We start from the raw sequence: 72089 nt of genomic DNA, 5'->3' as shown, positions 1-72089 counted from the left end.
CATTGCAGACATCATGTTATGAAAGTAATTGGCCTCTTGGGCCTGCAAGAAAACATTTTCCATTTATGCCTCATCCATAGGCAGTTTCACTCTGGATGCTTTCTCACGCCACTTGATAGCATATTCACGGAAGCTTTCCGCGGTTTTCTTCTAGAAATTGGTTAGAGAATTCCTATCAGGAGCTATATCAATATTGTATTGAAATTGCCTGACGAAATCTCGGGCCAAGTCATCCCATATATGCCAATGGGAGATGTCCTGATCTATGTACCATTCTGACGCAATTCCCGTCAAGCTCTCCCCGAAATAGGCCATCAAAAGTTCTTCTTTTCCACCTGCCCCTCTCAGCTGATTGCAATATCTTTTCAAATGAGCGATCGGGTTTCCGTGCCTGTCGTACTTGAGGAAACATACACAGATCGGAGTAGGAGACACTCTTTTGGCCACTCAGGCCTTGTATGTTCTTCAGACCTTTTTCGAGGCTTTTCATCTTTCGAACCATCTCTTCTTGCTCGGGGTTTCTCATAGCTCTTTCTTGTTCCATAGGAGACTCAAACTGCGGGTGCTGAGGGTAAGAGTTTAAGGTAACATGAGCGTTGTCTAGCTGAAATTGCGGGACTTGAAAAGTGAAAGTTGAAGTCTCGAAGCATGGCCTGGGAACTGTTGGTTGTGCCGTAGTAGAGACTGGTGGTGCGGTGAATAATGTACAAGGTACCCCTGAAAATGGTGCCTGGGGGCGAACCTCGGAAGGCATACCGGTGAAATTGGCCGATATAGTGGGGTACCCAAACGGGATGAATGGGTTTGTTACGGGGATGGGGACATTAGAGATTCAACTCGTCCTGGGAAGTAGTTCAGGAAATCCGGGGATTATACTGGGTGGTTCTTTGCCATTATACCAAGCGTCCCATATTTCTAACATGCGGACGCGCAGCCTCCTATTTTCCTCAGTGGCTGCAGACTCTGATTGTGGAATAGCCGATACATGACTATCCTCAGGCTCAATAATTTGTAGATGACTTTTAGAGGCCATAGGAACATTGCCTTTAGATCTCGTGAAGTAAGGATGGGAAGCCAGATTACCACAAAACCAACCACCTAAACAGGACCTTTGTATTTGCACACATAACAACCTGGTTAGTTTGAGATATTTAACAGATAAGGAATCGCATATTGGGGATGCAATGCACTTAAACAATTAAATGTTTCTAAATATCTTTGCAACGGATGTATGTTTTATCCCGGCTTTATTATCTCTTTTCTCAAATTTCGAATCCTTATTTCTTTTTCCTTCCCTTATTGTTGTTTTTGCTCTTTTATTTTTCACTCTTTTTTCTTTCTTGTTCACTCAATTTTCCTTCTTTTTCTCTCTTTTTCTTTATTTTTCACTCAGATTGTCTATTGCTACGAACGAATCTGATGGGGATTGCCTACGTATCATGACGCCGCATGAATCAGATCATTACGTAGTTCAGGAAGTAAATGCAGAATAAAAGAAAAGAAAATTTTGGTTTTTGGTTTTTTTTCAATATTTCATTAAATAAAATCTTTTTGGGTTTTTCTATTACAAAGATTTTGGAAATACTGATGATTAAACATACATACTCAAAACAAAAAAATAGACTCGAAAAGGTAAAATACAGACACAAAGCCAAAAATAATAAATAAATAAAAATCAGGAATACATAAGAGCCTCTAATACTACTCCGGGGCCCCGTGGTACATCAGTCGGTCTCGACGTGGGCCTGCGTGCAATCTCTTCTTGAAGGTACTCTAAATCATCCATCACATGACGGACAAAGGTCATCACAGAAGTAAAGAACATGGACCTGGCATATCTTCGCATTCATGGCATTTCATTGCGACGTAATCAGCGATTTCTTTAATCCTCATTCTAATGACGCCCTTTTCTTGGAGCAAACGTCCAATTTGCTAAGACCGGGCCTCCAACACTTGTGTGGCCGTATGATTTTGGTCTTGCAATTGTTGTATGACTTCTTCCAATCGGAAAATTAATGTATAGCAATGCTCTCTTTCAGCTTTGAAATCCTTTGTCTGTTGGACCATTTTATTTTTTGAGATTAGTCAGCTTTTCCCTTAAGATCGTGACCCCTCTATCATACTTTTGCTTTAAATACTGAACACACCTTGCCCATTCTTCTGCATTATTCGCTAATTTTTCCCGAGCTTTTGCCAATTCATCCTCGGCCTTTGTCATATCAAACCCATAATCATGAACTTTCTGCCTCAGATTGCTTATGAGTCTTTCATTGTTTTTGCTTTTTACCGGGTTTTCAGTAACTATTTTCATTTTCTGAATCTGAGCTCGGAGGGCTTCATTTTCTCGGGCCAACCTTTTCTTTTTTCCTTCATCCTCGGCAGCCTGCAAACTACTGTTAAATTTGAGGTTTTTGATTTTGTCCTCTAGCTTGCTTATGGTAGTCCGGTATTCCTTTTCTTTAGCTAACCAAACCCACTGTTCTCACGCTCCATCGGTGAATTGTTGGACATGGGGTCTTTTGGCTGGCTATTCTGTCTCTTGGTCGACTTGAACTCTCTTACCATACCAGGCTGTGTATTTAGATTCTACTTCACCCGAGGAACAATCCCGTACTTGAGTCTATGGCTCCAGAAACCTACATTGGTGCCAAATCTGGCAAACCTTTTCTTCTAGGAATGCGGCTTTTGGGCATAGTTCAATAACCCGTGGACTCAAATCTTCATCATAAGGGACTGTTTGGTATCTTCCCAATTGGCGTAGGACTCGATGCAGAGCATATGGATGAATACTCCGAAGTCCCATCAATAAAAGAAAGCACACTCCGACAGACATGTAAATAACCTCATTGACCGTGAGCCAACTGAAAGTCCACTCAATTCGGTTTGCGATCAAAAAACCCAAATACGCGAACCAAGCCTCAGTACCCTCCGGTAACTCATGACCGTTTACCCGGTTTCCATATTCTTCAATGCAATCGAGTCCAGTCAGACCGTAGTTCATGTACCTCGGGCGATGGCAAAGATGTTCCACCAGCCCCATTTGAAAAGCAAGTTGCAACCCTCAAAGAACTTTGTCCCAGCTCGACAGGCGGTTAGATCTCGATAGATTTCTGCGAGAATCATCGGTATAAGAGTGCCGTTGGCCTTTTTGACCATAAAGTCGGCCATTCCTGCAAGTCCTAGCTCTATATGTCTGTCACTCCTTGGGCATATCAGAGTGCCTAAAATGGCAACTACGAAGGCTAAACCTCTATGTGCTTCCCATTTGTTTTTATTTCCCTGATGACTCAAACCATTGTCTGGAGCCTCAAATCCTCGGGGATCCCAATACCGGCTGTATAAGAAGTGGAATGCGCAAAATCCTTTGGCCAAATTTCCATCTTTAACCTGCCGGCTAATGTTTAGAAAGTCCAAAAACTTATGAGGAGTTACAGGTCTTGGTGCTACTGGATATCGGTGCCTGAGATTCCCGTCAAGACCAACATAACCTACCATCTCTTCTAGCAAAGGGGTCAACTCAAAATCAGAGAAGTGGAAAACATTGTGCGTCACGTCCCAAAACGGTATCAAAGCTTCAATTATATCAACCCTTGGTTTAATTTTCAGAAGCCCGGTGAGCCCACCTAAAGCGTTTGTCATATAAAGCTTACTGACCTCCCCCGGGTCATTCCACCATATGTGGAGTCCTAGTGGAATCTCATCTACGACCCGAAAAGGTACATTCTCAACGGTGCTCATTCTGCACACAAATTGAGGACAAAAATCAAAACCAACACATTTTCCAAAAACACAAAGTGGTTGATTTTAAAAATCCAAATCAGTAAATTTCGTAACAATTTTTTTTTGCAAATACGGCCCTTTCAGCACTTGAGAAAAGTTTTTAGGGTTGTTTCTGCCAACTGAGGTTGTTTATAGGAGAAAAGACTGACTTGGGTTTACATTGTGGCTATTCTTGTGAAAACAGCCTTCTGGCGCTCCAGGAGAATGTTTTAAGGCTATTTTCACAAGAACGACCCCGGGAGATGATCATGTTTTAAAAGGTTCTTAATTTGGTTAGTTTTGAAAAAATGTGGTCGGACCTGATAGGGGTTGCCTACGTATCTCACATCAGGTGAGAATCAGACCCGCGTAGTTCGGTAGGTTTTGGAGCAATAGGAAAACACGACTTATTTTGAAAATAACTTTTTTTTTTCAGAGTTTCAGTATTTTTCAAATACCTGGATTTTCAAAACCGGGTAATGTTTTTTTTTCCTACCTCACTCTTTGTTTTTTCTTGGTTCCCTTTCCCTATTCTAGAAGCCGGTCAACATGCAAGCCGAAACAAACATATGCACAAGTAGCACGTAAAATGCATCAAGATGGTCCAATATATTGGGTACACCTGTCCTAGACGAACCCAACCCCTATGTTGAGTCCCCAAAGTCAAATTCACGTGATGCAAATAAACGTTCCTACTAGGGATCCGGCATTAGGCTATGTTATTCTAGGTTTAGATCCTAGGTGTGTTGTTCTAGACCTGGCTTACCCGAGCAGACAACTCGAGCCGGGGGACAGCGTACCGGGAATACAGAAGCTTCACCGGCTTTGCAACTTGTCCGAACCTCGTTCTAAAATTAGGATATGACTCTAACAGAAAAGAAGCCACGCGAAGCGCACGCTTCCCAAAAGATTTAGAAGACTCAGAGAGAATAGGGTTTCGTAACAGTTTATATACAGTTCAAGCAATATCAAAGCGGTAAAAAATAGCATTTAGCACATTAGGCTCAAACACGTAAAAATTAGATAATAAATAAAAGCCAAGTATAATAGCTATTCTAAGCTCGAATTCTGAACCCTGAACCAGAGATTCTGGGTTCTTATTCCCCAGCAGAGTCGCCAGAGCTGTCACACCTCCTTTTTCCCGAGGGGATAGGGAGTTTTTCCAATTTAAGTGACATTATTCGAAATGGGATTATTTATTTATTCAGAGTCTCGACTTGGAATAATTTATGGTGTCCCAAGTCACCGATTTATTTTAAATCCCAAATCTAGGAGATTGACTCTATTTATTTTTCGCGAACACAGAAGACCGAGTAAGGAATTCTGTTAACTTGGGAGAAGGTGTGAGGCACTCCCGAGTTCCGTGGTTTTAGCACGGTCGCTTAACAATTAATACTTGGCGTAATTATCTGATTTATTACATGTTTTAAACCTATTGTGCATTTTTGTCTTTTAACCGCTTTTTAATATTTATGGAATTTATTTGAACAAGTCGCGATGTCGCACACTTGTCGTTTTGGTACACATTGCAAACCGCGCCACGTGAAACACACCCGCGATTTACAACATGTTTATTTTTATTATTATTTGAAGTTATGGTCAAGTCGCGTGAAACGCGCACTTGAATGGGGGTTTACGTATCATGACTATGCCACAGGAACCGTACCCATAGTCACGATGATTTATTATTAATCGCGCCTAAATCAAGCTACGGTGTTCGAATATTATTTAATTACTAATTTTGACATTATTGTAAGGTCATGAGGTATGTATATTGTTATGGAGGAAATGAAATAAATTAATTATGGAAAAAGTTGGCTAACTTGTGAATGTTTATTTGTTTTTGGTCATGTGCAACAATTAGCCCATAAATAAGCTAGGGAAGTCCAATTAAAGTCTTACACCAATCATGGCCCAACCTAATCTCTTATAATCTTACTGCTAACCAATATTTGAAATTAGACTAAATTTATGGCAGGAAAAGATAGATACAGGCAGGACCAATTTAGTCACTAAGATAGGAGATCAAAATGAAACTAAAGCATGCTAAAATGGAAAGCCATTACTTCATTGAATAAACAAGAAAAGTAACGAATTAATACATATTCATCAATAAAATTAACCATATGAACTACTAAAGAGGACAATAAATTAATCTTAACAAATAATCAACATGAGAACAAATTAATCTTAGCACACTCAGATGCGAACTTGATCATATCATACTCAAAGTTAAATTAAAATAGAGTGACCCAAAACATTAATGAGAAAAAAAAACAAAATAGAAAGAGAAGTGAACCTTTGTATTGATGATTGTGGATTTAAATTACAACCACTCAACGATCGGATAGCTCTCAACTGGACCCTTCGGACCACGGAAAACTCGAGCGGCAAATCTCAAATTGCAACCTCAATCGACTTTGCAAAACTAACGATTTAGTGGCTATTTTTGGAGCTTTTTTTTTTGGGGGGGGGGGGGGGGGGGGGGGTTAATGATAGCTCAAAAGTGGTCAAGGGCTGGTGGTTTTGGGGGTGGTGAAGCTGCTGGATTTTTCGAAAGAAAGCCGAAGAAAGAATGACACGAGTAGAAATTTCTTTATCCTAGAAAAAGAAAAATTAATTTTTCTCAATTCCTTCCTCCCTATTTTTTACTTTCTCTCTCTCTCTCTCTCTCTTTTTCATCACATTTCTCTTCTATTTATAGAAAAAAATTTCGGAATTTTCAGATTTTTAGTTTTTTTATCTTTTTATTTTTTTTATTTTTAATTAAAAAGAATTTCCACTTCCCATTTTTCTTATTTTTTTAAAAAAATAATTTCCCACTTTCCTTTACTTTTATTTTTTAATTTCTCACTTTTTTTACCTTTAATATATTTAAAATCCCACTTTTTACTTTTCTTATTTTATTTCTTACTTATTTTACTTTTCTTTTTTTATTTCCCACTTACTTTTACTGTTTTTTTTAAAAAAAAATCAGATACCCTTACTTTTATTTTTTAATTCCAACTTTATTTTACTTTTTATTTTTTAAATTTCCACATTCTTTTACTTTTATTTTTTTAATTTTCCACTTTCTTTTACTTTTTTTATTAAACAATTTCTACCTACTTTTACTTTTACTTTTTAATTTTATATTTCTACTTTTCCTATTTTTTAATTCCCATCCGAAATTTATTTTAAAAAAATAATAATAATTAATTTTTATTTATTTTCGGTTTTTAATTCATTTTATTTAAAAATAAAGATAACAATAATAATAAAAATAATACTAATAGTAATAAATACTAATAGTAATAATTGACCTTTTAAATTATTAATAATTTTTCTATATATAACAAAGCTAAAAAATATATATTAAATTCTGAAAATATTTACATAGTAGAAGGTGATAAAAATTCAAATATAGTCAAAAATTAGGTGCTCACAACATTCTCTCCCACTTAAATATACGTTCATCCTCGAACGTGTTAAGGACTGTTCCGGAGTTATTCAAAACCACTGTTTACCACTTCGAGAACCTACCCGTGCTACCACACCCAATTGAGCACATTAGCTCTAGCAAATTTGAAGATTCTCCCATTTATTTAGGCAATTAAGCCTTAGAGCCCAATTCTAGCATCCAGAATTCTCCACTATGCATGTTTCTAACCTACGAACACTGTATCAATCACTACATGACGCACCAATACAGGATTGCATACCTTGGTTGAATTTAGACCATGCACAGCACCATTCATATGCCCATAATAACATCCCCGATAACAATAGTCAAGATTCCACGAATCTGATATCCACAACACATCTCATAATACCTATAAGTCCTGTTCCAACTTTTGCAATGCTTCCACGAGGGAAGAAATGTGTAGAAATTCATAACCAACTGCCGAGTCAACAAATTATTGAGTTTCTCCTTCTGATAAGAACCATTGCCTCATTACGGACCAAATAATGGTATTTGCTCTTTATTATACTTCATATAATCTGATCGTACTTATCCTGGATCCAATAATCTCGTCTCACCCAGTATAAGTTGCTCAGGCAATAAGCCACCTCAGACACGATCAAAAAGCCTCATATGACGCCACAATGAGCTAATAAGCTACGGATTCGATTGCGATACATAAGGAAAACGAACTCTGTAAAGGATTACTTAACCCACGTGACTAATTAAACAACTGAAAGGTGTCATGAACCTTCCTCAGAAAATGGGACACAAAACACACAAAATAGAATATAGGGGACTATACTCAACATCACACTGTTACGGCATGCAATCCGATCTACACATGATACCATTGCGGCGTGCAACCTAATCCAAACAATATACTCGTGGCGGCGTGCCACCCGATCTGCACAAAAAGAATTTATAAAAAAAATACTTACCGTGCTAGAATGCTCATTACTGCAAAATATTCGAATATTGGACACAAGCACGCTAAGTGCATGATACTATCCCTGGGAGGACCGACAGCGCCATACTCTACAAAACTCAAGCACAACTAAGGTGCGATATATGATCTGAATATCGAGAACCATCATGCTCACATAACACCATCGCTACGCGGAACCTCAACACATAAGAAATTTATCAAGCCGTCTCACAACTCACACGGCACAATATAGTATTACATGAAATAACCGACAACGAAACGACATCCAACGTTCGAATACTTCTCCATAGGGAGCGCTTATGCTGAAATGAACACATCCGGCCTGATATAGAGCCCATATTCATATTTAAGTCCATCCACATACCTCAAGCCGATTCTGATCGCACTGTACTAGGCTAATAACCTTTTAAGGATCCATAATAACCCTTTTTCCCATAACACACAAGAACAACCATCATAACCGGAACAAGCTTCCACAGTCCACAACTAAATGAACCTAGCACCCTCCAGGCATAAATTCTCGAATCAGCGATATTACCACAATCTTCATACTTGGTTTCAATCTTCACTCAATCAAGTGACTACATCCCACTCTTACACAATCTTTCCGTGGGACACGCTTCCACGACCTTCTGCACATCCATGCCACCGATCACACAGATATTGTAAAGCATATCAAGAATCCACAAATCAATACACAAGGTCTCTTACACCTGACATCGATCTTAGGTGACACCAAAAACAATACCATCTTACTTTAAACAACTAAATCCTTTTCCTGCTCGTCCGAGCTTGTGACATTCTTGTCAAAACCAAACTGCAACCTCGATCCTCAACTTTCAAATTCCCATGCCGTTCCCTGTACCTAGCATGCCAATACGCAAGAGTACAAGAATTTCATCATAACTCTTGAACCACTAATAGACCCAACACTTCATCATATAGCAACCTTTTGCTTCACTCAATTCAGGAGAACCATTGCAATATGCGACTGAATTCCTGTATCCGCAGGAAATAAACTCCTCAAGTAGTGGTCTAAACCACCATAACTCTCCCAGGATCCATCTACACATAATATGCCATAATACTTGAATTCCTCCAAATAAAAATCAATTATAGCAGCCGTCAAACCTCGTACATACCTCCACAAATCACATGCATAACTCAATGTGTTGAAGGAACTGATCATTGCCACCATCATGCCACTTCAACCATTGTTAGCCGACCCATTTTTTTTTCTCAATTTATTCTCAACTTGCCTTAGAAATAATAATAGCTCCATTCATTATATCATGAACTCAAATCCGCACTCATCCCGAGTGACCTTATTTCACGAGACCACGTTGTTTCAAAACCCACGAATCATCTCATAACCCTCTTTTTGCGCACTTTTACATCTTCAACTGGTACACCCATTCTGATACTTCTTTTATGAATCCAAAGTTATTTTTTTCTTCCGTTTCTCTAATGCTACACCACAACCTAAAGATAACGCATAGTACTCTAAGTCCCATTTCATAATCTGCTACAAAAGCTCGATACTCAACCATACTACGGACTCGAGATCCTTAGGCACCGCACTATAAATTTTTGAACCCACTAAGACTGTTATTGAGAGTCACTTGCTCTGACTTGTCCCTGCTAGCACATGGGCACTTTCTCAAGAAAACATCCGACTGTCTTACTTTCCCTGTGCATTACATCTACACGAAGCATAAACTCCGAGTCTTCCCAAAGCCTGAACATGAATCGATAAGTCCAAATATGGCACACATTCCCCCAAATCCTTTGCTCAATTACCACTGATATTTTCTTTCCTTAGTTGAAATAACCCACTAATACATCGATAACCAGAAAAAATAGACAACTATGCAATCCAATTGTAGATGGTAGGGCTCTCCCACTTAGCTTTAAGCTACAATTACAAAATTCTGGAATCCATCGAGATTCTTTCTTCATTGTTGACATGATCCTGCACACGCAACTCGTCAAATTTTTCTCGAAATCCTTCTATTAACATTTAATAAACACTCTGAACCAACAATCCTCGCAAGTCATAAATTAGTAAAAGCACATACGGGGAGTATTATTTAGGGAGACGGGGTTCTAAAAGTCGAAACGATCGATTGGGTCATTACAAGTTTATCTTGGAAAAGTTTCAGAATCCGGGCACGTGGGCCCGAGGGTTGACCTTATTAACTTTTTGAGCAGATTTTGTAATCATTATAAATTGTTAAATTGTAAGAATTGGGGTATATTTTGATTGATTTACACGTTGTTTAACTAGTTTCGGGACATTTGGCTTTGAGTTGAGGTGTTAGAGAGGCGTTGGAGCCGGTTATGGAACTTCGGAGCGAGGTAAGTCTCATGTCTAACCTTGTGAGGGGAAAACTACCCCTAGGTGATATTTAGTGTTATGTGTAACTAGTTGTGGGTGCTACGTACGCATGAGATGATGAGACTCCGCATGTAGCTAAAGCATAATTATGTTCGGGTAGACTTGGAATTTTATCATATAATATTTAAAAATTTGGACTCATTTTGCTAGTCTAATGAATTGAAAATTTTAACTGCAATTGATTTAGAAACATGCAAATATATTAGGCCGAGCTTTATCATATTGAGTTGTTGCCAAGATATTTGACAAATGTAAATGGGTATATTTATTATTATGCCTATGTACTGTATTATAAGCACGTGCCTCATAATTCGATAACTTCCTTCCTTTCTTATGGAGCAGGCCGAATGCCTCGGCAATATAATAGATGCATCTATGGTTCCTGCCGCTCGACCCTCGGCAGAGTACACATTATTCTGGATTGGGCCGAATGACCTCGGCATAATCGTATGTTATATCGCTGGTAGTCTGCACGCTCACGAGATTATCTTTCCACTGATGCCCGACGTTTTATATGGTATTCCTTATTCATTTGACATTGGCACTTGGCATTTTTTGAATACAAGATTGAGAAATTCATATGTTAAAAGAAATATTTGGAAGATTACGTAACTTACAGATTTACCCCATTATTATTGTGTGCTTCATATCAGCTTACGATTTATTATATTACTTTATTGGACCTGTAGTAAGTATCGATGTCGACCCCTCGTCACTACTTCTCCGGGGTTAGGCTAGATACTTACTAGGTACGCGTTGATTTACATACTCATGCTGCACTTCTGCACTAAATAGTTTGGGATTATACTAGTTGATGCTCACAGTTTCGTATATTATTATCGCCTTTTATTTCTTTTATAAACTACAAATGTTGTACGTTCCCGTAAATTTAGAAGTGTAAGTCTCTTTCCTTATTAAAATCTATGATTTCGAAAGTAATAAAATAGATAATTAAATTAATAAATCACAGTTGGCTTGCCCGACGACGGCGTTAGGCGTCATCACGACCTATAGTGAATTTTGGGTCGTGACATTATCCATAGTGCCGGATCAAGGTGTTGTTTCTTAGGGCCCTTGAATTACATTAAGGAAGTCATTTATCTGCCTAGAGGGTTTGAGGAGTAGCAGAATATGGTAAAAAAAAAAGGGGCTCTATAAGATAGACTAAGAGAATAAAAAAGGGAGGGAAAAAGAAAATACTTTTTACATTGTGGTCAAGGTAGCTAGAGAAATTTGAGAGGGAGGAGAAGAAAAGTACCTTTAGGTGATGGCCATGGCTGAGATTGTTGGTGTGGAAAGATGGTGGCTTTGTGGTGGTGGTAGGTGAAGTGAAGAGGGTGAGGTGAAACGGTTTAATATGATGTGGGTCTAGTGTTTTCTGACGCCTGAGATCTTATTTAATGCTATATTTATTTGTTATTTTTTTAAAAGTAAAAATGGAGCAAAACATGTCATGTATCTTTTCTCTCGTATACTCTTAACAGGCCATGACATGTTATGGCTCAAAAATATCTTCTCTTATTTCTTTTAAATATATACTAAGATTATAATACTTATGAATAGTAGTAAACTTATACATATTTGCTACATTAGTCCAATAGCAGTGCATAATAATTTATTTTTGAACAAACTTAAAAAGTAAAAGACGTACGGCTAATAGTTAATAATAACTATCTACATATCAATTTTTTTAAGTAACATATATATACACACACTGTAATGTCCAGGATGATTGTTTTGAGAGTAATAGACCTGATCCCCTATTTACTGCTTTCCCCATATCTTTTTCTGCTTATGTGACTTGTCGGGAGGTTTTGTTCTTGGTTTCTAAGTATTTTAGGACACTTAAAACGGAAGCTTAAATTCTAGGAATAGGGTTTTGTCGGTTTCATTAGCTCCGTTAGATAATTTTGAACTTAGGAGCATGTCCGAATTTTGAATTGGAGGTCTGTAGCTCAATTAGGCTTAAAATAACGAAAGTTGAATTTTTGGAAAGTTTGACTGGAAGTGCACTTTTTTCTATTGGGGTCGGATTTCGATTCCGGAAGTTGGAGTAGGTCTGTAATGTCGAATATGACTTGTGTGCAAAATTTGGGGTCAATCGGACATGATTTGATAGGTTTCAGTATCGGTTGTAGAAGTTTAAAGTTTCAAATTCATTAAGTTTGAATTAGAGTGTGACTCGTATTTTTGTTGTTGTTTGATGTGATTTGAGGGATCGACTAAGTTCGTATGATATTTTAGGACTTGTTGGTATATTTGGTTGAGGTCCCGGGGGCCTCGGGTTGATTTCGGGTGGTTAACGGGTCATTTGAAAATGTGTTGGATTGGCTGCACCTGGTGTAATCGCACCTTTGCACTTTGGGTCGTAGGTGCGGCACCGTAAAAGCGGCCATCAAGCCACAAAAGCGATTATGGGCATGCCCAGCTGGGACCGCAGAAGCGGTCAGAGTCTCGCATAAGCGGACTCGCAGGAGCGGTGAAAGGAACGCAGAAACGGGCGCGCAGAAGCGGCCCTTGATCGCAGAAGCAATTTTTGAGGACTTAAGTTAAATCCGCACTTGCGATGGTTTTTTTACAGGTGCGGAACCGCAGAAGCAGTGAACCCCTCGCAGAAGAGAGATCGCTGGGCAGAAAAAGGCTAAGTTCGAGGGTTTTATCCCACTTTTCATTTTGGGACTTTAAGAGCTCAGTTTTGGGCGATTATTCGAAGGATTTTCAGATGAAGCTATTGGGTAATGATTCTTGACTAATTTATGGTTATATTCCATTAATCAATAGTTGATTCCATCCTTTAATTTCGGATTTGGGTTGAGAAAATTGGGAAAAATGGGAAAAGTTCTTCAACCAATTTTTTGAGTTTTGATTAAGATTTTGACATCGGATTTGTATAATTTTGGTACGGGTGAACTCGTAGTTGAATGGGTGTTCATATTTTATGGCTTTTATCCGATTCCGAGACGTGGGCCCGGGGTTGACGTTTTGGGGTGAATTTCTAATTTCTTGCTAAAGTCTTAATTTCATTAATTAGATTAGTTTCTTATAGTTATATTTATGGTATGTAATTGCTTTTGGCTAGATTTGGGTCATTCAGAGTCGGAAAATCGAGGAAAGGGCATCCTTATTGATTGATTGAGCTTGGTTCGAGGTAAGTGGCTTGCCTAACCTTGTGTAGGGAAAATCCCCTTAGGATTTGGTATTGTTGTGATAATTCTGTGATATGTGAGCGCCGTGTACGCGAGGTGACGAGTGCGTACACGGGCTAATTGTTGAAAGATCCGCTGAGCAGTAACCTGTTACATCTTAATTGAGTTATACCAGCATGTGTAGTTATCCTGTTAGCCTAATATCGCTTATGTATGTGTCTTAATTGCTTATTTGAAACCTGTACAACATGCTTAGTTGATTTCTTGATGTAATTGTTGTTCCCATCGATTTCAAGCTGTGTGTTTACTTTTGGGACAACGAGGCGGTACCTCGGGAGATCTCCCTATCGCATATTTAAATTTGGGACTACGAGGCGGTACCTCAGGAGATCCCCCTGCATATTACTTTTGGGACTACGAGACGATACCTCGGGAAATCCCCATGTCGCATATTTACTTTTGGGACTACGAGGAGGTATCTCGGAAGATCCCCCTGCATATTACTTTTGGGACTACGAGGCGGTACCTCGCGAGATTCCCTGTTAAGCATTTATTTTTGGAACTACGAGATGGTGTCTCGGGAGTGCCCCCGTTGTTTATCCCTATGTGATGTACTGTTATCTTTCTGTAGTTTCTCCTCGTTAAATTTCTAGTCTCTTATTACATTGCTATATTTTCTGCCTTAAATTATTATATACCAGTAGGGCCCTGACCTGACCTCGTCACTACTCTACTGAGGTTAGGCTTGGCACTTACTGCGTACCGTTGTGGTGTACTCATGCTACTCTTATGCACATGTTTTGTGTGCAGATCCAGGTACCTCTTACCATCCCCACTATTAGTTGCGTACTTGCTGCTGCTCCGGAGACTTCAAAGGTATATCTACCAGCGTCCGCAGATCTCGGAGTCCCCATCTGTCCCTTTCATATTGTTCCTCCTTTATTTTTTCAAGTTACTGATGTATAGAAACAATTAGACAAATTCATAGAGCTTGTGACTTGTGATTACCAGGTTTTGGGAATATTGTTATACTCGAGTTGTTGGTTACTTGTACAGGCCGAGCGGCATTTTTCTGTTATATAGTCATCTATTGAAATTACTAGTTGTTTCTGTCTCTATTTTTTTGATTATTCTGCAATTGTTAGGATTACCTAGTCGTAGAGACTAGGTACCATCACGACATCTTACGGAGGGAGAATTGGGTCGTGACAAGTTGGTATCACAACTCTAGGTTCATAGGTGTTATGAGTCACAAGCAGGTTTAGTAGAGTCTCGCGGATCGGTACGGAGACGTCTGTACTTATCTTCGGGAGGCTATGGAACTGTTAGGAAAATTACACTTCTTTGATTCCTTGTCGTGCGAAATTGTTGACTTCGAAATTCTAAACTTTTGTCTTCTATTCTCTCATAGATGGTGAGGACACGTACATGCGGATCTGATGACCAGGCACCCGCGCTCCCTACTAGAGCCGCGAGAGGCCTGGGCCGGGGCCGGCGTAGAGGCCGAGGACGTCCACGTGGTGAAGCCAGAGTACCCGCACGAGCTGCTATAGAGGAGCCACCAGTAGCTCCAGTCGGAGCACAGGCACCTGAGACGCATGTTACTGCACCAGCTCTTCAGGAGACCCTTGCACAGTTCCTGAGCATGTTCAGCACCTTGGCTCAGGTTGGATTGATTCCACTTACTCCTACAACATCTCAGGCTGGGGGAGGAGCACAAAATCCCGCCGCCCGTATCCCAGAGAAGCGGGTTCAGGTCGACCAGGTTCTAGAGATTATACTGATGCAGTCGGTAGCTCCAGTTCAGCCCGAGGTTAGGGCAGCAGTTTCTGAGGCGGAGCAGCTCAGGCTTGATAGGTACAATAAGTACCACCCTCCTACTTTCAGTGGATTGGCGTCAGAGGATGCCCAGGGTTTCCTTGAGGAGTGTCACTGTATCCTCTGTACTATGGGTGTAGCGAAGTCGAGTGAGGTTTCTTTTACTACATTCCAGCTTAGAGGGGTAGCCTATCAGTGGTGGCATGCTTATGAGTTTGGTAGTCCGGCTGAGGCAGCTTCACTTACATGGACTCAGTTCTCGGACATGTTCTTGAGAGAGTATGTTCCCCAGAGTCTCAGAGACGCATGTCGTGCGGAGTTTGAGCAGTTGCGCCAGGGTTCTATGACTGTGTCAGAGTATGCAGTTCGCTTCAGTGATTTGGCTAGACATGTACCAGCCTTGGTTGCTACAGTTTGAGAGAGGATCCATCGATTTATCGAGGGGCTCAACCCCAGTATCAGATTTAGCATGGCCCGAGAGTTGCAGATGGATATTGCTTACCAGCAGGTTATGGGTATTGCTAGGAGATTGGAGGGCATTCTGACTCGGGAGAGAGAGGCCAAGAGGTCTCGATAGTCTGGCACTTATAGTGGTACTTGTGCCCCAGTGGCAACTCGTCATGGTAGGGGCTATGTGAGTCGCCCTGTTCATTCAGCACTTCCAGCCGCCAGTGGTATTCCGGCTACTCCTAGGCCCCAAGAGTCTTATTATGCACCGCTAGTGTCTAGTGTACCTCTTGCACGGGGTGCTTTCAGTGGTCAATCCAGCAGACTTGGCCCGAGCCAGCCACAACAGCCACTCCCTCCGAGAGCTTGTTTTGAGTGTGGCAACACTCGCCATATGGTGAGGGATTGCCCCAGACTTAGGAGAGGTGCACCTCCATAGACTACTCAGGCACCGCGTGCTCCACCGGGTCCCCAAGCTATGATTACGGCACCAGCTACCACTCCACCTGCTCAGTCAGATCGAGGTGGAGGTCGGGCAGGTAAAGGTTGCCCTAGAGGGGGAGGTCAGGCCAAATACTATGCCCTTTTTGCTCGTACAAAGGCAGTTGCATCTGACTCTGTCATTACAGGTATTGTTCTGGTTTGTTATAGAGATGCGTCAGTCTTATTTGACCCAGGCTCCACTTATTCCTATGTGTCATCTTATTGTGCTCCATATTTGGGCGTATCCCGTGACTCTTTGAGTTCTCATGTTTATGTATCTACACCTGTGGGTGATTCCATTATTGTTGACCATGTGTATAGGTTGTGTTTGATTACTCTTAGTGGTTTTGAGACCAGAGCCGATTTGTTATTGCTCAGTATGGTAGACTTTGATATTATTTTGGGCATGGACTGGTTGTCGTCCCATTATGCTATTCTTGATTGTCACACCAAGACCGTGACGCTGGCTATGCCAGGATTACTGCGGTTAGAGTGGAGAGGTACCTTATATTATACTCCCAGCAGAGTTATTTTATTTTTTAAAGCTTAACGAATGGTTGAGAAAGGGTGTGACGCATATCTAGCTTATGTGAGAGATGTCAGTATTGATACCCCTACAGTTGAGTCAGTTCCAATAGTGAGGGATTATCCTGATGTATTTCCAGCTGATCTTCCGGGCATGCCGCCCGACAGAGATATTGACTTGGGTATTGACTTGTTACTGGGAACTCAGCCCATCTCTATTCCTCCATATCGTATGGCTTCTCCTGAGTTGAAGGAGTTGAATGAGCAGTTACATGAGTTTCTTGATAAGGGCTTCATTCGGCCCAGTGTGTCACCTTGGGGTGCTTCGGTCTTGTTTGTGAAGAAGAATGATGGTTCTATGCGTATGTGCATTGATTATCGCCAGTTGAACAAAGTTGCAACAAAGAACAAGTATCCATTACCTCGTATTGATGACCTATTTGATCAGTTACAGGGTGCCAGAGTGTTTTCCAAGATTGACTTGCATTCAGGTTATCATCAGTTAAAGATTCGGGAGCTAGATATCCCGAAGACTGCTTTTAGGACTCGGTATGGTCAGTACGAGTTCCTTGTGATGTCATTTGAGCTGACCAACGCCCCGGCAACATTCATGCACTTTATGAATAGTGTATTCCGGTCCTATCTTGACTCATTCGTCATTGTGTTAATTGACGACATTCTTATGTACTCCCGAAGTCGGGAGGATTATGAGCAACACCTGAGGATTGTGCTTCAGAACATGAGGGAAAAGAAGTTATATGCAAAATTCTCAAAATGTGAGTTCTAGCTAGATTCAATGGCATTTTTGGGTCACGTAGTGTCGAGTGAAGGGAACAAAGTGTATCCGAAGAAGGTTGAAGCAGTGCAGAGTTGGCCCAAACGGTCCTCGGCTATGGATATCTAGAGTTTTCTTGGTTTGGTGGGGTACTATCGTCGACTTGTAGAGGGTTTTTCATCTATTACAGCACCTATGACTAGGCTGACCCAGAAGGGTGCCCCGTTTAGGTGGACAGAGGAGTGTGAGGAGAGCTTTCAAAAGCTCAAGACAACTTTGACTACAACCCCAATATTGGTATTGCCTACAGGTTCGGGGTTTTATACTGTATATTGTGATGCGTCGTGGATTGGTCTCGGTGCGGTGTTGATGCAGGATAGTAGGGTGATTGCCTACGCGTCCAGACAGCTGAAGGTGCATGAAAAGAACTATCTTATCCATGACCTTGAGTTAGCAACTCTTGTTCATGCCTTGAAGATTTGGCGGCACTATTTGTACGGTGTCCCTTGTGAGATCTACACTGATCACTGGAGTTTGCAACATCTATTCAAGCAAAATGATCTTAAGTTGCGTCAGCAGAGGTGGTTAGATCTGCTTAAGGATTATGATATCACTATTCTATACCATCCCGGGAAGGCCAATGTGGTGTCCGATGCCTTGAGTCGCAGGGCGGAGAGTTTGGGGAGCTTAGCATATTTACCAGCAGTAGAGAGGCCATTGGCATTGGATGTTCAGGCCTTGCCAACCAGTTTGTTAGATTGGATATTTCTTAGCCGAGTCGAGTTTTGGCTTGTGTGTTATCCCAGTCTTCTCTTTATGATCGTATCAGGCAGTGTCAGTATGATGACCCCCATCTATTTGTCCTCATGGACACGGTTTAGCACGATGATGCTAAGGAGTTCACTATTGGAGATGATGGTGCATTGAGGATGTAGGGTAGGCTATGCGTGCCCAATGTAGATGGTTTGCGTGATTTGATTCTCCAAGAGGCTCACAGTTTGCGGTACTCCATTCATTCGGGTGCCGCGAAAATGTATCAGGACTTGAGGTAGCATTATTGGTGGAGGAGAATGAAGAAGGACATAGTGGAATATGTAGCTCGGTGTCTAAATTGCCAACAGGTGAAGTATGACATCAACGGCCAGGTGGTTTGCTTCAGAAGGTAGAGATTCCGGAGTGGAAATGGGAGCGGATCACTATGGATTTCGTTGTTGGGCTTCCACGGACTCAGAGGAAGTTAGATGCAGTTTGGGTGATTGTGGATAGGCTGACCAAGTTAGCTCATTTCATTCCTGTGATGACTACTTATTCTTCTGAGCAGCTAGCTCGAGTTTATATCCGCGAGATTATCAGGCTTCATGGAGTGCCGGTATCTATCATCTCTGACCAGGGTACGTAGTTTACATCGCAGTTATGGAGAGCCGTACAGCATGAGTTGGATACTCAGGTTGAGTTAAGCATAGCATTTCACCCTCAGATGGATGGGCAGTCCGAGCGCACTATTCAGATACTGGAGAATATGCTTCGTGCGTGTGTGATGGAGTTTGGGGGTTCTTGGGATCAGTTCTTGCCACTTGTAGAGTTTTCCTACAACAAAAGTTATCCGTTGAGCATTCAGATGGCACCGTATGAGGCTTTGTATGGTAGGTGGTGTCGGTCTCCAATGGGTTTGTTCGAGCCGGGCGAGGCTAGGCTATTGGGTACAGACTTGGTTCAGGATGCTTTGAAGAAGGTTAAGGTGATTCAAGATCAACTTCGCATAGCCCAGTCCAGACAGAAGAGTTATGCAGATCGGAAGGTTCGCGATGTTGCATTCATGGTTGGAGAGCGGGTCTTGCTCCGGGTTTCGCCCATGAAGGGTGTCATGAGGTTCAGGAAGAAGGGTAAGCTGAGCCCGAGGTTTATTGGCCCTTTCGAGGTGTTGCGGCGAGTTGGGGAGGTTGCTTATGAGCTTGCCTTGCCTCCCAATCTAGCAGGAGTTCATCCAGTATTCCATATTTCTATGCTCCAGAAGTATCACGACGATCCGTCTCATGTGCTAGATTTCAGCTCAGTTCAATTAGACAAGGATCTATCTTATGTTGAGGAGCCAGTGGCTATTCTGGACAGGCAGGTTCAAAGTTGAGGTCAAAGAACATTGCTTTAGTGAGGGTTCAGTAGAGAGGTCAGCCGGTCGAGGAGGTGACTTGGGAGACCGAACATGATATGCGCAGCCGTTATCCTCATCTTTTCACCACTTCAAGTATGTTTCTATGCTCGTTCGAGGATGAACGATTATTTTAAGAGGGGGAGAATGTAACGACCCGACCAATCGTTTTGAGAGTAATAACCCTGATCCCCTATTTACTGCTCTTTCCCGTATCTTTTTCTGCTTATGCGACTTGCCGGGAGGTTTTGTTCTTGGTTACGGAGTATTTTGGGATACTTAGTCCATAAAACGGAAGCTTAAGCTCTAGGATTTTGACCGTAGTTAGAACTGTGTGAAGGCGACTCCGAAATGGGATTTCGTCGGTTCCGTTAGCTCCGTTGGATGATTTTGGACTTAGGAGCATGTCCGAATTTTGAATTGGAGGCCTGTAGCTAAATTAGGCTTGAAATGGCGAAAATTGAATTTTTGGGAAGTTTGACCGGAAGTGAACTTTTTTCTATTGGGATCGGATTTTGATACCGGAAGTTGGAGTAGGTCCATAATGTTGAATATGACTTGTGTGAAAAAATTGGGGTCAATCAGACGTGATTTGATAGGTTTCGGCATCGATTGTAGAAGTTTGAAGTTAAGTTCATTAAGTTTGAATTGGAGTGTGATTCGTGTTTTTGTTGTTGTTGTTTGATGTGATATAAGGGCTCGACTAAGTTCGTATGATGTGTTAGGACTTGTTGGTACGTTTGGTTGAGGTCCCCGGGTCCGCGGGTTGATTTCGGGTGGTTAACGGATCATTTGGAAATGTGTTGGATTGGCCGGAGTTGCTGCACCTAATGTAATCGCACTTATGCACTTTGGGCCGCAAGTGCGGCACCGCAGAAGCGGCCATCGAGCCACAGAATCAATTATGGGCCTGTCCAGCCGGGACCGCAAAGGCGGTCAGAGTCTCTCAGAAGCAGACTCGCAGGAGCGGTGAAAGGAACGCAGAAGCGGGCGCGCAGAAGCAGCCCTAGATCACAGAAGAAATATTTGAGGACTTAAGTTAAGTCTGCACCTGTGATTGTTTTTCCGCAGGTGCGGAACCGCAGAAGCGAGATCGCTGGGCCAAAAAAGGCTAAGTTCAAGGGTTTTATCCCATTTTTCATTTTGGGACTTTGAGAGCTCGATTTTGGGCGATTATTCGAACTATTTTCAGAGGAAGCTATTGGGTAATGATTCTTGACTCATTTATGGTTATATTACATTAATCTATAGTTGATTCCACCCTTTAATTTCGGATTTGGGTTGAGAGAATTGGGAAAAATGGAAAAAGTTCTTCAACTAAATTTTTGAGTTTTGATTGGGATTTTGACATCGGATTTGAGTAATTTTGGTGCGGGTGAACTCGTGGTTGAATGGGTGTTCATATTTTATGACTTTTATCCGATTTCAAGACGTGGGCCCAGGGTCGACTCTTTGGGGCGAATTTCTAATTTCTTGCTAAAGTCTTGATTTCATTAATTAGATTAGTTTCTTATAGTTATATTTATTGTATGTAATTGTTTTTGGCTAGATTTGGTCCATTCAGAGTCGAAAAAATGAGGAAAGGGAATTCTTACTGATTGATCGAGCTTGGTTCGAGGTAAGTGGCTTGTCTAACCTTGTGTGGGGGAAATCCCCTTAGGATTTGGTACTATTGTGATACTTCTGTGATATGTGAGTGTTGTGTACGCGAGGTGACGAGTGCGTACACGGGCTAATTGTTGAAAGATCCGGTTTATACTGAGCAGTAGTATGTTACTTCTTAATTGAGTTATACCAGCATGTGTAGTTATCCTGTTAGCCTAATATCGCCTGTTTACGTGCCTTAATTGCTTATTTGAAACATGTACAACATGCTTAGTTGATTTCCTATTTTTCCTTGACTTGTATTTAGTCATAAACTGTAGGATTTCTTGTTGTAATTGTTGTTCCCATCGATTTCAAGCTGTGTGTTTACTTTTGGGACTACGAGGTGGTACCTCAGGAGATCCCCTGTCGCATTTTGGGACTATGAGGAGGTACCTCAGGAGATCCCCCTGCATATTACTTTTGGGACTATGAGGCGGTACCTCGGGGGATCCCCCTGTCGCATATTTACTTTTAGGACTACGAGGCGGTATCTCGGTAGATCCCCCTACATTTACTTTTGGGACTACGAGGCGGTACCTCGGGAGATCCCCCTGTATATTTACTTTTGGGACTACGAGGCGGTACCTTGGGAGATCCCCTGTTGAGCAGTTATTTTTGGGACTACGAGACAGTATCTCAGGAGTGACCCCGTTGTTTATCCCTATGTGTTGTGCTGTTATCTTTCTGTAGTTTCTCCTCGTTAAATTTCTAGTCTCTTATTACATTGCTATATTTTCTGCCTTAAATTATTATATACCAGTAGGGCCCTGACCTGACCTCGTCACCACTCTACCTAGGTTAGGCTTGGTACTTATTGGGTACCGTTGTGCTGTACTCATGCTACTCTTCTGCACATATTTTGTGTGCAGATTCAGGTACCTCCTACTACCCCCGCTATTAGTTGCGTACTTGCTGCTGCTCCGTTGACTTCAAGGTATATTTTCGAGCGTCCGCAGACCTCGGAGTCCCCCTTTGTCCCTTTCATGTTGTTCCTCCTTTATTTCTTCTAGTTATTGATATATAGAAATAATTAGATAAATTCTTAGAGATTATGACTTGTGATTATCGGGTTTTGGGAATATTGTTATACGAGCTGTTGGTTACTTGTACAGGCCGAGCGGCATTTTTCTGTTATATAGTCATCTGTTGAAATTAGTGGTTGTTTCTGTCTCTATTTTTTTGATTATTCCGCAATTTTTAGGCTTACCTAGTCGTAGAGACTATGTGCCGTCACGATATCTTACGGAGGGAGAATTGGGTCGTGACACACACATACATCCATTTGTTTTTTAAAAATTTGTACCAAGGCTTAAATTCATATGCATAATTTTGTCTATAAACATAAAAGAAAAAGAATATTACTATGGCTCATTAGTTGCAAAATAAAAATTTAAACAAATAAAGGTAAATATACCAGCACACACACACACACACACACACACACACACTATATATATATATATATATATATATATATATATATATATATAGACACACAAAACTAAATATTCTATAATATTTTCTTAGATTTACTCATATTAGTAATAAAAAGTACTAATAATATTAACAAACAGATAGAAAAATATAGTTGGCTATTGTAAAAAAGTACAAGATTTCCACTTTTGAAACTTTTTTGTCTGATCAAATTGTCATGCCACTTCTTTGTTTTTTCCTTGAAAATTTTGGCATTTTCATAAGCTTCTAACCTCTTCTTAGATTTACTCATATTAGTAATAAAAAGTACTAATAATATTAACAAACAGATAGAAAAATATAGTTGGCTATTGTAAAAAAGTACAAGATTTCCACTTTTGAAACTTTTTTGTCTGATCAAATTGTCATGCCACTTCTTTGTTTTTTCCTTGAAAATTTTGGCATTTTCATAAGCTTCTAACCTCAATTCTTCTAACTCATTAACTTGAAAAAATATATTTCTTCCAGCAGAGGTTAATTCAAGATTCAGTGCTTTTAATGCCCAAAACACTTTATATTCTAATTTAACGGGTAAGTGACAAGCTTTTTCATAGACTAATATATATAGGGATGTTCCAATTGTCGTTTTGAATGCCGTTCGGTATGCCCATAATGTATCATCTGATTTTAAAGCCCAATCTTTTCTTGAAATTCCAACCGTTTTTTCAAGAATTCTTTTTAATTCACGACTGAAAACCTCAACTTGCCCTTGAGTTTGAGCTTGATATGGTGTTCCTGTTTTATGAGTCACACCATATTTTGATAGCAAAATAAAAAATTGTCTATCCATGAAATGAGTCCCTTGGTCACTAATAATGACTTACATTATGCTAAATCTGGTAAAAATATTTCTTTTAAAATTACACATTGTATGTGCATCATTATTCCTTGTGGGGATGACTTCAACCCATCTTGACACATAATCCACGGCCACAAGGATATATTCAAAAGAGTGAGAGGAAGGAAAAGTACCTATGAAATCTATTTCCCAAACATCAAATATTTCACATACTTGTATTGATTGTAACGACATCTTATCTCTCTTAGTAATGTTACATGTTCTCTAACACCTAACACATTGTGCAACATAAGCACTAGCATCATTAAAAGGTGTTGGCTAGAAAAATCCAGCCTCCAACACTTTAAAGGCAATCCGATTTGCTGCATAATGTCCTTCAATTTCTCCATCATGGCAATGATAAAGAATTTTGTTCATCTCTTCTTCGGGTACATATTTTCTGATGATATTATATGTACAATTTTTAAACAAGTAATGTTCGTTTCACAAATAATACTTAGCATTAGATATAGGTTTTTTTCTTTGCTGGTAAGAGATATCTTGGGGCATCCACTTTCCAACCAAGTAATTTGTAATATTTGCAAACTAGGGTGGTTGAGTAACAACTAAGTCGATAGAAAAAATATGTTCATCAGGAAACCCTTCCTTTATATCATAAGACTCAAGATGAGGGTTTTCTAATCTAGACAAATGGCCAACTACTTGATTTTCCGTTCCTTTATTGTCTTTTATCTCAAGGTCAAAGTTTTGGAGAAGTAAAATCCATCTTAACAATCTAGGTCGAGCATCGTTCTTTGCTACGAGGTATTTTAAAGTTGCATGATCTGTAAAAACAGTGACCTCGGTTCCTATCAAATAAGAATGAAACTTATCAAATGCAAACACTACCGCTAGTAACTCTTTTTCTGTTGTAGCATAATTTAATTGAGTCTCAATCAATGTCCTACTAGCATAGTAAATAGGATGAAAACTCTTATCAATTCTCTGGCCTAAAACAACCTCGATGTCACGACCCAATTTTCCCTCCGTTGGGTATCGTGATGACACCTAGTCTTAGGAATTAGGTAAGCCTATCAATAATTAAAATAATAACATTATTTAAATAGAATCTCTTAAAATTTCCAAAATCGGTAGTATAAGTCATAAGCTCTACAGAGTGTTTGCTAGAAAACTTCTAAATACAATTGTCCAGAAATAAGAATAAACAGTGCAAAATGAAAACTGGAAGGTGACTCCGAAACCTGCGAACGCAGCAGCAGGTTTATCTTGAGTCTCCACATCAACAGTCCACACAGCTAGCTAACGAACAAGTACCTGGATCTGCACAAAAATGTACAGAAGAGTAGCATGAGCACACCACAGTGGTGCCCAGTAAGTATCAAGACTAACCTCGGTGCAGTAGTGACGAGGAACAGTCAAGAGACCCACTGGTCTAATAAACCGAACAACTGTAAGTACATGAATAACAGAAATATGATGTCTACATAAAGACTATGCAATATGGCTCACAATACAGTAATGGCATTAAAGCAAGAAACAACAAGTATCAGCAAAATATTATGAAAATGACACAGACAAAGTGAATGGAACACAACCTAAATCCGGAATTACGAATACAACAAGGACAAGTAATAACTCAGTAATTACAACCACTTTTACATCAGATTTTAGTCAATAACTCCACGAGGTACCGAACCTCGTACAATTCACAACTCACGGGTCTCAATACCTGAACCCTAACACTTGACATCATGTGCCCTCATAACACCTCATAACCACACTGACGACTCACTCACCAATAGAGCCATTCTCACATAGAAGACAAGTAAACAAGATTGAGCCATTCTCCGATAAGAGTGCTTAACTACGTGTATGTTTGTGCAAGTATCCTAACATAGTCCATACCAGCAAATAAGCATAAGGAAGAAGAAGAAGAACGGACAACACGTAGAATATTTTCTCACAACCTTCACAAGATAAAGCTCACATAGGTACGTATACCACTACACAAATATCAACAACAAGAATGCCCCCAGGCCATAAATCATCACAAATCAATCCCTGACACAGCCCACCTTGTCTCGCCACGTGTGCAATAGTAACAAAAATGCCCGCCTTATCTCGCCACATGTGCATAATAATGTTCCCACCTTGTCTCGCCACATGCGCAACCCACACATATATATATATCCCACCTTGTCACGCCGCATGTGCAAATATCAATAGTAACAATAGCACGGCAGAAACCTCGTGCAACCCCATAATAACAACCGCACGGCAGAAACCTCGTGCATCACAATAACAAATAAAACAACAACAATGGAAATAATACAAAGTACAACAAGTAAATCAACTCAAAATCTTTTCAATCATAGGAAAATGTGGGACCAAATCACAAGGAATAACCACAGTCTGAAATGCTAGGCGTAAAGCGAACAGCTCAACAAAAGGGAAAACTAAGGTGTAGCAACTAATCCCACAATATACACTTCAAAAAAAGGGAAGCTAACACGAATCCAATAATGCCAAATAAAATAAGTCAACTAAGATAGAGGATATCTACTTCTTTTAAGGTTGAGGAAATTACGAAGGATATTCAACAATTCAATTAAGGATGACAGTGGAAAAATAATCATAACCTCAATTAGGACTGAATAATTATAGGGTAAAATAATATAAATTCCAAATAAAGATAAGCAATTATGAAAAGATAGCATGACTATAAAAGAGATAACAGTTTCAATTAAGGCACATATGAATCAAGTAACGGTAATAGTGGATCATGAAGCAATTTATTCTAATTAAGCAGGTAGATGTGAATCTAGTAATTAAGATATATAATCATAACAAGAACAACTGCATATTCAATGAATACAAGGACCTAAGAACCCTAAAAGGCCAACTTTCCACAAATAAGTCCGTGCACGCACTCGTCACCTCATGCACACGGGCTACAATCAACATAGAAGACTCAAATCCTAAGGGGGAAATCCCCTACACAAGGTTAGGCAAGATACTTAACTCGAACCAAGCTCAAACAGTCCGTAAGAATGCCCTTTCCTCAATTATCCGACTCTGAATGGTCCAAATCTAACCAAATACAATTGCATATCATGAATATAATGATAATAGACTCATCCAATTAATGAAATCAATATTTTAACAAAAATTCCGAAATTTGCCCTAAAAAGTTGACACGAGCCCACGTCTCGGAATCGGGTAAAAATTACAAAATATGAACACCCATTCACTCACGAGTCCAACCATATAAGAAATAATCAAATCCGACCACCAAATCCCCTTTCAAAACTCGAAATCTTTATTGAAGTTCTTCCAATTTTTTCCAATTTCAACCCCAAAAATCTGAAACTAAATGGAGAAAATAACTATAGATTAATGCAATAAAACCAAATTCGAGTAAGAAATCGTTACCCACAAGATTCCTCTGAAAATCTCTCAAAGAATTGCCTTCTCCCGAGCTCAAAATAAAAAATGGAGTGAAAATGAAATAACCCTCGATTCCAACCCCTTTCTGCCCAGCGATCCTCGCACCTGCGCCTACCGCACATGCGGTCTAACCAGTCACACTTGCGGAAGTCACTAACTCCCACAGCCTCTGCACCTGTGAGTCTTCTGCGCATATGCAGGCATCGCAGATGCGGAACTTCCTCGCACCTGCGACCCCAGGCCAACTCTCAAATTCTCGCATCTGCGCTTCCATCTCCGCACGTGCGAGTCCGCTGATGCGCACAAATTCTCCGCACCTGCGGAGACTGCCAAGTCCAGCTCTTCCCGCACCTGCGCCTCATTCTTCGCGCCTGCGACCATCGCACTTGCGCCCAGGGTCCGCATGTGCGATTCCACCAGAACTCAAACCTCCCTAAAACCATGGAAATCATCTGCAACTCGTCCGAAAAACACCCGAGGCCCTCGAGACCCCGTCCAAACACACCAACAAGTTCTATACCCTAACACGGACCCGCTTGAGGTCTCAAATCACATCAAACAACGTCGAAACTATGAATCGCACCATGAATCGAACTTATAAATTTCAAATCTTTCAACTTCTAAAACCCATGCCGAAACCTATCAAATTAACCCGAAATGACGTCAAAATTTTGCAGGCAAGTCCCCAATAACATAATGAAGCTGTTCCAACTCTCGGAATCGCATTCCGACCCCGATATCAAAAAGTCCACTTCCGGTCCAAATCTCCAAAAATTCGACTTTCGCCATTTCAAGCCTAAATCAGCTACAGACCTCGGATTTACAGTCCGGACACGCTCCTAAATCCAAAATCACCCAACGGAGCTAATGGAACCGATAGAACTCCATTCCGAAGTCGTCTTCACATAGTTATGACTACGGTCATAATCTTAAGACTTAAGCTTCTGTTTTAGGGACTAAGTGTCCCAAATCACTCCGAATCATCCGATAACTGAAATCAACCATGCACGCAAGTCAAGGCACATAATATGAAGCTGCTCAGGGCCTTATGCCACCGGATGGGACTTAAATTCTCAAAACGAACGGCCGGGTCGTTACATCCTTCCCCTCCTAAACAAACGTTCGTCCTCGAATGTGCTAAGCATCGCCTCGAAGTCTTGAAATCATTGAAAGTACATATCCAACCCACACCCGTGGGTGACCCCACGTCACCCCAATCCACATAAGCCTAATGACACCATCCCAACTGTAATTTATCCTTTCTATCAACACTGATAAGCCTTAGAGTCAAAATTCTCACCTTTCATTTGTCTTCAAAAGACTCGATTCTAAATCCATAACCGATATCAGTCTCAACCAGCTGTAACAACTCATGCCTACACCCACAAGGTACGACCACACAACAAGACACACCACATATAGGCCAATAATAACATTTCTGATCACAATAGCTACCCGAAATCAAAATCAGCACCAGCAATTAGACCCATATCCGTTAGCAACCCGTTTCAAACCTCTACAATGCTGACAATGATGCAAGAAACACGAAGACCTCATAACTATACACCTGAATCAACAAGTCACAACTAACACCATCGGGCACACACCCCGCAAGCCAAAACTTAAGAAGCACATAACTAAAATGACTGAATATGTAAAGAGAAACACATAAGAGAAATATCAAATAAGTTCTACAGCACAATTCTCTAACAGTACCATACTACGAATCAATTTAAAAGGAAAAACTCAAAGTACATGAACAAATCATAAGGATCTCCTCCTGGTATAACCTCCACCGCGGGACACAGCCCGGTTCAAATATATCAAATCACATGGAATCGCGAGGGTCTCGCCCTCAACTCTGAATCACAAGTCGAATACACATCATACCAACAGAAATCCTCTACTAACTCAATTCTGCCAATAAAATCTCAACACTTGTTAAATTCTCACCCCAGTAGAGTATCAAACCACAAATTATAACCAATTTACTCAGGAATCACATCAAACCTGCCATAATGGACAACATGAATTCACTTCTAGTCTCGTAATAATGAATAGAAATAAACGATAGACACGGGCTACCACTCATAGAGTCTCCCAACAGGGGTAAACACCTAAACATAATACTAAGTCATAAACTTACCCATAAGTGGGACAACAAGTCGGGGAACTCGCCCCGATAAGCAGGACCGAATCAAAATGCGAATGGTGCCGCTCTGTAACAAATCAAAAGCATACATGTATGACATCATCTGGCGCAGTGGCCTCAAGCCTACTATATGAAACACATCAACGGGTCGGGCCTTCCCCTCTTGGGTTCCCTCTACTCGCCTGAATACTCCGCTGTGACACACCTATCCGGAGTCTAGGACAATCTCTCACCCTGTGGCTGGTATCTCCACACTCAAAGCAACCTCTCTACTGACGTGGTTATGGGAACTGTGCGGTACGGATACTCTGAGACCCATGAGCACCTGAAACACTGTGCGAAGCCTGAAGTGCAAACTGAACTGGCTGACCCACAAAACCTCCACCATGTCGTACCCTGCCTCCAAAATAAGGACCAGTAGATCTCTCCGGCCTACGAGGCCTCCTCACCTCCTTGTCCTCTCTCTCCTGATCTTGCATGTACTCTCTCTGGTGGCCTCGCCTATCTTCTCTCTCCTTGTCCCACATGCCCTCTACTCGGCGGGCGATCCCTACCACCTGCTAAAATAAAACATCTGACTCTAACTCACGAGCCATCCTGAACCGAATATCAAGTCCGAGTCCCTCAATGAATCTATGTACACGCTCTCTAACTGTGGCGACCAAAGCAGGTGCATGCCTGGCCAAATCACTGAATCTCACGGCATACTCTGACACTGACATAGTACCCTGGTGCAGCTGCTCAAACTCAGCGCGCCATGTATCTCGAAGGGACTGAGGTACAAACTCTCTCAGGAACATCTCTGAAAACTGAACCCATGTAAGTGAAACTAACTCGGGTGGGCTACCCAACTCATATGCCCGCCACCACTAATAAGCCGCTCCCCTGAGCTGGAACCTAGTAAAAGCAACCCCGCTCGTCTCCACAATACCCATAGTACGGAGTATGCGGTGACACTCCTCCAGAAAACCCTGTGCACTCTTTGAAGCCAAACCACTGAATATAGGAGGGTCATATTTCTTGAACCTTGCAAGTCTAAGCTGCTCTTCCTCAGATGTTTTTGCCCTGACCACAAGCTGAACTGGAACCACAGGCTGTGTCGCCATGACACCTGGAACCTGACCAACATGAACTCGCTGCTCTGGGGTATGGGCGGCGAGAGTCTGGGTTCCTCCCCCGGTCTATGAAGTAGCTGGTGCAACCGGAATTAACCCCGCCTGAGCCAATGTACCAAACATGCTCAAGGAACTGTGCTAAGGTCTCCTGAAGTCTGGGGGTAACAGCAGGCGCCTCCGGTACCTGCTCCCCAACTGGAACTACTGGCGGCTCCTCAACTGCTGCCCTGGTAGATGCTCTAGCTGTGGCACTTACTCCTCGTTGGCCTCTGCCTCTAGCAATACCTGCTCTGGTAGCAGCGTCGTCGATAACTGCAGCTTATGTCCTCACCATCTGTGAGAGAATGGAATGATAAAAGTTCAAGAAGTGAAATTGTCCTAATGGTTTCGTAGCCTCTCGAAGATAAGTACAAACATCTCCGTACCGATCCGCAAGACTCTACTAAACTCGCTTATGACTCGTAGCACCCATGATCCTAGAGCTCTGATAGCAACTTGTCACGACCCAATTTTCCCTCCATTGGGTATCGTGATGGCACCAAATCTTAGAGACTAGGTAAGCCTATCAATAATTAAAACAACAACATTATTTAAATAGAATCCCTTAAAATTCCCAAAACTAGTAGTACAAGTCATAAGCTCTACAGAGTGTTTGCTAGAAAACTTCTAAATACAACTGTCCAGAAATAAGAATAAATAGTGCAAAATGAAAACTGGAAGGTTACTCCGAAGCGCGCAAACGCAGCAGCAGGTTTACCTTGAGTATCCACAGCAACAGCCCACACAGCTAGCTAACGAAAAAGTACCTGGATCTGCACAAAAATGTGCAGAAGAGTAGCATGAGCACACCACAGTGGTGCCCAGTAAGTATCAAGACTAACCTCGGTGGAGTAGTGACGAGGAACAGTCAAGACACCCACTGGTCTAATAAACCGAACAGATATAAGTACATGAATAACAGAAGTATGATGTCTACATAAAGACTATGCAATATGGCTCACAATAAAGTAATGGCATTAAAGCAAGAAACAACAAGTATCAGTGAAATATCATGAAAATGACACAGACAAAGTGAATGGAACACAACCTAAATCCGGAATTACGAATACAACAAGGACAAGTAATAACTCAGTAATTACAACCACTTTTACATCAGGTTTTAGTCAACAACTCCACGAGGTACCGAACCTCGGACAATTCACAACTCACGGGTCTCAATACCTGAACCCTAACACTTGACATCATGTGCCCTCATAACACCTCATAACCACACTGATGACTCACGCACCAATAGAGCCATTCTCACATAGAAGACAAGTAAACAAGATTGAGCATTTATGCTCAACAATATCAAGAACACCTCTTATCCAATAAGAGTGCTTAACTACGTGTATGTTTGTGCAAGTGTCCTAACATAGTCCATACCAGCAAATAAGCATAAGGAAGAAGAAGAAGAACGGACAACACGTAGAATATTTTCTCACGGCTTTCACAAGATAAAGCTCACACAGGTACATATACCACTACACAAATATTAACAACAAGAATGCCCCCAGGACATAAATCATCACAAATCAATCCCTGACACAGCCCACCTTGTCTCGCCATGTGTGCAATAGTAACAAAAATGCCCGCCTTATCTCGCCACACGTGCATAATAATGTTCCCACCTTGTCTCTCCACATGCGCAACCCACACATATATATATCCCACCTTGTCACGCCGCATGTGCAAATATCAATAGTAATAATAGCACGGCAGAAACCTCGTGCAATCCCATAACAACAACCGCAAGGCAGAAACCTCGTGCATCACAATAACAAATAAAACAACAACAATGGAAATAATACAAAGTACAACAAGTAAATCAACTCAAGAACTTTTCAATCATAGGAAAATGTGGGACCAAATCACAAGGAATAACCACAGTCTGAAATGCTAGGCGTAAAGCGAACAGCTCAACAAAAGGGAAAACTAAGGTGTAGCAACGAATCCCACAATATACACTTCAAAAAAAGGGAAGCTAACACGAATCCAATAATGCCAAATAAAACAAGTCAACTAAGATAGAGGATATCTACTTCTTTTAAGGTTGAGGAAATTACGAAGGATATTCAACAATTCAATTAAGGATGACAGCGAAAAAATAATCATAACCTCAATTAAGACTGAATAATTATAGGATGAAATAATATAAATTCCAAATAAAGATAAGCAATTATGAAAAGATAGCATGACTATAAAAGAGATAACAGTTTCAATTAAGGCACATATGAATCAAGTAACGATAATAGTGGATCATGAAGCAATTTATTCTAATTAAGCAGGTAGATATGAATCTAGTAATTAAGATATATAATCATAACAAGAACAACTGCATATTCAATGAATACAAGGACCTAAAAACCCTAAAAGGCCAACTCAGACCTCCCCAAAACCATGGAAATCATCCGCAACTCGTCCGAAAAATACCCGGGGCCCTCGGGACCCCGTCCAAACACACCAACAAGTTCTATACCCTAATACAGACCCGCTCGACGTCTCAAATCACATCAAACAACATTGAAACTACTAATCGCACCATGAATCGAACTTATAAATTTCAAATCTTTCAACTTCTAAAACCCGTGCCGAAACCTATCAAATTAACCCGGAATGACGTCAAATTTTGCAGGCAAGTCCCAAATAACATAATGAAGTTGTTCCAACTCTTGGAATCGCATTCCGACCCCGATATCAAAAAGTCCACTTCCGGTCCAAATCTCTAAAAATTCGACTTTCGCCATTTCAAGCCTAAATCAGCTACAGACCTCGGATTTATAGTCCGGACACACTCCTAAATCCAAAATACCCAACGAAGCTAATGGAACTAATGAAACTCCATTCCGGAGTCATCTTCACATAGTTTCGACTACGGTCAAAATCCTAAGACTTAAGCTTCCATTTTAGGGTCTAAGTGTCCCAAATCACTATGAATCATCCGGTAACTGAAATCAACCACGCACGCAAGTCAAGGCACATAATAAGAAGCTACTCAGGGTCCTATGTCGCCGGATGGGACTTAAATTCTCAAAATTAATGGCCGAGTCGTTACACCCGACTTTGAGATCTTTGAAAAATCTTTTATGAACCGTCTATAAAAACCCGCATGACCTAGAAAGCTTCTAATGCCTTTGATGGTTGTGGGAGGGGGTAATCCTGTCATAAGATCAATTTTAACCTTATCAACTTCTATTCTTTTAGCAGTGAGTTTATGTTCTAAAACAATTCCCTCAATAACTATAAAATGACATTTATTCCAATTAAGAATCAAGTTTGTCTCTTCACATCTCTTAAGAACTAAAGTCATGTGGTGAAGACAATCCTCAAATGTTTTACCAAAAAGTGTAAAATCATTTATAAATATCTCAAGAAATTTTTCATTCATGTCAGAAAAAATTGCTGACATGTAATGCTGAAATGTAGCAGGAGCATTGCACAGACCAAATGGCATTCTCCAATAAGCATATGTTCCATGAGGACATGTGAAAGTTGTTTTATCTTGATCTTCGGGTGCGATTAGTATCTGGTTGTACCCTGAATAGCTATCAAGAAAACAGTAAATTCCATATCCTGCAATTCTTTCCAACATTTGATCAATAAATGATAAAGGAAAATGATCTTTTCTTGTGGCATCATTAACACGTCTGTAATCAATACAGACTCTCCATCCTGTGACAGTGTATGAGATCATTATTTTTATTTTTTACAACTGTCATACCTTTTTTCTTAGGTACTACTTGAACGGGACTTACCCATGGGTTGTCTGAAATAGGATAAATGATGCATGCTGCCAGAAGCTTTACAATCTCTTTTTTCACCACTTCTTGCATTGTTGGATTCAATTTTCTTTGGGGCTGAACTATTGGCTTGTAGCAGTCCTCCATAAGGATCCTATGTGTATAAACAGTTGAACTAATTCCTTCGATATCTTCTATAGTCCCTCCTAAGGCTCATTTATGTGCTTTCAATACTTCAATCAATCTTTCTTCTTGTTCTGCAGTCAAAGAAGAAGAAATAATCACTAAAAATAATTCTTGCTCAAGATAAACATATTTTAAATGAGAGGGGAGAACTTTAAGTTCAATTTTTGGTTAAACTACTTTTGGTTGCGTTTCTTCTTCCTCAGAATATTTTTCAAGTATTTCAGCTTCTCTTATGATGGTGGGATCATCATCATATATGGTGCCTGATTTGGTCAAACATCTTTCCATTGAGTCTGAAATTAAGTGATCATCTTTGAATTCATCTGCAAGATTACTAATTATGTCAATTGAAAAGCACAAAGATGATGTCTCATCTCCAGAAAATCTTAGCATCTTTTGCATATCAAAAATGACTCTTTTTTCATCAACTCTTAAGATTAGTTGCCCTTGATGGACATCTATGATTGCTCTTCCTGTAGCAAAAAATGGTCTACCCAAAATTATTGGTTCATCGGGATATTTCTTCATTTCAAGTACTATAAAATCTACAGGGAAAATAAATTTATCTACTCTCACAAGTATATTTTCAATTATCCCATTAGGTTTCTTAGTACTTTGATTTGCAAACTGAAAAGAAACACCTATGTCTTTCATTTCTCCAAAATCCAATCTTCTAAAGATAGAAAATTGCATAAAATTTATTAAAGCTCCAGAATCACAAAGTATTTTTTCAAAATATACTCTTCCCAAAGTGCATGGAATAGTTAAACTACCTGGATCTCCAAGTTTTTGTGGTAGCTTATTTTGAAGTATAGCACTGCATTTTTCAGTAAGCATTACCACAGAAACTTCTTCTAACTTCCTTTTGCTTGACAATTTTTTTTAAAAAATTTGGCATATAAAGGCATTTGCAATAAAGCATTAGTGAAATGAATTTTTATGTGAAACTGTTTTAAAATCTTCAAAAACTTTACAAATTGATTATCAAACTTTTCTCTTTTTATTTTTGTGGAAAAGGAATTGTCACAGGGAGAAGAGTCATTTCAATATTTTTTACTTCCTTTTTATTGACTTCTCTATCTTCTGATGGTTTAGGGGATGTTTCAACATTCTTACCCATGTTTACCTGTTGGTTTGCATGATCCTTGCCTTGTGCGTTTGCGTAAGATTCATCAAGATTCTTACCTGACTGTACGGTGATGGTCTTAAGGTGATCCTTTGGGTTTTTCTCTGTATTGCTTGGTAAGGGGCCCTGAATCTTTTCTGACACAAGAGTTGCCAGTTGGTTTAGTTGAATTTCTAGGTTTTTGAGGGCTGAATTGTGACTTTCCATATTTTCATCAGTCACCTTAATGTACTTGTACACAAGGTCATCAAGATTTGAATGCTTTTGTTGAGGCCTTTGCTGATATGGGGCTACTTGTTGATAAGGTCTAAAATTCGTTTGTCCACGATTTTGATTCTGGTATCCTGGCGGACCCTGTACTTGTTGCTTTTGGAAGCTTTGAGAGTTCTCGGAGCCATTTGGGTTGCTCCATTGAAATACTGAATGTTTTTGTGCCATTGGACTTCCAAATGGGTACTACTTGTAACCGATGATATTAACTTGTTCATCACGTTGGTTGATCGCCTGGCATTCATGGTTCAGATGATTTCCTCCACACATGTCACAAGTCTCAGTCTGGCTTTGTTGTTGTGTATTCACCTGAAAAGATTCAAACTTTTGTGCCAAGAAAATAATATGTTATGTCAGTATATTTAGAGCATCTGCCTAATTTACCGTAACAGCCTTCTTGATGATTACATGCTCAGATGGCCATTGGATGGCTTTCTCAGAAATATCATTCAACAATTGCAATGCTTCTTCTGTAGTTTTTTCCATTACAAAACATCATGCAACTGCATCAATCACATTTCTAGAAGAGGGTTTTAACCCGTGATAAAAAATATATAATTACATATGTTCAGGAATGTCATGATGTGGACATTTTCTCAGCATTGCTTTTAATCCTTCCCATGCTTGATAAACCGACTCAGTGTCAATTTGCAAAAAATTAGATATATCTTGTCTTAACGTTGTTGTTTTAGCAGGAGAAAAATATTTGTTCAAAAATTTCTGAGTCATCTGGTCTCATGTGGTAATAGACCCTTGAGGCAAACTTCTTAACTAAGTTTTGGCATCTCCTTTTAAAGAAAAAGGAAATAGCCTTAACTTGATATCTTCAGGAGGTACTCCATTATACTTAGCAGTTTCAACAAGTTCTAGAAAATCAATCAAATGACTATGTGGATCTTCGCTTGAATCTCTTGTAAAGATACAAGATTGCTGAATTGTTTAAATTAGGCCGGTCCTGATTTCAAAGTTGTTGTCTACTACTAGCGGTTTCCTAACACTAGATTCACAATTGAAGCGGTCAGGTCTAACATAATCCCTTAGGATTTTATTTGTTGGTCTTGGCACCACTTCATCAAACTGCTCATCTACGTGGACTTGTGGTGGGATTTCTTGTGGGTTGTCATCATCACCTAGTTGATGCTCCATTCCGTTGCAGGTTACGTTTTGAGAAGAAGATGCTTGTCCTTTCCGGCGCAATCGAAGAGATCTTTCAATTTCAGGATCGTAACTCACTAGCTCTTTTATTGAAGAACGGGTCATAAACTACCTGGAATTTTTAAAGTAAAGAAAATTAAACTTTTATTTTAACTTAGTTCCTAGAAAAGAATAGTACTAAAATAAAGTATTAGTAGTAAAATCAAAATAATAGTAGTAATTAATTAGTAGCATGTGGTAATCATAAATAACAATAGTAAACATGATTACAACGATAAAAGAACAAGGTAGTTATAGGAAAAGAAATGCTACTGTTATAAGTATAACTATATAATTATAATAGATATTATATAATATAAAAGAGACGATAACAAATAATAGTACGTTATATTACTAATGGAGAAAAACATAGTATTATTATGATATAGGTAAAAATGATAGTTTAAGTATAATATTAATAGTTAAAATACTATTAAGTTGATAGCAATACTACAAAAATAATAATAGTAATAGTAGTTATAATAATAAGTTCTCAAACTAGTAACAAAATAATTAATCTGAAGTAAATGTTTGTCAATCCCCGGCAGCGACATCATAACTTTGACGAGTGTCCAGCGTATATGAATTTTAAACTCATACTTTGTCAAATTATAGTATAGAAAGATGTCGATCCCACAGAGATTGGTTTATCTATTGTACAAATGGTTCTTATTTTAATTACTATTTGAGAGAATCAGAAAAGTTGAGTTGAGAGTTAACTAGAAAATAATGAACAAACAAACAATAGAGAAAAGTATTTTTTTCTTTTTACAAATATGATAAAGATATTGGGATCCTGATTTCACTTGATAATTCTATTACAAGCATATATTAATTTTTCAGTTTCTGTTTCTCACAAAATGCATAAATGTGTCTCTCGATTACACTTATATATGAGTACTTAAATTGAACAATTAACAGCACTCCTTTCGTTTATACAAATTAATTATCTATAACTGTCACGACCCCAATTTCCCTCTATAGGATATCGTGATGGCGCCTAATCTCTAAGACTAGGTAAACCTAACAATTTATGGAATAACTGAATAATAAACTGAACTCCAATCTCAACACATGATATATAAATATAAACTACGATTTAATAATTACAACTCCCAAAATCCGGTAGAAATAAGTCACAAGCTTCTAAGAGAAAATACTAAGTATCTCTATACATCAAAGTCTAAAGAAAATACGGAAAATAACATAATAAGGATAGAGGGGGACTCCGAGGTATGCGGACGCTGGCAGATATACCTTGAAATCTCCACGTGCGGACCAACTCACTGTTATCTGGTCTGGTAGGAAGAACCTGGACCTGCACAAAAAGATGTGCAGAAGTATAGTATGAGTACACCACAACGATATACAGTAAGTGCCAAGTCTAACCTCGGTAGAGTAGTGACGAGGTCAAGTCACGGCCCTACTGATTTAAAAGAAAAGTAAGGCAAAAGATATAATAATATTTAAAATGACTGAAAATTTAAACAACGAGAAACTTCAAAAAATAACAGCTCAACAATTAGAGGTAAACAACAGGGGCACTTCCGAGATACCGCCTCGTAGTCCTAAATGTAAATATGCTAGGCAGGGGGATCTCCCGAGTAAACGCCTTGTAGTTCCAAAGTAAATATGCAAGACATGGGGGTCTCCCGAGTAAACGCTTCATAGTCCCAAAGTAAATATGCAAGATAGGGGGATCTCCTGAGGAACCTCCTCGTAGTCCCAAAGTAAATATGCAGTACAGGGGGATCTCTCAAGGAACCGCCTCGCAGTCCCAAAGTAAATATGCAGTACAAGGGGATATCCCGAGGAACCGCCTCGTAGTCCCAAAATAAATGTACAGCAGATAACCGAAGGAACAACAAATTTACAACAAGAAATCTCACAGTTAAAGATTTAATTCAAATCAAAGGAAGCAGGTAATTTAACTAAGCATATTGTACAAATTGCAAGTAAGAGTTAAGGCACGTAGACATGCGATGCTAGGCTAAACATGATCACTACATATGCTAAGGCAACTCAATTAAGGAATTTAAAAGAAGACAACTCAGCAAGAACCGAAATATCAACAATTAGACCGTGTGCGCACTCGTCACCTCGCGTACACTGCGCTCATATATCACAAATTGTTACAACAGTATCAAATCCTAAGGGGATTTTTCCCACACAAAGTTAGACAAGTCACTTACCTCAAATCTCGCTCAATCAATCGGTAAGAATGCCTTTCCCTCGACATTCTAACTCTGAGTGGCCCAAATCTATCCAAAAGCAATTACATATCATGAATAAAATTACAAAAAACTAATTTACAACATAAATCTACGACTTTAGCAAAGAATCAAAAAATCGCCCCAAAGAGTTGACCTGGGCCTATGTCTCAGAATCGGGTAAAAGTCACAAAATACGAACACCCATTTGATATTGAGTTCGCCCATACCAATATTATCAAAATCCGACAACAAGTCATCACTCAATATCCAAATTAAACTCTCCAAATCCCTAACCTAAAACTCCCAAATTCTACCTTAAATACACACTAACTAGGTGAAAATCTTAATGGGGAAACAAGATTATTGTTCAAGAATGAGTACAAGAGACTTACCTCAAGAAATATCTCGAAAATGCTCTCACAAATTGCCAAGACCCGAGCTCAAAATGTCCAATAATGATAAAAATCCCAAACCCATGAATTAATAGAGTCTGCCTAGTGTTTTCGCTTCTGCGGATCACTTGACCGTATTTGTTGTCCCGCTTTTGCGAAAAATGCACCGCTTCTGCTGTTTTGCCCACACTGCTTTGCCTTCGCTTTTGCGATCTCCTATCCACTTCTGTTGACTCACTTCTGCGAGAAGCAGTCCGCTTCTGCAGCTCCAACGCACCTGCGACCTCCTTGTCTGCATCTGCGAGACCGCAGATGCGGAATTTTCCTCGCATATGCGAGCTCTACCCACACTACTCCAGCCCGTTTCTGCTATCAATGTGCCACTTCTGCGGGCTTGCACCTGCGATCAATCTTGTGCATGTGCGATTACACCAGAGCTGGTGCCTTCAGCCATTCTCACAAGTCCAAATTTGATATGTTAACCATCTGGAATCCACCCGAGGCCCCTGGACCTCAACCAAACTTACCAACAAGTCCTAAAATATCATACGAACTTAGTCGAGCCTTTAGATCACATCAACCAATGCTAAAAGTACGAATTGCACATCGATTTAAGCCTAATGAACTTTAAAACTTCAAACTTCGACATACGATGTCGAAACCTATCAAATCAAGTCCGATTGACCTCAAATTTTGCACATAAGTTATAATTGACATTACAAACCTACTCCAACTTCCGAAATTGGAATCCGACCCCGATATCAAAAAGTCCACTCCCGGTCAAACTTTTTAAAAATCATCCAATTTTCCAACTTTCGCTAATTTACGCTAAAATGACCTACGGACTTCCAATTCAACATCCGAACATGCTTCTAAAACTAAAATGACCTTACGGAGCTATTGGAACCATCGAAATTCTATTCCAAAGTCGTTTTCATATAGTTCAAATTACGGTCAATTCTTACGACTTAAACTTCCCTTTTGGGGACTATGTGTCCCATTTCACTCTGAAACCAATCGCAAATGCGAAAATAGGAGAAGGGGAACTGCTTCGCAGAAATGGACAGCTTCTCACAGAAGCGATGTCCACAAAAGCGTGATGAGCCGCAGAAGCGAGACCGTAGATGCGGCCAACTTTGTCGCAGATGCAGAAGTCCTAGGCAGAAAAGGCCTAATTTTGAGGGTTTGATCTCACATAGATTTTTGGACCTAGAGAGCTCGGTTTGTGGCGATTGTTCGAGAGATTTTCAGAAGAAACATTTGGGTAATGTTTCTTGACTCATTTTTGATTAATCTCCAATATTCTATCATTAATTCCTTCATTTAATTAAGGACTTGGGTTGAAAATTTGGGGGGAAATGGTGAAAGTTCTTAGACCGAATTGTTGGGTTTTGAAAGGCCAAATGAGGTCGGATTTGAGTAATTCTTGTATGGTTGGACTCGTTATCGAATGAGTGTTCGGATTTAGTGATTTTGGTCGGGTTCCGAGACGTGGGTCTGGGTCGACTTTTCGGAGCGATTTTTTAATTCTTTGCTAAAGTCATAATTTCATTATTTAAATTAGTTTTTTATAGTTATATTTATAGTATGTAATTACTTTGGATAGATTCGAGCCAATTGAAGTTGGAAAATCGAGAGAAAGGCCTTCTTATTGATTGATTGAGCGAGGTTCGAGGTAAGTGACTTGTCTAACCTTGAATGGGGGAAACTCCCCTTAGGTTTTGGTACTGTTATGGTATTTGAAATACGTGAAGGCCGTGTACGCGAGGTGACGAGTGCGTACTCTGATTAAATGTTAAAAATCCGGTTCTTGCTAAGTAGTTTTCTTTTTAATTCCTTAACTGAGTTGCTCTAGCATGTGTAATCATCATGTTTAGCCTAATATCACATGTCTACGTATCTTATCTCTTACTTGCAATTTGTGCAACATGCTTAGTTGGATTACATGCTTCCTTGATTTTGTATTCAGTCTTTAAGTCTAGGATTCCTTGCTGTAATTTCTTTGTCCCATTGGTTATTTGTTGCATATTTACTTTTGGGACTACGAGGCGGTACCTCGGGAGCACCCCTGTTGTGTATTTACTTTTGGGACTATGAGGTGGTACCTCGGGAGCGTCCCTGTTGTGTATTTACTTTTTGGAGTACGAGGCGGTACCTCGAAGTGCGCCCCTATTATGTATTTACTTTTTGGACTACGAGGCGGTACCTTGGGAGCGCCCTTGTTGCATATTTACTTTTGTGACTACGAGGCGGTACCTCGGGAGCGCCCCTGTTGTTTACCTCCATTTGCTGTGTTGTTATCTTTCTGTAATTTCTCATTATTCACTTCTCAGTCATTTCATTATATTATTATATCTTCTGCCGTGTTTCCTATTATTTCCAGTAGGGCCCTAACCTGACCTCGTCACAACTCTACTGAGGTTAGGCTTGGCACTTACTAGGTACCGTTGTGGTGTAGTCATACTACACTTTTGTACATCTTTTTGTGCAGATCCAGGTACTGATTACCAAACCAAGTACCAGTGAGATAGCCCGTATGTGAAGACTTCAAGGTACATCTGCCAGCGTCCGTAGACCTTGGAGTCCCCCTCTATCTTTATTATATTGTTTTCTTTATTTTCATTAGACTCTGATGTATAGAGATACTTAGCATTTTCTCTTTAGAGCTTGTGACTTATTTCTACCGGGTTTTGGGAGTTGTAACTATTTTGAATCGCAGTTCTTATTTATTTCAGAGGTTGAGGTTGAGGTTGAGTTTCAGCTTTATATTCAGTTATTACGCATAATTGTTAGGCTTACCTAGTCTTAGGGACTAGGTGTCGTCACGACATCCTACGAAGGGAAATTGGAATCGTGACAAGTTGGTATGAGAGCTCTAGGTTCATAGGTATTATGAGTCACAGACAGGTTTAGTAGAATCTCGCGGATCAGTACCAGTGTTTTAAAAGGCATTTCTGGGACTCGCCTAGGGCTCGCCCCTGGGTGGGGCACTTGCAAAACGCCCTGGGGCTCATGTATGGGGCTTAGTTCTGTGAGGCTTACGCCCCAAGCGCCTGACCGTGCGCCCTAAACACGCCTAACGCCCAACGCTCGGGGCTCGCCTAACAGTTCTAACGCAAATCACGTGTTGAATTTCCTAATTAATATCGTTGACCTTCAAAATTCTTTAACAAATTAATGATAAAAGTTCTATTCATCGATAGAAATATGAAGATTGAGCATAACTCTAATAATGAGACATAGTATTACGAATTTATATCTTCACTTGTTATTGGTCGTGTCTTAGTTCATTTGTCCCTCCTTGTTATACACTTTTATTAATTTGATATCTTAAACTAATTTTTATTTATTCATGAAGGAGTAATATTTTAATTATCGTACTAATAAGATTTTATTAATTATTTACTTTTAGGAAGGTAAAATGTGGAGTTTGATCTTTTCTTTAAAAGAAATTGTAAGTTTTTAATTATTTGAAAATTAAAGACGTCGTGATTTGTATGCATTAGTTATACTTAAGAATCATGCTAGATATTATATATATTTCACATATTTATAGTTTTTTTCAATTTTTATGCAATTTTACATGTTTATAAATATTTACTATCATTATATTATTTTATAAAATATTAAAAATTAAATACCTATGGGGCTTACACCTCGTGCCTCGGGGCTTACGCCTTGCTGAGGCATATGTAAAACGCCCGCCTTACGCCCCACGCCTTTTAAAATACTGATCAGTACGGAGACGTTTGTACTTATCTTCATGTGGCTATGGAACTGTTAGGAAAAGCTTCACTTCTTTGATTCCTTATCATGCGAGATTTTGACTTCGAATTCTAAATTTCTATCTTTTTATTCTCTTACAGATAGTGAGGACACGTACAACTAGATCAGATGACCAGACACCCGCGCCCCTACTAGAGCCGCGAGAGGCCAGGGTAGAGGCCGAGGTAGAGGCTGAGGATGTCCACGTGGTGCAGCTAGAGCACCCGTATGAGCTGCTACAGAGGAGCCACCAGTAGCTCCAGTTGGAGGGAAGGCACCTAAGATGCCTGTTACTGCATCAGCCCTCCAGGAGACTCTCGCCCAGTTTCTGAGCATGTTCAGCACTTTGGCTCAAGAAGGATTGATACCACTTGCTCTTGCCACAAATCAGGTCGGGGAATGGGCACTGACTCCCGCCACCCGTACCCTAGATCAAAGGGTTCAAGTCGACCAGGTTCCTGAGGTTATACCGATGCAGCCGGTAGCTCCAGTTCAGCCCGAGGTTAGGGCAACAGTTTCTGAGGGGGAGCAGCTGAGGCTCGAGAGGTACAAGAAGTACCAGCCTCCTACTTTCAGTGGCTTGGCGTCAGAGGATGCCCAGGGTTTTCTTAAGGAGTACCATCATATCCTCCGTACTATGGGTGTTGCGGAGTCTAGTGGGGTTTTTTTCACTACGTTCCATCTTAGAGGAGCGGCCTACCAGTGGTGGCGAGCATATGAGTTGGGTAGTCTGACAGAGGCAGCTTCACTCACTTGGACTCAGTTCTCAGATATGTTCTTGAGGAAGTATGTCCCCTAGAGTATCAGAGATGCATGGCGCGCAAAGTTTGAGCAGTTGTACCAGGGTGCTATGACCGTGTCAGAGTATGCGGTTTGATTCAGTGATTTGGCCAGGCATGTACCAGCCTTGGTTGCTACTGTTCGGGAGCGGGTTCGTCAATTTATTGAGAGGCTCATCCCCAGTATCAGATTTAGCATGACTCGAAGAGTTAGAGATGGATATCGCATACCAGCAGGTAGTAGGGATTGCTAGGAGATTGGAGGGTATGTTTACTCGGGAGAGGGAGAAGAGAGAGGCCAAGAGGTCTCAAGAGTCTGGCACATATAGTGGTACTCATGCCCCAGCTACACTCGTTAGGGTAGGTGCTATGTGGGTCGCCCTATTCATTCAGCACTTCCAACCGCCAGCGGTGCTCCGACAACTCCTAGGCCCAGGCTCCTTATTATGTACCACCATTGTCTAGTGTGTCTCATACATGGGATGTTTTTAGCGGTCAGTCCAGCCGATCAGGACCGAGCCAGCCATATTAGTCACATCCTTCGAGAGCTTATTTTGAGTATGGGAACACTCATCATGTGGTGAGGGATTACCCCAGACTCAGGAGGGGTGCACCTCCACAGACCACTCAGGCACTGCGTGATCCACCGGGTCCTCAGGCTATGGTTACAGCACCAACTACCACTCCACCCGCACAACCAACTTAAGTTGGAGGTCGGACAAGTAGAGATCGCCCTAGAGGGGGAGGCCCGATACTATGCTCTTTCTGCTAGGATGGAGGTAGTTATATCTGATTCTGTCAGCATAGGTATTGTTCTGGTCTATCATAGAGATGCATAAGTTTTATTTGATCCAGGCTCCACATATTCCTTTGTGTCATCTTATTTTGCTCCATATTTGGGTGTATCCCTCGATTCTTTAAGTTCTCTTGTCTATATATCTACATCCGTGGGTGATTCTATTATTGTTGACCATGCGTATCAGTCGTGTCTGGTTATTCTTAGTGGTTTTGAGACTAGAGCCGATTTATTATTGCTCAGTATGGTGGATTTCGATATTATTTTGGGCATGGACTGGTTGTCGCCCTATCACACTATCCTTGATTGTCACTCCAGCGCGGCTAGAGTAGAGAGGTACCTTAGATCATGTTCTTAGGAGGGTTGTCTCATTTCTAAAGGCTCAGCGGATGGTTGAGAAGGGGTGTGATGCATATCTAGCATATGTGAGGGATGTTAGTGCTGACACTCCTACCCTCGAGTCAGTTCCGATAGTGAGGGATTATCCAGATGCATTTCCGGAGGATCTTTCGGGCATGCCACCCGATAGAGATATCGACTTTGGTATTGATTTGTTATCGGGCACAAAACCCATTTCTATTCCACCCTATCGTATGGCCCCAGCAGAGTTGAAGGAGTTAAAGGAACAGTTGCAAGAGTTGCTTGATAAGGGCTTCATTCGGCCCAGCGTGTCGTCTTGGGGTGCTCATGTCTTGTTTGTAAAGAATAAGGATGGTTCTATGCGGATGCATATTGATTATTGCTAGTTAAACAAGGTTACAGTGAAGAACATGTATCCATTGCCATATATTGATGACCTATTTGATCAGTTTTCAGGGTGCCGGAGTGTTCTCTAAGACCGACTAGCGTTTAGACTATCATCAGTTGAAGATTTGGGAGCCAGATATCCCGAAGACTGCTTTCAGGACTCGGTATGGTCATTATGAGTTCCTTGTGATGTCTTTTGGGCTGACCAACGCTCCAGCAGCATTCATGCACTTGATGAATAGTGTATTTCAGCCCTATCTTAACTCGTTTGTCATTGTATTTATTGACAACATTCTGGTGTACTCCCGGAGCCGGGAGGATCATGAGCAGCACCTGAGGATTGTGCTTCAGAACTTGAGAGAAAAGAAGTTGTATGCAAAATTTTCAAAGTGTGAATTCTAGCTAGATTCAGTGGCATTTTGGGTCATGTGGTACCGAGTGAGGGGACTAAGGTAGATCCGAAGAAGATTGAAGCAGTGCAGAGTTGACCCAAACCATCCTCAGCTACGGAGATCCAGAATTTTCTTGGCTTGGCGGGGTATTCCGTCCATTTGTAGAGGGTTTCTTATATATTGGAGTACCTATGACTAGATTGACCCAAAAGGGTGGTCCGTTCAGGTAGACCGAGGAGTGTGAGAAGAGCTTTCAAAAGCTCAAGACTGCTTTGACGACAACCCCAGTATTGGTATTTCCTACAGGTTCGGGGTCCTATACGGTGTATTGTGATACGCCGTGCATTGGTCTCGGCACGGTGTTGATGCAGGATGGTAGGGTGATTACCTACGCGTCTAGATAGCTGAAGGTGCATGAGAAGAACTATCATGTCCACGACCTCGAGCTAGCAGCTATTGTCCATGCCTTGAAGATCTGGCTGCACTATTTGTATGGTGTCCCTTATGAGGTCTACACTGATCGCCGAAGTCTATAGCACCTGTTTAAACAAAAGGATCTTAACTTGTGGCAACGGAGGTGGTTGGAGTTGCTTAAGGATTATGATATCACCATTCTATATCATCCCGGGAAGGTCAATGTGGTGGCTGGTGCCTTGAGTCGCAAGGCAGAGAGTTTGGGCAACTTGGTATATCTACCGGTAGTAGAGAGGCCTTTAGGCTTGGATGTTCAGGTCTTGGCCAACCAGTTTTTCAGATTGGATATTTTCGAGCCGAGCAAATTTTTGTCTTGTATGGTTTCTCGGTCTTCTCTTTATGATCGTATCAGAGAGCGTCACTATGATGACCCTCATTTACTTGTCCTTAAGGACACGGTTCAGCACAGTGATGCCAAGTAAGTCACTATTGGAGATGACGTTGTATTATGGATGAAGGGCAGGCTATGTATGCCCAATGTAGATGGTTTACGTGAATTGATTCTCCAGGAGGCTCACAGTTCACGGTACTCCATTCATCCAGGTGCCGCGAAGATGTATCAGGACTTAAGGCAACACTATTGGTAGAAGCGGATGAAGAAAGCCATAGTGGAGGATGCAGCTCTGTGCCTAAATTGTCAGCAGGTGAAGTAAGTATGAGCATCAGTGACCAGGTGGACTGCTTCAGAAGCTAGAGATTCTGGAGTGGAAATAGGAGCGGATCACTATGGATTTCGTTATTGGGCTTCCACGGACTCAGAGGAAGTTTGATGCAGTTTGGGTGATTGTGGATAGATTGACCAAGTCAGCTTATTTCATTCCTGTGGTTACTACTTACTCTTCGGAGCAGCTGGCTCAGGTTTACATTCGCGAGATTCTCAAGCTTCATGACGTGCTGGTATCTATCATTTCTGATCGGGGTACACAATCTACATTGCGGTTCTAGAGAGCCGTACAGCATGAGTTAGGTACTCGGGTGGAGTTGAGTACAACATTTCAACCTTAGACGGACGGACAGTCCGAGCGCACTATTCAGATATTTGAGGATATGCTCCGTGTGTGTGTGATGGATTTTGGGGGTTCTTGGGATCAGTTCTTGCCACTTGCAGAGTTTGCCTACAACAATAGTTATTAGTCGAGCATTCATATGGCCCTGTATGAGGCTTTGTATGATAGACAGTGTCGGTCTCCAGTGGGTTGGTTTGAGCCGGGTGAGGCTAGGCTATTGGGTATAGATCTGGTTCAGGATGCTTTGGAAAAGATTAAATTGACTAAGGATCGACTTTGTACAACCCAATCCAGGTAGAAGAGTTATGCAGATCAGAAGGTTCACGATGTTGCATTCATGGTTGGGGAGCGGGTATTACTCCGGATTTCGTCCATAAAGGTTGTTATGAGGTTCGAGAGGAAGGGCAAGTTGAGCCCTAGATATATCGGGCCTTTTGAGGAACGACGATTCGTCTCAAGTGTTAGACTTCAGCTCCGTCCAGTTGGAAAATGATCTATCTTATGTCGAGGAGCCGATGGCCATTTTGGAAAGGCAGGTTCGAAGGTTGAGGTCGAAGAACACCACTTCAGTAAAGGTTCAGTGGAGGGGTCATCAGGTCGAGGAGGCGACTTGGGAGACCGAGCATGATGTGCGCAGTCCTTATCCTTATCCTTTCACCACTTCAGGTATGTCTCTATACTCGTTCGAGGATGAACGTTTGTTTTAAAAGGAGAAGGATGTAACGACACGGCCGGTCATTTTGAGAGTATTATCCCCAAACCCCTATTTATTGCTCCCTCTATTTCATTCTGTGGTTACGTAACTTGCCGGGAGGTTTGGTTTCAGAGTGAAATGGGATACATAGTCCCTAAAATGGAAGTTTAATTCATAAGAATTGACCGTAGTTTGGTTTTTGTGAAGACGACTCTGGAATGGAGTTTTGACGGTTCCAATAGCTCCATAGGTTGATTTTGGTCTTATGAGCGTGTCCGGACATTGATTTGGAGGTCCGTATGTCATTTTGGCATTAATTGGCGAAAGTTGGAAAATTAGATGTTTTTGGAAAATTTGACCGGGAGCGTACTTTTTGTATCGGGTTCGGATTCCGATTCCGGAAGTTGGAATAGGTCTGTAATGTCAATTATGACTTATATGCAAAATTTGAGGTCAATCGAACATGATTTGATAGGTTTCGACATCAAATGTAGAAGTTAGAAGTTCTAAAGTTCATAAGGCTTGAATCGATGTGCAATTCGTGTTTTTAGCATTGCTTGATGTTATTTTAAGGCTCGACTAAGTCCATATGATATTTTAGGACTTATTGGTATACTTGGTTGAGGTTTCGGGGGACTCAGGTAGATTCCGGATGATTAACGGAACGAAAATTGGACTTAGAACAAATCTGGAATTTTGCCTTCTAGTGCAATCGCACCTGCGAAATTTTGCTCGTAGGTGCAAGCTCGCAGAAGCAAGGATGGAAGCGTAGAAGTGGAAAGGGGCTGAGTGTGGCAGTGGCCGCAGGTGCGCATGAATGACCGCAAATGCGGAAATAAGAGAAGGGGAGCTGCTTCGCAGAAGCGTGATGAGCCGCAGAAGCGTGAGCAATCCCCGCATCTGCAAGACCGCAGATGCTGCCAACTTTGTCGCAGATGTGGAAGTCCTGGGCAGAAAAGGCCTAATTTTGAGGGTTTGATCTCACTTTGATTTTTTGACCTAGAGAGCTCGGTTCGTGGCGATTTTTCGAGAGTTTTTTAGAGGAAATATTTGGGTAAGGATTCTTGACTCATTTTTGATTAATTTTCAATAATCTATCATTAATTCCTTCATTTAATTAAGGATTTGGGTTGAGAATTTTGGGGGGAAATGGTAAAAGTTCTTAGACCGAATTTTTGGATTTTGAAAGGCCAAATGAGGTCGAATTTTGAGTAATTCTTGTATGGCTGGACTCGTTATCGAATAGGTATTCGGATTTTGTGATTTTGGTTGTTCTGAGACGTGGGCCCGGGTCGACTTTTCGGTGCGATTTTTTAATTCTTTGCTAAAGTCGTAATTTTATTATTTAAATGAGTTTTTTATAGTTATATTTATAGTATGTAATTGTTTTGGCTAGATTCGAGCCGATCGGAGTTGGAAAATCGAGGAAAATGCCTTCTTATTGATTGATTGAGCGAGGTTCGAGGTACGTGACTTGTCTAACCTTGTGGGGGGAGGGGAGGGAACTCCCCTTAGGTTTTGGTACTTTTATGGTATTTTCAATACGTGAAGGCCGTGTACGCGAGGTGACGAGTGCGTACTCGGGTTAAATGTTAAAAATATGATTCTTGCTAAGTAGTTTTCTTTTTAATTCCTTAACTGAGTTGCTCTAGCATGTGTAGTCATCATGTTTAGCCTAATGTCGCATTTCTACGTATCTTATCTCTTACTTGCAATTTGTGCAACATGCTTAGTTGGATTACCTGCTTCCTTGATTTTGTATTCAGTCTTTAACTGTATGATTCCTTGCTGTAATTTCATTGTCCCATTGGTTATCTATTGCATATTTACTTCTGGGACTATGAGGCAATACCTCGGGAGCGCCATTGTTGTGTATTTACTTTTGGGACTACTAGGGGGTTCCTCGGGAGCGGCCCTATTGTGTATTTACTTTGAGACTATGAGGCGGTACCTCAGGAGCGCCCCTGTTGCATATTTACTTTTGGGATTATGAGGCGGTACCTCAGGAGCACCCCTGTTATTTATCTCTATTTGTTGTGTTGTTATCTTTCTGTAATTTCTCATTGTTCACTTCTTAGTCATTTTATTATATTATTATATTTTCTGCCTTGTTTCCTATTATTTTCAGTATGGCCGTGACATGGCCTCGTCACTACTCTACTGAGGTTAGGCTTAGCACTTACTGGGTACCGTTGTGGTGTACTCATACTATACTTCTGCACATCTTTTTGTGTAGATCTAGGTACTGCTTACCAGACCAAGTACCAGTGAGATAGCCCGTATGTGGATATTTCAAGGTACATCTGTCAGCGTCCGCAGACCTCAGAGTCCCCCTCTATCTTTATTATGTTTTTTTTATTTTCATTAGACTCTGATGTACAAAGATACTTAGAATTTTCTCTTTAGAGCTTCTGACTTATTTCTACCGGGTTTTGGGAGTTGTAACTATTTTGAATCGCAATTCTTATTTATTTCAGAGGTTGAGGTTGAGTTTCGGCTTTATATTCAGTTATTCCGCATAATTATTAGGCGTACCTAGTCTTAGGGATTAGGTGCCGTCACGACATCCTACGGAGGGAAATTGGGGTCGTGGCATTATCAAGATAGTAATATCAAAGAACCAAAAATATATACTTGAATTGAAATATGCTCTTTTTCAAAGTAAGCCCTGTTCGGTTACCTTACTTGTTATAACTTGAATTTTAAACTATTCGCCTATTTTGATTTCATAATTAGTATAAAATCAAATTATAACATAAAACAAATAGATGTGATTAAATAAATTTCAACACTTATCAATACCACTATTTACCTTATTACCCCTTCCGCCTCCCTCGATTACAAAATGAATAACAGGTTAGTTTGTGATACAAAGTGAATAGGTGTGACTAAATTAAATAATATATAACTATAAAAACTAATAAAATTATAAATTGAAAGTTTCAAACCAAGCAAGTGAAACTGAAAAATAAACTTTCACTATTATATAAAATTATCAAGATCCATCATTCTCCCAACATAAGATAATTACTCCATACTTGTAATGACCCGACCGGTCGTTTTACTTTTTAGAACCCCGTTACCCTAAATAAGACTCCCAATACGTGCTTTTACTGTTTTATGACTTGTGGGGATGGTTAGTTCGGGATTTGGAAGGGTTCGGGTTAAAATCGGAATACTTGGTTCCTTTAGGTTGGCTAAAAATACTAAGTTTTGACTTCGGTCAACATTTTGAGTAGACGACCTTAGAATCATGATTTGACAGTTCCAATAGGTTCGTATGATGGTTTCGGACTTGGGCGTATGTTCGTATCGGGTTTTGGATGACCCGGGAGCATTTCAGCGCCTAATAATGAAAGTTGGTTCTTTGAAGGTTTTGAAGTTCTTTAAATTTGATTTGAAGTAGGTTTTGGTGTTATCGAGGTCCAAATGGGATTCTGAGACGGAAATAGTTCCGTATGGTGATTTAAGACTTGCACACAAAATTTGGCATCATTCCGAGTAGTTTAAGTATGTTTCGTTGCGTTGGGAGCAAGTTAGAAGAACTTGAAGTTCATATTCTTGATTCAATTTGGTTGGGGTATGATTCTTAGATTTGTTGTTGTTTTATGCATTCTGAGTTAGGAACTCAAGAAAGCTCGCAGGTGCAAGCCTGCAGGCATGGGGGTTTCGCCGCAGAAGCGATTCTGGAGCGTTTGGCCAGGGACTGCAGGTGCGGATTTTCGTGCGCACCCGCGAACGCACAGGTGCGGTGAGGAAGGGCACATGAGCGGTCCCAGCCGCAGAAGCGGCACTCTTGCCGCAGAAGCGGTACCGCAGAAGCGGGATCCCATCCGCAGAAGCGAGCCTAGCCAGCCTTAGGATCTTTCGCAAAAGCGGACCTTGGTCCGTAGAAGCGATGCCGCAAATGCGGCTAAGCGACCGCAGAAGCGGAAATCGCTGGAGGCAGACCCCAATTTAAAGCGGGACTTAGCCATTTTGAGCTCATTTATTTCAATGTTTGGGCGATTCTTGGAGCTCTTAGAGAGGGTATTTTACCTAGCACTTTGAGGTTAGTAATTTCTATACGATATGAGTTAAATACATAGTTTATAGGTAGATTATGACATGTAAATTAGTGAAAACCATGGGTTTAGGTGAAAACCTAGGTTTTTGATAAAAATAGGATTTAACCACGAAAATAGTTATGGAATTTAATGAAAATCATATATTTGAGTTCATGAGGTTATGGGTAACAACCTTCTTCAAATATTTTCGAAATCCGGGCACGTGGGCTCGGGGGTGATTTTTAGGAATCCTACATTTGGGGTTGGGTAATCATTTTAATAGTTAGAATATGAACTTTTGAACACGTATTGATCATTTTAAATAACATTTGACTAGTTTCGAGTCGTTTGGCATCGAATTGAGGGTTTGAGCACAATCTTGGACCGGAAAGTAGGCTTTGAGACGAGGTAAGTGTTACAACCCATATTTTCGTACGTACGAGTCGTCGTAAGTCAATTGATGTAAGCTCAGAAATGAAATCATATTTGAAAAGTTTACAAATTAAGTTAATCATATTACCTCGGAGGTTATAAATATTGAAGATCATGAACAACAAGTACAAAGATGGTTGGAAGATTCAAAAGCTAAAGGAATTGAAAAACATAATGTTTCGTCGAAAATCGACAAATTGGGAATGTTATAGCATGTACTTTTGGAGTGAGACCAAGGTGTTTAACATGATAAGGAGGTTATGTTATGAGTTATTTTAGTCGTATGATAGTCGTGTATTATATTTTGAAGTCAAGCGAGTGGTAGAACAAAAATCGATGAAAGTCATCACAAGTTACGTTCATAAGTTTTACTGAAACTTTGGGTCCAATGTAACTGACATTTTCTCCCACTATACGTAGAGTTATGGGGTTTTCCACCTATCAAATTAAAGATCTATGAGTCTATTTTCCAACGCATTAAACCGTTTATCAATACGACATCGGAGTAGATAGATATGGGAGTTTTTCCGAGACTGCGCAGACTGTCACCTACTTGCTTAAACGAAAATCCAAAAATAGGCCTCTTCGGGTCGTCCAAAAATGGGCCAATTCGGGTCATTCAAAGAGGACTTTTTACTGCTCTCTTTCATCCATTTTTTTCTGCTGTATATGCATAGTAAGTCGTTCTATATTTGTAAGAACTCACGGGACGGTGATCGGAAGCGGTGAGTTTGAGTTATTCACTTGTAGCAGACTGTTTTGTGGACTGTTTTATGGACTGTTTTGTGGTGCTGTTGGAAAGAGTATTTTACTACTGTTTTGTGAAAGTTTTGGAGGAGGAAGGGTGTGGAGAAACACCACATAAATGCAGGATGTTGGGCTGGTCGTTCATCGTAACAATTTCGAGTTGTTGACACTACTACGGTGGTCGTTTTGTGTATGAAGAGATTGGGGCTATTTTGTAGTATTGTGTGGTATGCATAAGGTTGCAAACTAATGTATATATGTTGTTATTGTTGTTTTTGGTGTTGTGGTGTTATCTTGAATTTGGAGGAAGTAAGGATTATAGGGGAGATGCTGTCCATTTTAATACAAAATAAGCTTGTCGTTCGTTGTGCGTTAGTTGTACCTTTCGTAACTTAATGATAGTATTATTATCGTTGTTGTAGATTAAGGTGAGAAGAGGCGAGTTCAAGTTGGTGATTGGAAAGATTGTGATAAGGTATGTTAAGGCTAAACCTTTCTTCATTTTGGCATGATCCCGTAACTACATGAGTTTGATAACGAGGCATAAAGAGAAGTTCGTATTCCTGAATTTATTCACATTATCCTAGTCTCAAAAGTTACAGTATTCTCCCTTATCGGGACTTCATATACAGTTTAGTATTGTCTTATTTCAGCTAAGAGAGCAGAGAGTATATATATATATATATATATATATATACAGTGTTACAGTATTTGTTTACCACCATCGAGCTATAATCGGTGGGCAGGCCCCTATTGGGCAGCCTCTGATCAGATGGTAAGTTATATACCGAGCCTACTGTGGCTGAGCGCCTATGAGCGAGCCTAGAATGGCCGAGATACAGAGCCTAGTATGGTCGAGCGCCTATGAGCGAGCCTACTACGTCAGGGCAGTTACACATACCGAGCCTTATTGGGCCGGACAACTATTTTACATACTATATGGAGAGAGTTGAGTCAGTATCAGCAGGTAAGCATATCTTCACATTATTTTTGACTCGCAGTTACATTCCGTTATTATATCATCAATTCAGTTTCATCTTTCAGTTATTTTGTTGCCTTACATACTCAGTACATTATTTGTACTGACGTCCCTTTGCTGGGGATGCTGCATTTCATGCCTGCAGGTCCTGATAGACAGCTGGATAAACCTTTTCAGTAGACAAAGCCAAATATCAGCTTGGTTGGTAAGCTCCACTTCCCCGGAGTTACCAGGTCTAGACCTTGGAGTTCGTTTTATATATATAGGTTTGATGGGTAGGCCGAGGCCCTGTCCCAACCATGATACAATTCAACTATCTCTAGAGGCTTGTAGACAATTCTTGTATAGTTTGTATAACAGTAGATGTTCACGGCGGCCTTGTCAGTCTGTACATTTATATATATATATATATATATGAGTTTTTGGGTATGTTTACCCTTTAGATGAGATAGACGATATTTTCAGATGATTCAGAATATGGCCTCATCGGCCTAGGTTGAGGGTTATTCCTCTAGAGTTCACAGTTACAGAGTGGTACGCTCGGGCCGAGTATGGTACCGGGTGTCGGCCACGTCCCTTCAGGTTTGGGGCGTGACAAACTTGGTATCAGAGCAGTTCTATCCTAGGCAGTCTACAAGCCGTGTCTAGTAGAGTCTTGTTTATGGGTGTGTTGTGCACCACACTTATAAGCAGGAGGCTACAAGGCATTTAGGAGTCTGTTACCCTTCATTCAAATCCAAATCGTGCTATAGAGTTGAGTCATAAGAGTTCTAGCCAAAGCTTATGCTTGCTAATGATATAGCGATGCTTTCAATTAGAGAAATTATAGCTAGCTAAAGGTCTAATACAACAGTAGGTAAAAGCATTAGTAGAGAGAGAATTCTTGACTACGTGGCCCTGTTTGAGACCCTATTAGATTGTGCTTACCATATGTGCGAATTTCCCATTTACCCTAAGACGGGAATATCTAACATACCCCGTGAATAGCAGGCCATGGGAGTATCATAAGGTAAAAGTATAAGTTTCAACATGTAACAGAAGCAAGGTGAAGAAGGGTACGAGGTACCTAGTTAATGAAGATTGTCCGAATTTCCACGTCAGGCAGAGAAATAAAAGAATTCTAAGTTACCTTCAATAGAAATAGAGGTATGTACAATTGGCCACACCCATCTCAGTTATTCCCTATGGGAGCTAACATATATAGTTTAAGAGAAGGATGGGATATCAAGATCCAGCTTGGGTTAGAGTAACCCGAAATGGTAGATTGAGCCAGGGGAGCTAAAAGTGAAACAATGTTTTGTTGAAGTTTTCAGAATAATGCGATAAACAGAAGTATTAGTAGGAGAATAAGAAGAGAGAAATGAAGTATTATGAGTAAGATGTGATAAATGGGTGATAACGGTAAATCAAAATATGATATGATGACAGAGTCTATAGTCAAGTGAAAAAAAAAACAAAAAAAAACAATAGGTGACAGGTCTTGAGACAATAAAAGAGTATAGGCCAAAAGTCATATTCTCATTTCGAGAAATGAGTTGGTGCGTCAAACGTGATTACCAAGACAAAACAATTTAGACCCCCGGAGTAATAGAAATTAGTATGGGCTAGTGAACAAGATAAACTGAACATCAATTAGGGATTAAATGAGGTGATGATAGTTGACATCAAGAGAATTTCAAATATCGCATTCCAGCAATAATACAATCGGCAACAGAAGAATAACCTTTAAAGGTCACTCAGGAAGACGCTTCCCTAAAGCAAGAACTTTGAGCAAAGTTAATCTTAAGGGACTAAGTGTTCCAGTTACACTAGGTATCTGATACCGTCGTGTGTAAGATATTCAATTATCCTTGATACATAAAGGTTACTGCAAAACAAGTAAGAGTCAATAAAGACGTGAAAAGACGTCAAAGATGAAGAGGTAAAATATTTATAAGTAAGTCTTCATAGCATTACATGTTAATACTCCCCTAAAGGGGGGAAGATGGTGTAATATGGTATTAAGTCAGAGTTAAGTGGTTCAGGTAACTATGGAATAGTAAAGGAAGAATGCAGTAAATGGTGAAAGGAATGATATTGCATTTATTCAGATCCTACAGACATGATACGAGTCCAGAACATTATGCAAGCACGACGTCGGGGAGAGGCAGCAAGGGTTCACACACCAGATGTTATTGATAAATAAGAGCGAATGAACACTTGATACATTAGGAGCCAGTGCAAAAGTTAAGTTAAGGTAGAAGACATAACCCAAGAGTGGTTACCCAGAAGGTAAATATGAGCATGGACTGATGAGTAGTTAGAAGTTCATTCAGGAATTCAGTAAGAGCCTAGTCATGGCTAGACAAGAGGTCTTAGATAAATCAGTAGACCATGCAAGATAAATGAAGTGAAACCCAGCATAGGAAATTCGATCTCGTAAATACGACATCGTAATCCTTGAGGAATATTCTGATAGGAGTTGGGCAGTAAAAGGTAGAGTATAAGTGTTATGGAAATAAAAGAGAGAGTGCCACTGAGCAGATAATAAAAAATCGAGTGCAGAAGTAACCCTACGAGCATAAGGGCGCAGAGATAAGTAACTAAGGATAATTATTGGTGAGTCAGTGCATCAAATCTTTCGTCGGGTATACGATGTAAAATACTCCCAGCTTTACAAAAGTCAGAGGGTCTTCCCTAAGTGCTACAACGAAAGACTAGCTGAGGAAATAAGGAAGAAGGCTTCAACATAAGCATAGTGACCTAAAGAAGAAATGATCTTATAACAACAGTCTCACTACAATATTGTATACACTCCATAAGAAAGTGGCACCTATCGTGGCTAATGAACGGGAAGTAAAAATCAAAAGAAATATTTGAGATCATATGATTTGCACGAAATTCCAATAGGTGTTGACACTAGGATAAGCCAAGTATTCATGCAATAAGTGGCAGAACGACCAGGAGAAGTAATTGCGCACTTTTAAAGAAAACAGAGAAAGCACGAAAGGAATTATTAAATCAATGACCCAGAGTTAGTTATGTTATGACCGCACTTAACATTTCAGAGTATTATCCATGCAGCATATATGTTGACATTCCTACAACTATAGGAGATGCCGGTATAAAGTTAAAACAAAAAGAATTGAGTCCACCTCACAGACAAAGGCTTGAATTGTTAGAAGATTATATTATGGATGTTCCATGGCGTCCACCAAAGGAGAAAGTAATAATACCCTGAGCAACAGATCGGAAGATAGCTTAATCCTACTTAAAGGCTGGGAGAGAAGAGGAAACTAACAAGTTACATCAGGTAAGTGAATTAGGAGTCTGAACATTGCAAAATCACTCTTAACATTAGAGGTACAAGAAAAATAGTACAACAACCATATTCTATAACGGCTCTACAATAAAGCTAGAAAAAAAAGTACCAGTCTCATAAGGAGTAAGTATGAAGCTCCCACCAGATTGTGTACGCACTAGAGGTGCAAGTTTATAGTAGAGCTTCAAGAAGTGGAAGAGAATTCTACCTATGTGGAAGGGAGGTTATGAAAGAGACAGAAGATACAACGCGAGATTAAAAGCTAAATAAGGTAAAGGTTAAGAAGGTACGAAATGCTCAAATGTAGAAGGTTGTGAATAATCCATACATCAGATAGCGGGCTAGAAGCGCCATGATTCAGTACCCACAAATGATAGTGGTGTTGTCAGGGACATATCTTCTAGCCTATAGTTTCCAAGTACCGAGAGGTCTAGTTAAGAGAGTAAAGAAGAGTTAGAGACAATTTGATGTCCTGCTTGAAGTTCCTGAATAACATAAGGAAATGTATGGTGCTAGAAAGTTAAAGGAAGTTATGAGTACTATAAATAGATATGTGTAGGTCGCAAGCTAAAGTATAATAGAGCAACAAGATTATTGAGAAGGTGACGAGAATAGGTAAGGCCTCAAAATTAAGCCCATCAAAACAAGAGAGCTGATGATTTCCATAAGTTATAAAAAGAAAACTCAGTATAGCCTGAATGAACTCAGATGAGTCTAAGACTATGAGCAATTTGAAGAGATAAAATGTTGACCTGGTAGTAGAATAATGGTGTAATTGTGATATATAAGAGGATAACGTTAAGGCCATTGATTGGTTAATGATTCAAAGAGAAGGGATCTCATGAATTGCATGAGATTAGAATACCCCTCATAAGATGAATCACGTTGGGATGCGATAAAATACAGTTATTGAAGTATAGTATCGTCCCTAGATGGATCAAGAAAATAACTTCAGATGTTTCCTGATGAGACGTGATCCCTAAGGACAATGTATTACATAAGAGGTTTCAAGTTATCAATGGTAGATTGTAGATCCACATTAAGGTGAATCAACAATAGGCAGATAAAAGTTCCAAAGTATGAGATGATATCATGTCTTCATTTTTAAGATGAACAGTAATGAGGAAGAACTAAAGGACTTAGATTTATACATATAGGATAAGAAGCGAGAGGTAACATGGAGTTGGGTAGCAAACCTCGGCAATAATAAACTGAAGCAAGTGTGATAGTGTAGTATGACCTACCTAGATATAGTAAATCCATAAGGATATATTTATAAGGCTACGAAATAAGATATCGCAACAGTCGTAAGTTTGATAAATTACCGAGCGAAGAACTTTACTACACCTATATACATCGGGAGGAACAACTTGTCATAGTTCTATATATGTTCCCAAAGTGAGGCCTAGAGATTGGCTAAAAGCTGGAGGAAAAGGAACAGAAGAGTCGCATAGGCACACATACAAGGACAAAGTTGTACATGATGCGTGACAGAAGGTCGCAATAATTACGAGGTTGGAAGGATTCATACCATAAGTCGTGGTGTCAGAAAGAGGCCTAAAGGGGGGAATGCCCGGGCCTATAGATTTATTCATAGAATAGTTGCCTAGATGGAAAGGCCAGCAATAAAGTATTTATGAGAGCTATAGGTTATGAGACTGATAAGTGCACCAGTCAACATTCGAGGACGAATGTTCCAAAGGGGGAAATGATGTTACAACCCATGTTTTTGTACGTACGAGTCGTCGTAAGTCAATTAATGTAAGCTCAGAAATAAAATCATATTTGAAAAGTTTACAAAGTAAGTTAATCATATTACCTCGGAGGTTATAAATATTGAAGATCATGAACAACAAGTACAAAGATGGTTGGAAGATTCAAAAGCTAAAGGAATTGAAAAACATAATGTTTCGTCGAAAATCGACAAATTGGGAATGTTATAGCATGTACTTTTGGAGTGAGACTGGGGTGTTTAACATGATAAGAAGGTTATGTTATGAGTTATTTTAGTCGTATGATAGTCGTGTGTTATATTTTGAAGCCAAGCGAGTGGTGGAACAAAAATCGATGAAAGTCATCACAAGTTACGTTCATAAGTTTTACTGAAACTTTGGGTCCAATATAACTGACATTTTCTCCCAATATACGTAGAGTTATGGGGTGTTCCACCCATCAAATTAAATATCTATGAGTCTATTTTCCAACGCATTAAATCGTTTATCAATACTACATCGGAGTAGATAGATATGAGAGTTTTTCCGAGACTGCGCAGACTGTCACCTACTTGCTTAAACGAAAATCCAAAAATAGGCCTCTTCGGGTCGTCCAAAAATGGGCCAGTTCAGGTCATTCAAAGAGGAATTTTTAAAGTCTTATCCCCTTCATATATTAGGTTGATAATAGTGAAAAATAACCAGACTTAATCTCTGCAAAACTCCTCCCAAAAAATTTCCCTCAAACCCCAATTGATTTTCTCTCCCTGTCAAGTTCTAATTGGAGGTAAAGCCTAGAGTTTGAAGAACCAAGATAGGAGCCGAGTTATCCAACAAATAGGGTAAGTTTACTGCTCTCTTTCATCCATTTTTTTCTGTTGTATATGCATAATAAGTCGTTCTATATTTGTAAGAACTCACGGGACGGTGATCGGAAGCGGTGAGTTTGAGTTATTCACTTGTAGCGGACTATTTTGTGGACTGTTTTATGGACTGTTTTGTGGTGCTGTTGGAAAGAGTGTTTTACTACTGTTTTGTGAGAGTTTTGGAGGAGTAAGGGTGTGGAGAAACACCACATAAATGCAGGATGTTGGGCTGGTCATTCATCGTAACAATTTCGGGTTGTTGACACTACTACGGTGGTCGTTTTGTGTATGAAGAGATTGGGGCTGTTTTGTAGTATTGTGTGGTATGCATAAGGTTGCAAACTAATGTATATATGTTTTTATTGTTGTTTTTGGTGTTGTGGTGTTATCTTGAATTTGGAGGAAGTAAGGATTATAGGGGAGATGCTGTCCGTTTTAATACAAAATAAGCTTGTCGTTCGTTGTGCGTTAGTTGTACCTTTCGTAACTTAATGATAGTATTATTATCGTTGTTGTAGTTTAAGGTGAGAAGAGGCGAGTTCAAGTTGGTGATTGGAAAGATTGTGATAAGGTATGTTAAGGCTAAACCTTTCTTCATTTTGGCATGATCTCGTAACTACATGAGTTTGATAACGAGGCATAAAGAGAAGTTCGTATTCCTGAATTTATTCATATTATCCTAGTCTCAAAAGTTACAGTATTCTCCCTTATCGGGACTTCATATACAGTTTAGTATTGTCTTATTTCAGCTAAGAGAGCAGAGAGTGTATATATATATATATATATATATATATATATATATATATACAGTGTTACAGTATTTGTTTACCACCATCGAGCTATAATCGGTGGGCAGGCCCCTATTGGGCAGCCTCTGATCAGATGGTAAGTTATATACCGAGCCTACTGTGGCCGAGCGCCTATGAGCAAGCCCAGAATGGCCGAGATACAGATCCTAGTATGGTCGAGCGCCTATGAGCGAGCCTACTATGGCAGGGCAGTTACACATACCGAGTCTTATTGGGCCGGACAACTATTTTACATACTATATGGAGAGAGTTGAGTCAGTATCAGCAGGTAAGCATATCTTCAGATTATTTTTGACTCCCAGTTACATTCCGTTATTATATCATCAATTCAGTTTCAGCTTTCAGTTATTTTGTTGCCTTACATACTCAGTACATTATTTGTACTGACGTCCCTTTGCTGGGGACGCTGCATTTCATGCCTGTAGGTCCTGATAGACAACTGGATAGACCTTCCTAGTAGACAGAGCCAAATATCAGCTTGGTTGGTAAGCTCCACTTCCCCGGAGTTACCAGGTCTAGACCTTGGAGTTCGTTTTATATATACAGGTTTGATGGGTAGGTCGAGGCCCTGTCCCGACCATGATACAATTCAACTATCTCTAGAGGCTTGTAGACAAGTCTTGTATAGTTTGTATAACAGTAGATGTTCACGGCGGCCTTGTCAGTCTGTACATATATATATATATATATATATATATATATATATATATATATATATATATATATATATATATATATATATATATATATATATATATATATATATGAGTTTTTGGGTATGTTTACCCCTTAGGTTGTAGACGTTATTTTCAGATCATTCAGAATATGGCCTCATCGGCCTAGGTTGAGGGTTATTCCTCTAGAGTTCACAGTTACAGAGTGGTACGCTCGGGCCGAATATGGTATCGGGTACCGACCACGTCCCTTCAGGTTTGAGGCGTGACAGTAAGTCTATTTTCTAACCTTGTAAGAGGGAATTAACCCCATAAGTGAATTGATTATTATGTGCTCCTAACTGTGGGGGCTACGTACGCACGAGGTGACGAGAGTCCGTACGTAGCTACATTGTCCGGGTAGTCTAGGACCCATACCATGCTATATTTACGATGTTTGCACCCTAGTTGTTAACTTAATTGCTTGAATCATGTTGGAACTTGATAGAGAAAATGGTAGAAGGCTAAATTTCACTTACTTCAATTCTTGAACGGGCCACTTGGCTGTTAGGGAGGATTGGTGTTTCTTTAAATAATTGCCTCTTAATAAATCTTGAGTTGATTGTTATAAAGTATTTTCTCTTTTCGTGGAGCGGGTCGAGCGCCTCGGTAGCAGGTAGATGCATCTATAGTTCGTGCCATTCGACTCTCGGCAGTGCACAATTTAAATATTTTTATGTTGGATCGGGTCGTACGACCTCAGCATGAATTGCGCGTAATAAATCTTTGGAACCAATTATAATTGATATTGTTTCATCGATTTGAGATATAAATTGTTAAATAATGGAAATAAAGTTGGGATGTACTATTAGCGAAAGGACTGTTTATTATTCCTGTTGTTGAGTTTTCAGCTATATTTCTGTAATCCATGCTTAGTTATTATTTTGACATTTTATTGTTAGCCCATAGTAAGTGTCAAAGTCGACCCCTCGTCACAACTTCTTCGAGGTTAGACTGGATACTTACTGGATACATGTTATTTATCTACTCACGCTATACTTTTGTACTAATGTGCAGGATCTGAGGAAGGTGCATCTGGATATCAGTCTGGCGCGCATACTTGACTACTACTACGAGACTACACAGTGAGCTGTCTTTCGAGCCCGTTCTGTAGCCGCCGAAGTCTTTCTTTTGCTTGTATTTTCGGTCTACTTCATTTCAGACAGTAGCGTGGAACTCTTTTGTATATTCTATTAGTTGCTCATACACTTGTGATACAGGTTTTTGTGGTTTAAGCTAGTAGGCACGTGATGAATTTTGGATTATCTTATTTATCTCATTGCTTTAAAAAAATCTTGATTTCTCATTTTATTGAAAAGCTTACTTCTTAATTAGGCACAAACTACAATAATCAACTATTTTAAAATCGTTAAAATAAAGATTACGGAGTTTCTTTAAGGTTGGCTTGCCTAGCGGTAACGTTGAGCTCCATCACAGCCTATAGAAAAAATTGGATCGTGACAATATTGGAGCTAGTACTGCTAATAAAAATATTATGTCCATTAAATAAGAAAATAGAAAGAAATATTCAATAAGAATAATTTCGCCTATTTAATTAAAAATAGGAACTAGAGTAATTTTCAACTTTAAAATTTATTTAGAACTGAAATGAAAGTGTAGCCACCACTGTGGTCTACGAAGACGGTTAAAAACTGAAACAAACTTTACAAGAGGAATGATTTCGAATCTCCTAAGTTACTTCTGCAGAGATTGACAATGTCCATTTTATAGCCACGAGGCAACTTGATGGTAACTGTTTTGCTTTGTTGGAAATGGATTTTGGTTGAAAACGGTTTTTAGCCTTTTGGTTTTAATTTTGTGCAGAATATCTTCCACTTTCTTTTCTTGACACTTTCTACTTCTTGCTTTTTACTTTGATGTATTTCTTCCTTGGAATCTTCATTGACCTTGCACCACTACTTTTGCATTCTTTCCTACATTATTTGGTTTAATATACGGAAAAGATTTAATAATTTTTATGCTTTTATAAGGATAATCATATATTTAAAATCTAGCAAAATGCACTTATCACCTAAAAAAGACTGCAAAAAAGGAAACAGGGCTTGCACGTGACTTTTTTTGGGGGGCTCAAAACTTGATACTATTAAGGTAAAATAATTATTTCAAATGTCTTTTAGGAAGTTATGTATTACTATGCACTTTGAGAGAAAAAATATGTAAAATACTATCTTCAGTAACAGTGGCAAATCAACCAGGAAGGGGGGTGGAGAGTAGAACCCAATCAAATATAGGGATTGTTTTGTTCTTGATGATTATTTGATAATTAATTATTAAAAAAATCATTATTAACATAACACCTAAAAGAACACTTTTACAGAAGGGAATGAGCCTTCATGGTCATATACAATGTTGAAATTTAAAAAGTATTATTTTTAGATCTCTTATGTGTAAAAGTAAATCTCACATAAATAAAAGAAAAAAAGATAAGATTATAAAACTAAAAATAAGTTTGTAACGAGAAACTAATATAATCAGATAAACAGATTAAAATGAGCTTATTGGATAATACTAGGCTTTGCCGCCGCCTGTGTTCATGTAGCGTCCAGTTTTGCGCTACTGATTGAATTTGTACCCACTTTTAAAAAAAGTTTAACTGATACCTAATTTTTTAGTAACTTCGGATACATACATTTTTCTCTTCTTCTTCACTGTTGCTTTCTTCTTTTTTATGTTTAGGGTTTCTTCTTCTACTTAGTTGTAAAATGAGTTCGTTAAATTTATTAATGTTTTAACAATTTGATGATTGTGATTTTGTTCTTTATGATGTTTGAAAGTTATGTTCAAATTTGAACTCATTTGGAATAGATTTGGGTGTTGGATTGATTAAATTCGAAGAATAAGTTTATATATCAAAACTTAAGTTGTATTGAAAAATTAAACTACCTAAGATTTTAGATTTTGAATAAGAAGTCGTCTAAGTTGTGCTGAAAAATTAAATAACTTAAGATTCGAAATTCTGTAATTATAATTAAAAAATAGAAGAACTTCATATTTGACTTCTTAAGTTATATGGAAGAATATAAGTGGGTACGCTTTGTAAAGTTTTGTTTAATACGGTAATAAATTGAACGATGGCATGGGGCATATATGCAAATGCGCCGAGAAACGGACGGGCTTCACTTATTTTCTTGGTTTTCCAACGTCAGGCCCAACTGCCCAAAGCTATATCATCAAACCTATAAATTACCTTTCCATTTGATCTTACCACTTCTCTAGAACAGTAAACTCCATTCAGCCATGGATTCTGTACCGGTGAATTGGGAGGCACTTGACTCTCTAATTATCGATTTCGTCAAATCCGAAAACCTAATCGAAGACTCCCTTTCTCCTCCTGCTTCTCCTTCGTCATCGTCATCGTCATCTTCGTCTTCGTCTTATCAGTCACGATTACTTATTCGGCAGATCAGACGGTCAGTGGAGTGTGGTGACATTGATGCCGCTATCGATCTCTTGCGTGTTCACGCGCGTTTTCTTCTCGATGATCATCGTCTTCTCTTCTGCCTACAGAAGCAGGTTAGGATTTATTTAGCTCTCTGTTTGTTTCTCAGGCTTAAATTTTGAAGTACAGTGAATTAGTTCTCTGCTTAACTTATTAGTGCTACAGTTCTCGACCTCATCAATTCGATTTAGTTTGCGTGGAATCAAAATTGATTGACACAACTTCTGTAGCATCACTCAATATATATATATGGCTGGCAAAGAGATGTATCAATTGTTTAAGCTGTATTATGGATGATTATAGTAGTGAATATACAAGATATAAACTTTAGCATGATAAATTAGTCATGATTCTGAATTAGAAAATTAAAACTGAATTTTGCATCTGAGTCAAAGATCAAAATGGTTGTTGAACTCTGATGAAAATATTTTAGCTTCATATTTAACCTCAAAGTCGTCTTCATATTTTTTCTGCAGAGGTTTATTGAACTTTTGAGGAAACGAACTGCAGAGGACCGAGAATCTGCCATTAATTGCCTCCGAGAGTCACTGGCACCTTGTGCGTTGGATGCATATCCAGTAGGTCCCCTGCATATTCATTTTAGTTCCATTATCAGCATTGACACTCGTGAATACCTCTTGGATCCGTCAACATCACGATTTTCTTTCTTGTAATAAAAACATTGTTTATGTTAGTCAATTGGATAATAAGTTATGTGAATGCAACACCTAGAGAAATATTTGATTTGACAAGCTCATTCCTGGTGTTTCTTTCCGTAGATAAAAATTATGCTAGATGATAGTGGCTTGCATGCTATCCTCAGGTTCATCGCTTGAAAAGGTTCTCTGTGTTTATACTGTGGTTCTAATGAATGTTCAACTTTTTTATCTTAAGGAAGCATATGAGGAATTTAAGCATATTCTTCTCGCCTTGGTTTACGATGAAGATGATAAGAATTCTCCAGTGGCGAATGAGGTAAGAGGTTATTTTGTTGGCCTGAGATTTAGACTTCCATATATGTTCATCTGGCAGCAATTAGATGTCCTACTGATTTATTGAGATTTATTGTGGGTTAAAAAAGATGAATGTCTCATTTTAGTAGAAGTCACTCATCACTGACGGTTTTGCGCTTCACTATCCCAGTGGTCCCCAAAGAGGAGGATTGACATTACTGGACTGCTTTCATCTGTTTTAAGGGCTCATTTATGTGCATATGATCCTCTTTTTGCAATGTCATTGAGGTACTTGATAAGGTTTGTACAATTTTCAGATGATCTATAACGTGCTTAGATGCACATTCCAAATCCAATGAATTGGAGACATTTTGTAATTTGTTCATCAGAGATCCAAATCCTCTTTCTATTCTTATTTTACTTCACAATCATTTTGCAGCATACACAAGTTATTTTGCTTTCGCCAGGGAGTCCCATCACCTATATCCGACCTCACGCAGAGATTACTTCTTGAGGATCGTGACCCTCCTGCAACACCTCTTGAGAGTTTCTATGAAGCACCTCCATTTGACGAGGTTATAAATCTTAGATACTCTATTACTATTCTGCTATGTTGCACGGACTCTCCAAAATGTAGCCGCACCCGTGTCGGATCCTTCAAAAATGCATTACTTTTGGAGGATCCGACACGTATCCGGCCATATTTTCGGAGAGTCCGAGCAACATAGCTATTCTGATAATTGTTTTGGTTATTGAACTTGAAGAGGAATGTGGTTTGTAAGTAGTATAATTTATGTAGTAATTCTTTTGGTTTTTTTTTTGTTTTTGTCAAAGCTCTTAGAGAATGTAGAAAATCTCTAGTCCCGTAGGTTGTCTTAAAAGACAAATTAGTGGTTATTGGAGTAAGATGTGTCCAATTGGAGTGGAGTGGATAGTAAAAGATCCACATTGCAGATGGCAACTAGTTTCGGGTTGAGGCGTAATCATTGCTGTAATTTTTTTGATTACTTTGAAGTAGAATTTGTCAATTTGGTACTTAATGTAATTTGCATCATATGTTAAATTTTAATTAGGTGGACATACAAGCTCTTGCTCATGCGGTAGAGCTTACAAGGCAGGGGGCTATTGATAGCTTGAGATTTGCCAAGGGTGACTTATATCAAGCATTTCAGGTTAGTATGCTGAATTATTTGCAATTTAATAATTGTTTGCTATAGTATAGATTATTACAAAGAACTTTAAACTGTGTTAGTTTTGAGTAGAAGTCTAGTGATGCCCTCGTCAGCACCACCTTTGGCATTCATTTATTCCAAATCGTATGGCTTGTAATGAGTGGTAAGCTGAGAACATAGTTGATGGTATTTATGACCCTTAAGGGTATTTCGTTTCTTGAAATGAAGCTGTTATTAGATTATCTGCTCACCATGTCAGACATACATGTCTGAAGGTCTGTGTGATCATCTCATCATCTACTTATGGATGTCAATGCTCTAAACTTTGGTTTCGTGCACAATTATCATTATGGAATTCACTTAGTCTTTGCTGCTTCTTCAGCTTCCAATGGCCTGGATGATCTCTCACACATTGTTGCATAAAGCTACAACCCATACTTATGGGCCTTAAGATTCTTTTTGCTTCGACAACAGTTCATTTGTTTTTCACTAAATGGAAAGTCACTATATTATTCTTTCCTTGTAGCTTCCAGTGGCTTTTCTCAATAAAAAAAAGGAACCGGGGATAGGACTAGGAACAATTTCACCACCCTTTTTCTTTCTTATTGAGTTGTTTTTCTATTTTTTGGTAGTGTTCCAGGTATTCTGTGATCTGCTGATGAGGTAGACCGAGCTTGTTAATCATACATCTTTGAGGTCAAATAATACTTATTGATGAGATTGTGCCTGTACTTTTCTGTTGCAGAATGAGTTATGCCGGATAAGGTTGGATGACCCTATGTTTGATGAGCTTGTTCATGAGTATTGTGTCTATCGGGGTTTCATCGAGTTCAGTGTGGTAGATTCTCCTGGTAAGTTTCTGATCAACTTTACTTTCCATTCTTACATTCAGTTTGCTAATATGTACCTCAGAACTGGCTTTCGTAACATTTTCCATTACCAGGGATGCAACTTGATTCTGGAAGTATCAACAATGATCAATCAGAGTGTGAACATTTATCAAAGAACTGTTCAACAGAAGTTGGGTATGGAGACACTAAACTTTCTGGCAGTGGTACCTCTGCTACTCAAGTTATCATGGAGGGATCACCTGAAAGTAATACCAACTTGGTTAGCATTCAAAGTACTGATACTGAAGAGCGTTATCCTAGCGAGACAAGTCATGGGGATTGCAGTACCAGTTGGAATCCTCAGTTCGAAAAAGTTCTGCAGAAAAATAAATGTCTTAGAGTTGGCGAAACAAACAAACGGAAAAGATGGAGGGGGAGACATGAAAAAGAAGAATTTGTGTCTGGACCTAACAATGAAAGGAGCAGAGAAGAACTTAATTCTAGCAGCAGCAGCTCAGTTGCCAGCACGATTGTGTTGAAAGATCAGCAGGCATGTATTTTGGTTGTAATGGTTCAAAGTAAAACTTAACATCCAAATAAGTTAAAGAAAAAAAGAAGGCCGGAGAACAGTGTTCAAAGTAAACATTGTTAACACCTTTCATTACAGGTTTCTCCAAAATCATGCTTCCCGAATATGATGAAGAATAGAGAGGACAAGTATGAGCTTGTGCTGGGCTTGCAGGAATTAGCCAGCAGAGGAATGGCAGTGGAGGTAGTTGAGGAGATTAATGAGATGGACCCGAACTTTTTCGTGCAGAACCCTGCTCTACTTTTTCAGCTTAAGCAGGTATGGAAGTTAAACTCTTGCTTGGGACAAAGATTACTAAATGTTAACACACAGTGTTGTATTGATTAGAGCATTCTAATAATCCCTTTGTCAGGTTGAATTTTTGAAGCTGGTTGGCTCCGGGAATCATACTCAGGCACTGAGGGTAGCCTGTTCGTTTCTGGGTCCTTTGGCTTCTAGTCATCCTGATCTGTTGAAGCCTTTGAAGGAGACTTTGCTAGCTTTGCTCAAACCTAATGAAGAGGCATTCAATGAGCGCTTGCCCTTATGTGCTCTTGCCAATTCACTCCAGGTATTACATTCTGCACTTTTTGTGGTAAAAACAGGTTCCGAGTGAACCCTTTGCCTGCTTATCTTTTTTCCAATCCTTACATCTCTTTATCTCCTCTGTGTATGTAATACGGGGTGCTGCTTCTTGATGCGAGAATGTACCGTGCCTAAAAGTATCTTGCCTCTAGTTCGATGACCTTGTTTTTCTGCATTGAGGCTAAGAAAAGGTAGTTTAAGTAACAGCTTGAATGTTAGAGACATACAACGTCCCATATCAGGTGTGTGTGTTGGGGGGGGGGGGGAATAAAAGTAATGGGATACTCTACCCATCATCTGAAATTTTTACTTGAATGCTATAAATATACCCCTCTACTATCAAAAATTCTTTAAACTTACCCTCAGTTTCATTATCAGTATATTTGTACCCCTACTGTTACACTTTGGTTCAAAAATACCCTTAATTTGGACGGAATGCTACGTGGCACATCAAGATTAAGAGACCCACCCCAAATTTTATTTACCCAAATCCTTACTAACCCACCCCATAACCCGGATCCAAACAAATAGACAGCTTTACGGAAATCTCACCGTGAAATTCGAGAATCGAGGGTTCAGTGCAGCTTTCCGTCCAGCTTTTTCATTTTCATTAACCTGTTTAGTGATTGAGTGTTGTATGACCATTCAAAAAGAGTCTTCACGTTTTAGTTAGAACAGAGTACAATGACAGTATATCTTCTCTCTTTTTTTTCTCGATAACGACGATGAAAGTTATATCCTCTCTATCATGAAAACCCATACCTGAAGGATTGCAGATTCCACATGTCTTTGGTCTTCTTTCTTCTTTCTCCTTTCTTTCTTTCTTCCTTTTTCTTCTTCTCTTCTTTTTTTTTGCTATGTTTTTGATCGAGCAACACTCAACAGAGAGTAGCATTCAACTCTGTTTTTGATCGAGCAGCACTATCTATTAAGTTTTTAATTTTTGAATTGATATATTTATTAATATATTGTTGCTATTGTCGCTTCAAATTTAATATTTTATTTTTTTGTATAAATTGTCGCTTCACATCAAAAAAGCGAGCGCTTCGCTTCTTGCCTCTTGCCTCCGTGAAGCGGGCCCTCGTCGCTATTTGTCGCCGCACGCTATTCAAAACACTGATATTGGGTTTTCTGCAACAACCTGCTTGCCGTTCAAGGAATTGATCACTATAACAAAGGTATTCAACAATGGACTACATGAGGAATAAATAACTTTGGGTAAAGTTTTCAGTAAAGTATGGTATTTTAAGTCTTTAACCAACCAAAACTATGCTTTTACATTAGGTGGACCTCAAACATCCTCAATTCGGACTGTCAACATTCTAAATACTCCTAAATTAAATCCATAACATCGTAGTCATTGTAACGTAGAAAGAAACATGAAGAATAATGAAAGAGATTAAGAACTCAACGTGTAATTTTCGCTTAAGCAGAAAAGAGTGGAGGCGTTGTCTATTCAGCGCTTGCAAACTGAATGTAGCAGCAATATGCTGTTCTCATTTCCAGTTTTCTTGAATTTCCAGTTATAAAACGCCATAGATTTTCGCTTACTTTTTGACCCTTATAGGTTTTCTTTCTTCTACTCATGAAACACACAACCATTGTTGCAAAACCTAAACTAGTACTGAGAGTGTCTATAATTGTTTTTTTTTTTTTTTGGGGGGGGGGGGGGGGGGGGGACATGGTGGGGTAAAATCCCTACTAGAAAGAAGAGTAGCTGGTTCGGGTTATGGGGTGGGTTAGTATGGATCCGGTTACAAAATTTGGGTTGGATCTCTTTAATCCTGAAATGCCACATGGCATTCCGTCCAAATTAGGGGTATTTTTGAACCAAAAGTATAACGGTAGGGGTACAAACACACTGATAGTGAATCGGAGGGCAAGTTCAAACCATTTTCGATAGTAGAAGGGTATATTTGGCTCTTTTCCGTTCGATATATGAACCTTGAACCAGGTTACTTGTACGAGAGTGTTAAGAGATATACATTATCCCGTAGTGTCATGCGGGTTTATCATAATACTGAGCTACTCCATGCATGATAGGTTTTGAGTTGGATGATTAAATTCATTTTCCGTGAGATTCCTGGAGAAGTTAGAGAAGGCACTGATAATGTGAACTTAAAAAGTATGATGAGGTCTCCCTTTCTTCATTGAATGACGTTAAGTTTGCTTAACTCTCACGAAGATGCTAGAATTAAATAGTTGTTCAGCGAGTAATAGTCTGGTTTAAAGTGTTTAGCTGATTTTAAATACACAAAGTTCGAAGACTAGTTGAAAGGCTGAGTCTGGTGTTTGAGACATAATATAACTAAGTAATTAAAAGTGTGATATCTCTAACAGTTTAAGCTTATTCTTGGTCACGGTCACACTTATCATGATATCATAACGAGCACATCTCTTGTGTTCAAATCTCACTGCCACAAAATATATATAAATAATATTGCCACTGTGTTTTGCCTATGAAAAAGAATCAGGTCCACATGAGTGAGACATAATATAATTAAGTACTAATTAAAGGGAAAAGGGTTAAATTTGCTCAATCTACTATGCGAAAAGGATCAACTTTGCCCTCTGTTGTACT

At 39.7% G+C, this 72089-nt stretch overlaps 1 protein-coding gene and 1 non-coding gene across 4 annotated transcripts in view; both read left to right on the top strand.

The window, feature by feature from the left end:
• Nucleotides 1–36456: 36456 nt before the first annotated feature.
• LOC142172339 (small nucleolar RNA R71) lies at nt 36457–36563 on the top strand. The gene has a single exon (XR_012701700.1). It is a non-coding gene; the product is annotated as a small nucleolar RNA R71 (small nucleolar RNA).
• Nucleotides 36564–65091: 28528 nt separating this feature from the next.
• The window catches only part of LOC107764759 (uncharacterized), a 9447-nt gene continuing 2449 nt past the window's right edge, over nt 65092–72089 (top strand). Inside the window, exons 1-11 of one of the 3 annotated variants that reach the window (XR_012701281.1) lie at nt 65092–65474; nt 65877–65978; nt 66295–66375; nt 66544–66653; nt 66793–66928; nt 67427–67525; nt 68271–68376; nt 68469–68905; nt 69023–69202; nt 69297–69494; nt 70547–70686. Coding sequence is in view for 2 of the 3 variants with exons in the window: in XM_075234500.1 (XP_075090601.1) it covers nt 65199–65474; nt 65877–65978; nt 66295–66375; nt 66544–66653; nt 66793–66928; nt 67427–67525; nt 68271–68376; nt 68469–68905; nt 69023–69202; nt 69297–69494 (1725 nt within the window). In the remaining variant the exon portion in view is untranslated. The remainder of the gene's footprint in view (nt 65475–65876; nt 65979–66294; nt 66376–66543; nt 66654–66792; nt 66929–67426; nt 67526–68270; nt 68377–68468; nt 68906–69022; nt 69203–69296; nt 69495–70546; nt 70687–72089) is intronic. The other 2 variants (XM_075234501.1, XM_075234500.1) reach the window with 2 other exon arrangements.

The sequence above is a fragment of the Nicotiana tabacum genome, chromosome 17 (genome assembly GCF_000715075.1).
Source record: "Nicotiana tabacum cultivar K326 chromosome 17, ASM71507v2, whole genome shotgun sequence".
Classification (NCBI taxonomy): Eukaryota; Viridiplantae; Streptophyta; class Magnoliopsida; order Solanales; family Solanaceae; genus Nicotiana; species Nicotiana tabacum.
Note: the sequence above shows the minus strand (reverse complement) of the source record. Positions and strands in the feature narration are given on the sequence as shown.